We start from the raw sequence: 72,089 nt of genomic DNA, 5'->3' as shown, positions 1-72,089 counted from the left end.
TGGCAACTGAATATACTTTCAGGATACTTAGGTGAACAATCTCCCTACAGATTCCTGGAATGTGGAGTTTTCATCTGCACCCAAGTTGGTATGAAAACTGAGGGCCAAAGATTATATTTCTAACCCATGGATCTCAGCTATTTTTGAAATGGAATAAATTCTATGTTGTAATGTCTAAGGCTAGAATTGTGGTGCATCTCAGGTCCTTTCTTGGTATGATTAAAATGTCACCACTATTCTGAGCTTAAATGAATATTCTTGGAACCTTGGGAGTTGACCCAAACTCATACAGTGATGAGGAAGAAGAAGAAGGAGAGGCATAGGGAAAGAAAATAAAAAAGTGTCCAAGCCATGAGTAGCAGACTTTGAGCCACTGGTAGAACTACCAGGATATTTACAAAGAATTAAGTCAACGGAGTCTATGCAGATAAATGGCATAGAAGAAACGGAGGATTCACAAATCATTTAGCCCATGAGGAAAAAGAAAAAAAAAGAATGAAAGAGTAGACCAAATGTACTGGCCAGATTACAAATCCAAAGGAGGATCACTGTAGTACTCTATCCACTTACAAGTAATTATAAAGTAATTACACTTGCAAGCATGAATGGATTAGAAACCACGATTCCTCTAAGTAAATTTAAACAGGACCCTTGATCTATATCAGTGAGTCTTTTTTTTCTCCTAACTAATAACACATTGCAGTCAGACCTTTCTGCTGCCATCTGTTCAAATGGAAACATGTGTCAGGAGAGCTCTAATTCTGTGCCTTTGGTAGAGATAAACCTTGGAAAATTCCTCTGGAGAACTCTGTAGTTGGTGAACAATTTGTGGCCAATTAATTTGCTCTATTCCTAGAGTTTACATTCCCTTGGGTGAAGTGTTCTGTTTTGATTGTAATGACAAAATAAATAAATGTGCATAGATCTCCTTTGCATAAGGTAATATCGTGTGTATTTTTTTCTAATGGTAGCATGAATACTCCACAGACTGATACTTAAACAGAGATTTAATTTGTATAGAGATCATGTTGTCATTTAGGCTCTTCTGCACCAGAACATCCTCAGGTAGAAATACATAGTCCAGAATCAATTCATTCAATCATTCATTGAATTGTATTTCCAAGCGCTTAGTACAGTGCTCCGCACACAGTAAGCACTCAATAAATTTGAATGAATGAATTGGGTGCATACTTTGTGCAGAGCACTGTACTAAGCACTTGGGAAAGTACAATATAGAGACAATCCCTGCCCAAAACGAGCACACAGCCTAGATGGGGGTGGGGGGAGACAGGCATCAAAATAAGTAAATTCAATGACAGATATATACGTAAGTGCTGTGGGGCAGGGGGGAAGAACAGCAAAGGGAGCAAGTCAGGGTGACAAAGAAGGGAGTGGGAGATAAGAAAAAGTGGGGCTTAGTCTGGGAAGGCCTCTTGGAGGAGATGTGCCTCCAGTAAGACTTTGGAGAGGGGGAAAGTAATTTCCTGGAAGATTTGAGGGGGTTGGGGGGCTTTCCAGGCCAGAGCTAGAATGTGGGCCAGGGGTCAGTGGGGAGACTGGCAATATCGAGGTACAGGTTAGCTCCAGTGGAGTGAAGTGTGTGGGCTGGGTTGTAGAAGGAGAGAAGGGAGGTGAGATAGGAGGGGACAAGGTGATGGAGAGCTTTAAAGCCAATGGTGAGTAGTTTTTGTTTGATACGGAGGCGGCTAGGCAACCACTGGAGATTTTTGAGGAAGGGAGTTACATGCCCTGAACATTTCTGTAGAAAGATAATTTGGGCAACAGAGTGAAATGTGGACTGGAGAAGGGAGAAGCAGGAGGTTGGGAGGTCAGAAAGGAGGCAGGATAGGATAAGTGATTGTACTGATGTGGTAGTGGTTTGGATGGAGAGGAAAAGGTGGATTTTAGTGATGCTGCAAAGGTGAGACTGACAGGATTTGGTGACAGATTGGATATCTTCTAGACTGTGAGCCCCTTCTAGACTGTGAGCCCACTGTCGGGTGGGGACCTTCTCTATATGTTGCCAACTTTGTACTTCCCAAGCACTTAGTACAGTGCTTGGCACACAGTATTTACTCAATAAATATGATTGAATGAATGAATGAATGTGGGTTGAATGAGAGAGTGGAGTCAAGGATGATGCCAAAGTTATGGGCTTGTGAGACGGGAAGGATGGTTGTGCCATCTACATTGACTGCAAAGTTCATGAGAGGATGGAGTCTGGGAGGGAAGATAAAGAGCTCTGTCCTGTGAGGAGCCAAAAAATATTGTTATAAGAGGAAGTTGGAAGGCAATTGGACTTATATATCCTATTTAAATACAAAAGAAAATGTTAGTATTCACTCAAAAGAGAGAATTGCTGGAAAAGCGTGTTTGCAGGTGTGTTTTCCAGTATCTTCTTTTTCAGTTCAATAGTATCCATTTAAAGGGCCTAATGTGGGTAGAGCACTGTGTTTAGCATCTACTGTATATTCATTCATTCAATCGTATTTATTGAGCACTTACTGTGTGCAGAACACTGTATTAAGTGCTTAAATCTACTTAAATCTTAAATCTTCCGTCCTCCTGTCTCTCCCCACTTCAGTCTATACTTCACTCTGCTGCCTGGATTATCTTTCTACAGAAACACTCTGAGCATGTCACTCCCCTCCTCAAAAATCTCCAGTGGTTGCCTGTCAACCTACAAATCAAGCAAAAACTCCTCACTCTCGGCTTCAAGGCTCTCCATCACCTCACCCCCTCCTACCTCACCTCCCTTCTCTCCTTCTACATCCCAGCCCACACCCTCCCCTCCTCTGCTGCTACCTTCCTCACTGTGTGTCGTTCTATCTACTGGGCATATACTTTCCGCCTCTCCAAAGTCTTACTGAAGGCACATCTTCTCCAAGAGGCCTTCCCAGACTAAGCCCCACTTTTCCTTATCTCCCACTCCCTTCTGCGTCACCCTGACTCATTCCCTTTGCTGTTCTTCCCCCCGCCCAGCCCTACAACCTTGGTGTCATCCTCGACTCTGCTCTCTCATTCACCCCACACAGCCAATCCATCACCAAAACCTGCCGGTCTCACCTCCACAATATCGCCATGATCCGCCCTTTCCTCTCCATCCAAAACGCTACCTTACTGGTTCAATCTCTCAATTTATCCCAACTGGATTACTGCATCAGCCTCCTCTCTAATCTCCCATTCTCCTGTCTCTCCCCACTTCAGTCTGTACTTCACTCTGCTGCCTGGATTATTTTTGTACAGAAATGCTCTGGGCATATTACTCCCCACCTCAAAAATCTCCAGTGGTTGCCTGTCAACCTACAAATCAAGCAGACAATCCTCACTCTCGGCTTCAGGGCTCTCCATCACGTCATCCCCTCCTACCTCACCTCCCTTCTCTCCTTCTACAGCCCAGCCCACACCCTCCACTCCTCTGCCACTAACCTCCTCACTGTGCTTCATTCTTGCATGTCCCACCATCAGCCCCCGGCCCACGTCCTTCCCCTGGCTTGGAATGCCCTCCCTCCACACATCCTCCAAGCTAGCTCTCTTCCTCCCTTCAAAGCCCTACTGAGAGCTCACCTCCTCCAGGAGGTCTTCCCAGACTGAACACCCTTTTTCCTCTCCTCCTCCCCATCCCCCCCACCTCCTTCCCCTCCCCACAAAACTTGTATATATTTGTGCAGATTTATTACTCTTTATTTTACTTGTATATACTATTTGTTAATGATGTGCATATAGCTTTAATTCTATTTATTTTGATGATTTTGACACCTGTCTACGTATTTTGTTTTGTAGTCTGTCTCCCCCTTCTAGACTGTGAGTCCATTTTTGGGTAGGGACAGTCTCTATATTTTTCCAACTTGTACTTCCCAAGCTCTTAGAGTGCTCTGCACACAATAAATGCTCAATAAATATGACTAAATGAATGAATGTATATAGAACTATCTATTGAGTGCTTACTGTGTATGCACACTGTATTGGGTGCTTATCATGCAGACCACTAAATTGGGCGTGTACTCACAGTGTTCTGTTTTGGAGGTATGTGCAATTCTTTGGCAATGAGCTACAATATAGACATGGCCAATGCTATCTCTCATATAAATCATTGACATTTATTGAACACTTTCTGTGTACAGAGCACTCTACTAAGCCCCTGGGAAAGTATGGCAGAGGAAGGTGACATGAATCCCTGTCCTCAGGGAAATTATAGTGTAGCCAAATAGACAGACATTAAATTACAGAATAAGGAAACAACAAAGTGTAAGATATGTGTTTATAAGTGCTGTGGGGGTGACGAATAAGCAGAGTACCTAAATGCTTAGGTGTTCTAAGGTGTCCCCCTTCATTCCACGGAAACTGCGCTCTCAAAGGTCACCAATGACCTCCTGCTTGCCAAATCCAACGGCTCATACTCTGTCCTAATCCTCCTCGACCTCTCAGCTGCCTTTGACACTGTGGACCACCCCCTTCTCCTCAACACGCTATCTGACCTTGGCTTCACAGACTCCGTCCTCTCCTGGTTCTCCTCTTATCTCTCCGGTCGTTCTTTCTCAGTCTCTTTTGCAGGCTCCTCCTCCCCCTCCCATCCTCTTACTGTGGGGGTTCCCCAAGGTTCAGTGCTTGGTCCCCTTCTGTTCTCAATATACACTCACTCCCTTGGTGACCTCATTCACTCCCACGGCTTCAACTATCATCTCTACGCTGATGACACCCAGATCTACATCTCTGCCCCTGCTCTCTCCCCCCTCCCTCCAGGCTCGCATCTCCTCCTGCCTTCAGGACATCTCCATCTGGATGTCCGCCCGCCACCTAAAGCTCAACATGTCGAAGACTGAGCTCCTTGTCTTCCCTCCCAAACCTTGTCCTCTCCCTGACTTTCCCATCTCTGTTGACGGCACTACCATCCTTCCCGTCTCACAAGCCCGCAACCTTGGTGTCATCCTCGACTCCGCTCTCTCATTTACCCCTCACATCCAAGCCGTCACCAAAACCTGCAGGTCTCAGCTCCGCAACATTGCCAAGATCCGCCCTTTCCTCTCCATCCAAACCGCTACCCTGCTAATTCAAGCTCTCATCCTATCCCGTCTGGACTACTGCACTAACCTTCTCTCTGATCTCCCATCCTCGTGTCTCTCTCCACTTCAATCCATACTTCATGCTGCTGCCCGGATTATCTTTGTCCAGAAACGCTCTGGACATATTACTCCCCTCCTCAAAAACCTCCAATGGCTACCGATCAATCTGCGCATCAAGCAGAAACTCCTCACCCTGGGCTTCAAGGCTCTCCATCACCTCGCCCCCTCCTACCTCACCTCCCTTCTCTCCTTCTACTGCCCAGCCCGCACCCTCCACTCCTCCACCACTAATCTCCTCACTGTACCTCGCTCTCGCCTGTCCCGCCATCGACCCCCGGCCCACGTCATCCCCCGGGCCTGGAATGCCCTCCCTCTGCCCATCCGCCAAGCTAGCTCTCTTCCTCCCTTCAAGGCCCTGCTGAGAGCTCACCTCCTCCAGGAGGCCTTCCCAGACTGAGCCCCTTCTTTCCTCTCCCCCTCGTCCCCCTCTCCATCCCCCCGTCTTACCTCCTTCCCTTCCCCACAGCACCTGTATATATGTATATATGGTTGTACATATTTATTACTCTATTTATTTATTTTACTTGTACGTTTCTATCCTACTTATTTTATTTTGTTGGTATGTTTGGTTCTGTTCTCTGTCTCCCCCTTTTAGACTGTGAGCCCACTGTTGGGTAGGGACTGTCTCTATGTGATGCCAATTTGTACTACCCAAGCGCTTAGTACAGTGCTCTGCACATAGTAAGCGCTCAATAAATACGATTGATTGATTGATTGATTGATTCCAAGTCAAGAGCATGGGTGATGGATTCTGTAGGGAGGGAGAAGATGGGGAGATCGGAAATTAGTCCAAGAAGGCTTCCAGAGAGATTAGTAGGGTTTTGAAGATGGGTAATTAGTGATCTGTTAGATATGAACAGCGTGGAAGCAGCATGGCTCAGTGGAAAGAACCAGGGCTTATGAGTCAGATGTCATGGGTTCTAATCCCAAATCCACCACTTGTTAGCTGTGTGACTTTGGGCAAGTCACTTAACTTCTCTGGGCCTCAGTTACCTCATCTGTAAAATGGGGATTAAGACTGTGAGCCCCACGTGGGACAACCTGATCACCTTGTACCCTACCCAGCTCTTAGAACTGTGCTTTGCACATAGTAAGTGCTTAACAAATGACATTATCATTATTATTATTATATGAAGGGGCAGGAAGTTCCAGGCCAGAAGTAGGATGAGAACAAGGAGTCAATGGGGAGAGACCAAGGTACATGGAGTATGGTGAATTCCTTTCCCCTTTCCCTGATTTTGCTTCCTCCCCCGCAACCCCCTCCCAACATGAATATATGTAGATTTGGGGAAAGGATTGGTAACAAGACTGAAAGGTTGTTGGGTGCAGGTGAGCCCATTGTTGGGTAGGGACCGTCTCTATATGTTGCTGACTTGTACTTCCCAAGCACTTAGTACAGTGCTCTGCACACAGTAAGCGCTCAATAGATATGAATGAATGAATGTGTTTGCTATATTGTTACATTGTACTCTCCCAAGCATTTAATATAGTGCTCTGCACACAATATGTGCTTAATAAGTGTGATTGATTGATTAAAGAAGTTTGCTTGTATTGGCCACTCACTGGAAAACTGTTTTATATAATATTGCAAGAGAATTGCACAAGCTTGTGTAAATGAACAATTATTTCTATTTATTTGAGGTGAATAATAATAATGATGGCATTATTATAATAATAACTGTGGTATTTGTCAAGTGCTGACAATGTGCTAAGCACTTTTCTAAGCACTCGGGTAGATACAAGATAATCAAGTTGTACACAGACACTGTCCCACAAGAGGCTCACAATCTAGTAAGAGGGGGTTGGATTTAATCCCCATTCTACAGATGAGGAAACTGGGGCATAGAGAAGTTGTGTGTTACTCAAACTGACAAAGCAGGCAACCGGCAGAGCCTTTTTAGAACCCAGATCCTTTGACTGCTAGGTCCATGCTTTTTCCTCATGGAAGTCTACCAGCTCTGTAGAGCTTAGTATAGTGCTGTGGACACAGTAAGTGTTCAATAAATATGAATCTTTGATTGATTTGGTAGCACAATGAAAACCAATGTTGAAATATAAGCCCACATGAGCTTACAGTGTAGAGGGGGATACAGACATTAATATAAATAAATTATGGATATTATGCATTATTTTAACTCCTTTCACTTTTTAGATGTAAAGTTTTGGTGAGGAGAGGATAAAGAATTGGTATTACAACACCACTTGAAACTGAACTTTCCTAGTATAAACAGAATAGCTGAAAAAGCCATTCATTTCTCAAAATTTAACTGACCCAGATTAAACAGATATGGATAGGGCATGCTGCTAACGGGTTTTTGTTTTTTGGAATGGCGGGGAGGGGGATGTGGGGTTGAAACTGTAAACTTCTTCCATGAACATTTGAAAACTATAAAAGGACAAAGCAAGGATCTCCCAGTTCTATTTATGCAAACACTAAACATTCATAAACAAGAGGGAATCTGCCAGTTCAAATCCTTATAATTACTTGGTAGATGTATTTATTTTCACTACATCTTTATGTATCCCAATTCAGAGAACAAAGTTATTAATCTCATAGTAAAGTTATACTCTATATTGGTTGGGTTAGAAGGTGAAAAAAATTATTTTCAGTTTGCTTGGAAACAATAGAAGTTCAGTAAATCATCTGTAGAATATGTCTACCCATAAAGTGTATTATGAATGGGCCAATATGGCAAAGATATTAAACATTTATAGATCTTTTAAGATGATTTGCTGGCATAGAGCATGTAGCGTGATCCAGAGATGTCTCTAATTCAAATGCAGACTTAAGGGGCCTCGAACTGCAGCACTGAAATGTAACAGCATTTGGGAATTAAAAGTCATAAGGACTGAATTTTTTAATAAATATGATTCCTACGGATATTGTCATTCTTGGAAATGAACAATTTGCCTAGAAGAAGCCTGGTGTGGGCAGGGATTGACTCTCTTTATTGCTGAATTGTACTTTCCAAGTACTTAGTACAGTGCTCTGCAAACAATAAGTGCTCAATAAACATTATTGAATGATTGAATGAATAAATGAAGAACAAAAGCAAAGCGGAATGATTTCGTTTTGTTTTTGTTTTTTCCAAACATTTTGGGCACAGCACAAAATGGACTGGAGACTTCTCATCGAGTTCATTCAATGCTATCTGTGCAAATGGCCATTTCAGGCCTCCAAAAGTAATTTTGCAGCCTGAACGATCCAAATAAATATTCTGCTTTGGCAAATTTGATAACACTCCACTGTATTAGTGTATTTACAAGCACTGAATATAGTCTCTTTACGCATTTTGTTACTCAATACCCAGCTCCCCAGCCCAGCAGCTTTCACTATCTTTAATTTATTGTAATGTCTCTCTCCACCTCAAGACTGGAAGCTCCTTGGGGGCAAGGATCATGTCTTCCAACTCTATTGCATTTTACTCTCCTTAGCAATTAGTACAGTGCTCTGCACATGGTAAGTACTTGAATAATTAATTAATTAATAGAAACCAAGTGCAAGCAGTAGCCATTAAAAGTAACTATGCTAATCAATCAGTGGTATTCATTGAACATTTACTAATGAGGACATAAAAAATATAATTTAAGATTTAAAAGGAAAAGGAGTCATAATCTAATTGATAAGTTTACAAACAACTCTGTAGGAAGGAAGGCTAGGCTGAATGTATTTATCCCTTGTGAAATTTGGCTACATCAGTTCTGAATATTGACCTATTTTGAAAAACACTGGTTGTGAAATTCTAGATCCTGTCTGGGGGAAAAGAGTATGTATTCAGCACAAAAGTAAGGACAGATTGCCAAATCTTCATCATGTTTCCAAAATAATGAACAAAAAGCATCCACCCCAGCATGGTATTTTTGGTAAGGAAGAGAAAAAAATGATTGTGGACCCATAAGATCATATGATCCCTGAGGACAGGGTTTTTTTTTTTTTCCTCTATGTCTGTAAAGTGCTCAATAAATACCTTTGATTGATTGCTCCCTGATTATTAAGGGTCAGAAACCTAGGTCAGTGCCTCATTCTAATAATTTGTGTTCAGGGTGTTATGCTACCAGAGGATTGATTATTTGCTGAGTATCTTGAAAGCTAGATTCAACCAAGAAAAACAGATACAGATACTAAGTGGCCTCAGTCCTTTGACCCATAAATAGAACTTAAGAAATAGTTCTCGACTGGATTTTTTTACTCTCATAAAATGATTCTTTGAGGGAACTTGGGAAAAACAGTCCTGTAAAGCTCAACTAGTATCTACTGAATATGTTAATTGTTTAGAGGAGGAGGCAGGAGAGGTGGATCATAAAGCAGTGTTTTAATTGGATAAATCCAAACGACAAAAGTTTCTCAGGAAGTCTTTTGGTGTTAAAGGAACCATTCATCTATCATGTAAACCTTATCTCCAAGTGTTAGGGGGAGAGGAATGAACCGTGATTATGAACCAATGAATGAATAATAATAAATAATAATAATCATATTAGCCAAATTCAAAAGTAATAATTTTAGGAAAATCTGACTAGGTCTTTCTTCCTAGAAGTGGTGGTGAGCTCTGTAAAATACCTTATTAAACCTAGAACAGCTCCATCCTGCGCGATTTCTCATGTGTATGCCTTAAGCACCCAGTCATCAGTATGTCTCTGAGATGACTGCCTCATAGCCCACTGAGTTGGAAAGATTTCCTGATGGACAGGAGGAATTTCTGACATCACCATCCATGTTCTTTGATGGCATGATGGCATATACTACAAGAAGAGATAGTTCATAAATGAGAGAGAAGACTGGAACTCAATACAAGCAGCAAGCTGATCTCAGAACCTATCAGACTATTAGAAAAAGGAGACCTGAGCAGTGAATTTGTTGTGGACCAAGGGCCCCCTGCATGTTCTCCATGAGGCAGAGGGACTGTATTCAACCAGATTATCTTGTATATTCCCCAATGCTTAGTACAGAGCATGGTATATAGTAACCAACTATGTGGTATTATGCTCTCCCAAGCTCTTAGTATAATAATAATAATAATAATGGCATTTATTAAGTGCTTACTATGTGCAAAGCACTGTTCTAAGTGCTGGGGAGGTTACAAGGTGGTCAGATTGTCCCACGGGGGGCTCACAGTCTTCATCCCATTTTACAAGTGAGGGAACTGAGGCCCAGAGAAGTGAAGTGACTTGCCCAAAGTCACACAGCTGACAATTGGCAGAGCTGGGATTTGAACCCATGACCTCTGACTCCAAAGCCCCTGCTCTTGCCACTAAGCCACGCTGCCTCTCCATATTAGAGTATGCAGAGTATGGTGCTCTGCACACAGTTAACACTCAATAATGCCACTGATGATGATGTTAAGCTCTTTAACAAATACCACAGCTATGTTTATTATCATTTTAATAGTTATTAATTAATACTAAACTAATAATGCATTCAGACAGAAGGCAGTCCTTTTATCTACTCATGCAGTCCAATTCTTACCTTGAAGTGAACAGTAGTGAACAGCCAGTCTCACCTCCACAACATTGCCAAGATCTGCCCTTTCCTGCCCATGCAAACCGCTACTCTGCTCATTCAATCTCTCATCCTGTCCCGACTGGATTACTGCATCAGCCTCCTCTCCGATCTCCCATCCTCCTGTCTCTCCCCACTTCAATCCATACTTCACGCCGCTGCCTGGATCGTCTTTGTGTAGAAACGCTCTGGGCATGTTATCCCCCTCCTCAAAAATCTCCAGTGGTTACCAATCAACCTACGCACCAGGCAAAAACTCCTCACTCTTGGCTTCAAGGCTGTCCGTCACCTTGCCCCTCCTTCCTCACCTCCCTTCCTTCCTTCCACAGCCCACCCACCGCTCCTCTGCTGCTAATCTCCTCACTGTGCCTCGTTCTCACCTGTCACGCCGTTGACCCCCAGCCCATGTCCTCCCCCTGGCCTGGAAAGCCCTCACTCCACACATCCGCCAAGCTAGCTCTCTTCCTCCCTTCAAAGCCCTACTGAGAGCTCACCTCCTCCAAAAGGCCTTCCCAGACTGAGCCCCCTCCTTCCTCTCCCCCTTCTCCTCCTGCCCATCCTCCCCGCCTTACCTCCTTCCCCTCCCCACAGCACCTGTATATATGTATATATGTTTGTACGTATTTATTACTCTATTTATTTTATTGGTACATATTTATTCTATTTATTTTATTTGGTTAATATGTTTTGTTTTGTTGTCTGTCTCCCACTTCTAGACTATGAGCCCACTGTTGGGTAGGGACTGTCTCTATATGTTGCCAACTTGTACTTCCCAAGCGCTTAGTACAGTGCTCTGCACACAGTAAGCGCTCAATAAATATGATTGAAAGTAGTAGTGGTAGTAATAATGATGACAATGGCATTTATTAAGCACTTACTGTGTGTAAAGCACTGTTCTAAACGCTAGGGAGGTTACAAGGTGATCAGGTTGTCCCACGGGGGGCTCACAGTCTTAATCTTCATTTTACAGATGAGGTAACTGAGGCCCAAAGAAGTAAAGTGACTTACCCAAAGCCACATAGCTGACAGGTGGCGGAGCCGGGATTTGAAGCACGACCTCTGACTCCAAAGCCCGGGCTCCTTCCACTGAGCCACACTGTTCTCATTTGAGAATAACATTTGATGAGTCCCACTGGGTGCAATACACTGACCTAAGAACTTGGGAAGGGCAAACAAACAAATGACAAATCCCCACCACACGGAGCTTAGTAGGTGATATTTGTAAGAGTAGTCTCTTTTCCAGTGGCACAACGAAGCCCAGTTAGCTTGAGGGCAGAAGAGGAGTTAGGATGAAGGAGAAATCAGAGCTGGAGTATGTGAAATTTGTAATCAGAAATACTGGGAATTTTGTGGCAACACATAGATGACAGGTTTGGAATATTTGGAACAAACCCACAAGGGCCTGGTTTTAAGTGGTCAGAGCCATTTGTTGTGATTTGATCCATATTGCACTGGTCTGCATTCATCACTGACAGTGTACACAATGTTGGATTTAAAATGATTCATTTATTTATTGTTAACAAAGGTTTGAGATAAGAGTAATGGGCTGGCCTGAGTTATCCATCTCTAAAGTTTGGGGCGGTGGTCTAGGTAGCAGTAGGAAAGTCTAAGATATTTCTCAGACTTACCTTAGGAAGGTTGGCTGTATTATCTTCAGAACTTAATACGGACATTGCAGCTGGAAGGCATAAAAATATATGATTTTGGCAGTGGCCACCTTGGGGAAATATAGGGTAGGTGTCTCTTACACATGGTGATTGTTGGAAGGTCCTTGTGTGTTATTTCCCTTGTCTGTGTCCTTCAGTGAGTGGACTGTGGGCTTTACCTTGGTAACATGACCCCAAAAAAACTTCTTGGAAGCCCCCTGGCTTACATGGCAAATTTGGGGGTGCTCTTTGCCAGACCACATGGCTCAAGAAAAAGAGGAGTCAGGGCCATGTGGCTTAATCTTATCCCTGTTGTTAGGGTGGAATAGTTCTAAAGATAAAATCTTCTCTCTGAAAAAAGGAATGTCACATCTCGGAACCTAACATTGTATCCCACTGCAATCCATTGTTCCCACTGTGGACTGAGGAGGAACTGAAAGGAAATGGAATACAGAGAATCTAGTTTAATTTTAGATGACAACAGTAGACACTGAAATGATCTACTCAATTCCCTCCCTCCCCGGCACCCTGGGGTCTCTCCCACCAGTGTCTCATCCTGAAAATGAGTGGCCTTTCCCTTGACCCTCATGTTTGCTCCTTATACTCAGAGCAGCGAAAGCCGAATGACGGTGGTGAAAGAGTGAGAAGTATTCCCAGGTCTGAGATCAATTAGGTTCTATACGGTGTTTGTTTTTTACTGGGCCTATCTTGGGTCTTGGAATAGAAGAATCTGAGTTCTAATCCTCAGAGCTGCCACTGTGGCAGCTGGCCTGCTGTGTGACCTTGGGCAAGGCACTTAACCATTCTGTGTCTTTGCAACATCTGAAGAATTGGGATAATAATACCTGCCTCTCCTGACCTCATGGGGATGTTGTGAAGACAAAATGAGGTAAACATTGTGAAAGGGCTTTGGAAAAATAAAGGCACCATTCAAGTTTAGGGCAGTTTTATGAAATAAGTATTTAATCAATCTGTGATATTTATTGAACACCATCTTTACGCAGATCCACTAAACTAAGCACTCGAAAGAGTGCAATGGAAATGAGACACCACTACCCTGCCTTCAAGGAGCCTGCAATCTAATAGAAAAGCATGTGACTTTCTCATGAATTTCCTAGTGCCAGGATAATTATATGAAGCGTATGTCCAAACCCCATGACCCGACTTAGTCATTCTAGAGTGCACCCTGGATGTGGGGCTTGCTTCAGAAACATGCATTCCCTGCATAAGCTGGCCAATCACAGCCCAAATGATGGAAATGTGTAGATTTGTTTCTCTCTGAGCTCATTCCAACTGCTGTGTGAATGGTACCACTTACAAAAAACAAAGGGGCGCGTGGGATTTTTGCAGAAAGAGACAGAAAAAAAATGCCAGATAGTTTTTTGGAGCAGGAATAAAATAAACAATCCATATATACATGTATTATATAGAGAGACATATGAGAATTCTAGACATGAAACAGACTCTGACCAAGTACAGCAGGGAGCCTGCTTTATGTCGATGTTTTACCTAGGGCCTGTTCTTGGAGAGCACAGTGGCTTCAGGCACAGCCTAGATTTTACCTGTTAGGATGCTAACCAGGCCTGTTCACCTAGGAGACATAAAACAGAAAAAGGACAGGTGCTGACCACTGCAGCTGTGGGAAATGCTCTCTGTCTTACAAAGCTCAAATGGAAAAATGATCTTTCTAACAGGTCCGTGACTGTGTAACCGAACATCACATCTCCTTGACTGCAGCAACTATGTCTTTTTCCCTCTGCTGGATTTTCCCAAGTGCATAATACAATGTGCTGCATTGAGTAGTTGCTCAAATAGTATCATTGATGGATTTGCACATCCAGGCTTGTCTACATTCAGGATTATACATCTGCTTCCAAAATCTACACAGGAAATTTAACCCAATTTTGCCAGCCCTCAATTAGCTCATCTCTGTGTGAACAGTGAAATGGACGGGGACCTATCAATGAAGCCTTAGAGCTGGGGGAGGAGTGGAGAAGATTTGGGGAGCAGAAGCTCCTTAAATCCAGTGCTTAATACAGTGCCTGGCACATAGTAAGTGCCTAACAGATACCATAAAAGAACAAAAGTCCAGGTGCATTTCTCTTAACCGGTTCCAAGCATTCTCTAAATTCCAAGCAAGGAAGGAGTTACTCAAATCCAGACATGCCTCAGATCAGATTAGACTGACCCATGCAGACATTGCCCCACAGGAATTTTTCTGACAGGCCAGTCTGACACAGGAAACATGATAATCAAGCGATCCGTGGTATATATTAAGCACTTACTATGTGCAGAGCACTGTACTAAGCACTTGGGAGAGTAATGATAATAATAATTATGGTATTATGTGCTTACTATGTGCCAAGCACTGTTCTAAGCACTGGGGTAGATACAAGTTAATCAGGTTGGACGTAATCCCTGTCCCACATTGGGCTCACACTCTTAATCCCCATTCAACAGATGAAAAACTGAAGCCCAGGGAAATAAAGTGACTTGCCCAAAGTTATACAGCAGACATGCGGCAGAGCCAGGATTAGAACCCATGGCCTTCTAACTTCCAGGGCCATGCTCTATTCACTACATCATGCTGCTTATCTGAGAGTGAAGTGTCACGAAGTCAGTAGACACATTCCCTGTCCACAACAAGCTTACAGTCTAGAGAGTATTTATTCAACACTTACTGGGTACAGTGCACTGTACTAAGAGCTTGGAAGAGTTTAATAAAGTATAAGGATATGTATATCAGGACTCAATATAGCCATTATTAAAAAAGCCAACATGGGAGTGAGGCGTATAAACTGGTGTGAAACAAAGTGTTGAAAAGAAATCATTCCAAGATTTTTCAGTGTCTGGCTTTTGATAGAGGAGCATGTCAAGTTTAGGGCCAACATGTTGAGTAGTTTTGTACTTAGTGATTTATATATTCAGCTACTTTAGGTCACATCTCCTCCTAGAGGCCTTCCGTGATTACTCCTTTTTTGTCCTGGCTCCCTCTCCCTTCTGCATCGACTAAGCACTTGGATCTGTGACCTTTGATCATTTTACATTCACCCTACCCTTGGCCTCACAACCCTTATGTACATCTATGAGCTATACAGTAGAAAGTGTGTATTTATATTACTTTCTGCCCACTCCTCTAGGCTGTAAGCTAGCTGTGCATAGAGAACGTGTCTGCCAACTCTGTTACAGAGTACTCCCCAAGCACTTAGTATAGTGCTCTACACATAGATGATTTTAAGCACTTCTTCCTCTTATCTACTTCCCCTTTTATAATGTAAACTCCTATTTGCAGAGCACTTATACTAAGTACTTGAGAGAGTACAATAGACAATAGGAGCTCAATAAACACCTTTGATTAGTTATAAAAGGAGAATGATCAATGTTTTAGAAGTATGGAAAATAAGTTCTAGAGGAACAGGAATTGAATTTGAATTAAAGGAAAGATTTAGCTATTTTCAAATTAGCAGTAACGATAGTATATATTGAACAACTACAGTTTATGGGGACAGTACTGCATATTCTACTATGTGCAGAGTTCTGAGCACTCTCCTAGTTGTTTAATTAATAAAGTCATTATACTTACTGTGTGCCTACTGCATGCAAAGCTCTATATGTGCTTGGGTGAGGACGGCTTAACAGAATTGGTAACACTATCCCTGCCCACAGTGAGCTTACAGTTTAGAGGGGGAAATTATAATAAAATGAAATATCTGTATCCTGCCTTCAAAGAGCCGTTAATGGGATAAAAACATCTTAGCCAAGATATTTGCCATTGTTCTTTCTGTGTCCACTGAGGACAATGCAAGAGCTTTTGAAGTTAAATTAAGCAGTGTAGGTTTTCCAGAGGCTAGAGGAAGAGCATCTAAATGCATTGTGCAACTGAACCAAAATAGGGTAACTACAGAGGCTGGACATGAAACTGGACTATCATCTGTCCTGCATGGTGCAGTCATTTACCTGTCCAGAGGCAGGAGGCTGGACCATAATAATAATGATGGCATTTATTAAGTGCTTACTATGTGCAAAGCACTGTTTTAAGCACTGGGGATGTTACAAGGTGATCAGGTTGTCCCACAGGGGGCTCACAGTCTTAATCCCCATTTTACAATTGAGGTAACTGAGGCACAGAGAAGTGAAGTGACTTGCCCAAAGTCACACAACTGACAAGTGGCGGAGCGGCACTTGAACCCATGACCTCTGACTCCAAAGACCATGCTCTTTCCACTGAGCCACACTGCTTCTCTATCCCGGCTCTGCCAATTGTCAGCTGTGTGACTTTGGGCAAGTCACTTAACTTCTCTGTGCCTCAGTTACCTCATCTGAAAAATGGGAATTACGACTGTGAGCCCCCTGTGGGACAACCTGATCACCTGTAACCTCCCCAGGGCTTAGAACAGTGCTTTGCACATAGTAAGTGCTTAATAAATGCCCTCATTATTATTATTATTATTTAATCCATGATTCAATTATTTTACCCAAATAGCAAAATAAAATAAATTAATCACAATTTTACCATTCTCAAATTAAATTTGCCTTTAGTGAATGTTCAAATCTCTATCTCTGTTTATGAGCGAGGAGCCTGAAAGAAAGAAAATAATTACAGCCCCACTCTCATGATTGTCTAAGGTTCAATTTTGTTGCATTGTTCTTTGGGTTAGGGAGGAAATCTTGTTTAATCCATGTTTCTTTCTTCTTTAAAGCACTCTCAATAGCACACTTAATAAATCGTGTTTTTCATTTTCTTATGTCTTCGGCTCCTGCCATTCACTCCCAATGAACAGAGTATTAATTTACTTTGAAATGTGCTCAGCACACACTCAAAGTCTTATTTCTATAATTGTGTTGAGCCCTGCACTTCCATAAGCTGTCCAAAAATCGGATAACTTTCTCCTTGAAAGAGGTTCAAATAAGTTTTGTTTCCATAGGACTTCAGTATTAGGCATTAATTTAACATTCATATTTGCAGAATGCACTGATTGCTTTTCCCCTATTGGAACTGGCTCACCAAGGAGAATTTAAAAAGCTTTTTCCAAGCCAAAGAGCTGGGATTAGATGTCACAGTCCCTAAGTGCCTCCTTCATTGCTTAGTTTTTGATGCTATGTGACTCTTTTCAATTTACTCTATGTCTTGGAGTAACACAGAATGTATTATGTGATGGAATGCTCACCAATTGGCACCACACTTGGCTGCAGTAATCTGTGCATCTTTAGAGGTTTGGTTGCAACATACAAATTACTCCAGCAGTATGGCTTGGATCTTGGATTGTTCACTTTGACTTTCCTCTGGGTGGTGAGAATATCTGGCTTTACTTCTCTCTCTCCCCATTTTTCTACATTCATTCATTCATTTATTCAATTGTATTTATTGAGCGCTTACTGTGTGCAGAGCACTGTACTAAGCCCTTGGGAAGTACAAGTTGGCAACATATAGAGATGGTCCCTACCCAACAATGGACTCACAGTCTGGAAGGGGGAGACAGACAACAAAACAAGTAGACAGGCGTCAATACCATCAGAAAGTGTCATTGTGTCCCTTTTCGTCTTTCCTCAATCAATCAATCATTTTTGAGCACTGACTATGTGCAGAGCACTGTACTATGCATTAGGGAATGCACAGTACAACAGAATTAGCAGATACGTTCCCTGCTCGTAACAAGGTTACAGCTGGGATCCTCTCCATTGCCTCCCTGCCTAAATCTTTGTTTCTAACTCTACAACCAGTTCAAAACAATCAAGCTCCATTCAGGTACATTTGAAGAGTGAATGAATTTTTCCTCCTTTTTCACAGTGTTTTCTCCTTGTCTTTATCTATACTATTGGACCGATATATTTAGGTAAATCCCCCATTGGATGCTGGCTTGAAAAAACTATGAGTAATCCCATCCATCGGTCTGTTGATGCCTATCTTCTGATTCCTGTTCTGCTACCACAGCATGACCTAGTGAAAATATTGCAGGCCTTAGAGTCAGAGGGCCTGGGTTCCAATCTCAGCTCCATCACTTGCCTGTTGTGTGACCTCGTGTTAGTTGCTGAATGGTTCAGTGATCCAGTTTCCTCATCTGTAAAATGGGTATTAAATACCTGTTCTCCCTCCAGTCTTAGACTGCAAACTAAAACTGGACAGGAACTGTGTCCAACCTGATTTCCTTGTATGTACTCCAGCACTTAGTACAATTCTTGGCAGGTAGTTAGCACTTAGTAAATTCCATTATTATTAGTTATTATTATCATTATTATTCTGGTGTATGGTTTTGGACTAACAATCAAAACAATGGTATTTAGTGAGTGTTTATTTTGTGCAGGGCACTCTACTAAATGCTTGGGAAAGTACAAGTTCAGTACGAGCTAAAATCTGCCCTTTCCTCTCCATACAAACTGCTACCACTTTAATGCAATCACTCATGGTACCCGTCTAGATTACTGCATCAGGCTTCTTGCTGACCTCCCAACCTCCTGTCTCTCCTCACTCCAGTTCATGCTTCACTCTGCTGCCTGGATCAGCTTTCTACAGAAACGTTCAGGACATCACCCCCAACCTCAAAAATCTCCAGTGGTTGCCCATCCAACTCCATATCAAACAAAAACTCCTCACCATTGGCTTTGAAGTACTCCATCATCTTGCCCCCTCCTAGCTCACCTCACTTCTCTCCTTCTACAACCCAGCCCACATACTTCGCTCCTCTAGTGCTAACCTTCTCACTGTGCCCCTATCTTGTCTGTCTCACTGCCAATCCCTGGCACATGTCCTGCCTCTAGCCTGGAATGTCCTCCCTCCTCAAATTTGCCAGACAATTCAAAGCCCCCATTCAACGCTTTATTGAAGCACATCTCCTCCAAGAGCCTCCACAGACTAAGCTCCACTTTTCCTCATCTCCTGCTCCCTTCCACGTTGCCCTGATTTGCTCCCTTTGCTCTCCCCACAGCCCTCCCCACAGCGCTTATATATACATCTGTAATTCTATTTATTTGTATTGACGTCTGCCTCCCCACCTCTAGATTGTGGCTCCTTGTGGGCAGGGAATGTTACTGTTAATTATTGTATTGTATTGGATAGTGATATTGGAGTGAATATCAAAGTGCTTAAGGATACACAACCAAGTGCAAAGTCATTGCAAAGGGGTGAGTGGGTAGGGGAAATGAGGGCTTAGTCAGGCAAGACCTCCTGGAGGGATGCGATTTTTAGGAAGGTTTTGAAAGTGGGCAGAGTTGTGGAAAGCTGAATAAGAAGGAGGGGCTAGATCCAATGCTAGCAACGGGCCAGTGGCAGGATAGATGAGAGGTGCAGACAGTATGTTGGTATTAGAGGAATGGAATGAGTGAGGTGGGTTGTAGTTGGATATCAGTGTGGTAAGGTAGGAAAGACAGACCTAACTGAGTGTCTTAAAACCCACAATAAGGAATTTCTGTTTGACGCAAAGGTGAATGAGCAATCATTGGAAGTTTATGATGAGTGGAAGCTAAGGACTGAATGGGTTTTCAGAAAAATTATCTGGATTGCAGAGTGAAGTATGGACTGAAGACAGGAGAGACAGGAAACAGGGAAGCCAGTGAGTAGGCTGATGCAGTAGTCAAGGTGGGAATTGATGAGCATTTAGATTAGTGGGGTAACAGTCTGGATGGAGAGGAAAGAGCAGATTATAGAGGTATTGTGAAGGCAGAACCAATATGATTTGCTTGCAGATTGACTGTGTGGGATGAATGAGAGAGATGTGTTAGGGATAATGCCATGGTTAAGGGCATGTGAGACAGGAAAGATGGTAGGGCTGTACATATGATAGAAAAATCATGGGAAGGATAGGGTTTGGTGGAAGACGAGAAGTTCTGTTTTGGACATATTAAGTTTGAGGTGTTGGTTGGACATCCAAGTAGAGATATCCTGAAGGCAGGAAGAAATGCAAAATTGTAGATATGGAAAGAGGACATGGCTAGGGAGATAGATTTGGGAATCATCACATAGAGATGACAGTTGAAGCCATCTATAGGAGCAAATGAATTTTCCAAGGGAATGGGTGTAGAAGGTGAATAGGATAGGGAATAAAAACTGAGCCTACAGAGACTCCCACTGTTAGAAGGTGGAAGGCAAAGAAGGAGCTTATAAAGCAGACTGAGAAGGAGAAGCCTGAGTGATAGGAGGAGAACCAGGGGAGGACAGCGTCATGAAGTCAAGGTTAGACAATGTTTCCAGTGGAAGGGGGTGGTCCACAGGCGAGACACCCAAACCTGTTTGCATCAATTTCCTCATCTGTAAAAATTGTTATGCTGAGGTCTGCATCTTCCTGTCTCCTGGATATGTTGGGAAAATAAGATGAGATCATTGATGTAAAAATGCTTTGGGGAAAATAATAAATCCAAGATGATGGTGATGATAATTATTGATTTAATTATTATTGATGTGGGACAAAACAAAGAACATTGGAAGCTATTCACTAGGTCTGATTTTCATTGATTCTCATTGTATATATTTACACATACATGCATACAATGGAAGGAGAGTGGCTAAGTGGATAGTGAATAGATGGGCCAGGGAGTCAGAAGGGCATGGCTTTTAATCCCAGCTCTTCCACTTATCTACTCTGTGACCTTGGGCAAGTCACTTCACTTATCTGTGCCTCAGTTACCTCATTTGTAAGTGCTATAGACAAATATTATTATCATTATCAAGCATGTGTACTCAATCTAATTAACTTGTATCTACCCCAGTGCTTAGAACCATGCTAGACATGTAGTAAATTCTGGGGTAGATACAGGTTATTCAGTTAGAAGAACCTGGTTAAACAGAAGTAACTGGGTTCTAATCCCAGCTCTGCCACTTCTACTGTGTGACCTTGGGTAAGGCACTTCACTTTTCTGTGCCTCAGTTATCTCATTTGTAAAATGGGGATTAAGACCGTGAGCCCCATGTGGGACATGGACTGTGTCCAAACTGATTAATGTGTATCTACCCCAGTGCCTGGCAAATAATAATTGCTTAATAACTACAAATAAATAAATAAATAAAAATAAAAAAACGTTGGGGACAGTCCCTGTCCCAAATAGGGCTCACAGTCTAAGTAGGAGAGAGAAAAGGTATTTAATCACCATTTTACAGATGAGGTGACTGAGGCACAGAGAAGTTAAGTGATTTGTCCAAGTCACATACTTGGTACAGTGTTCTGCACACAGTAAGTGCTCAATAAATATGATTGACTGACTGACTGACAGCAAGCAACTGGCAGAGCTGGGATTAGAACCCAGGGCCTCTGACTCCAAGGCCCATGCTCTTTCCACTAGACTACATTGCTTCTCATCACTCACAGAATCTGTCTTCCCCACACTGATCAGTACTGTAAAAGGGGCTGACTAGCAAAGCTGGTTCAGGGGAACAGTGGAGAGAGAGCAAGCAATCAAGAAAAAGATGAAAAGATCTGCAAAATAACTACTGCAGTGTGGGGGGAGACACAAGGCTCACCATTATAGTCACTCAAGAAATACCTTTAGCACTTTGCCACACCGAACACACACATCTTTCTACCCACTGATGTGATCCAACACCTTTATTTCTCTTAAATTAACTTTCTTATCTGTACGAAGACTTTACGTGGAACTCAAGCTTCAAAAATGGCAGCTCTTGAAATGTTCTGGGCAGAAACATTTCAGTTAAGTACCTAAAAGGCTAAGTGTCATAAGCTAAAATTGGATAATTGAAAGCAAATGGGACAGAAAAAAATGTTTCAATAATACCTAGAGCAAAGGTCTCCATTGTAAACTGAGAGACATTGCAGCAGTCAGCTCAGTGCACACAGTACACACTGCAATCTAGAATGAAGCATTTATTTTTGAGAAGGGCCTTTGAGAGAATCTTGAGAAAATGGCCTGTTATTTTCCCTATCCCTAATCTATTTTAATGTCTGTCTCTAAGCTCTTCGTGGCCAGACTTCAGGTCTACCAACTCTGTTGAATTGTACTTTTCCAAGTGCTTAATATAGTGCCCTGCCCACAGTAAGCTCTCAGTAAATTCAATTGATTGAATGACAAAGGCCAAGGCAAAAACGTCAATGTGCTGCAAAGAACAGGATAACAAGGGACAATGTTTGCATGTGTGTGTGTGTTGGGGACTGGGACAGGGACGGGGACAGGGTGGGGAGTGGCGGGGGGCAGAGTGGGCAGTCATAATGAGTTCTGAAATTGGGCTCCACATTGGTCTTTACAGGTGAATTTCACCCATGCAGTATCTTCTCCAAATGTGAAGGACCTTTAGACGTATCATATTTTCTATGACCAAAGACTGACTTCCTTTCTTTCCAGGTGCTACGGTAGATTTTATTCATGCTCATAATTGTGTTTTGGAAATCAGACAGCTGCTATTTCCCTGGATCATGAAGCTGGTGAACTTAAATGTCACCTGCATAGGAACTTATTTTCATGCCTTGCTGTCAGAGCCAAGATTTTTAAAAATGTATTTGTGGAGCTGGAATCCTGAATCATTTTGTTCCAAGAGTAACTCCTTTTCCAGTTGCTGGTTGGGAAATTATACTCCAAGTTAACAGTTTATGAGGTGCATGGGAGAAAAAAGACAAAAACAATCCAACCACATTATCTGGTTTTGTACTTTGGCACTGTCCCTCTTTCTCAGATTATCCTCATGTTATGAATACAGAATTTATGCAGATAGATAAAGGCGTTTATCTCCAGCATTTTCCTTCTACTGGACCACTGCCTACTGGAAAGCTTTCCTTTTTCTATTCCAGACCGAGTCCCTGCATTTCACTACACAAGTCTCAAGATTATGTTTGTAGGAAGATCTCCATAGGAATGAGTGTATTCCAACTTTGCATTTCAGAGTAGCACTTTGAGTTTGTCTGGTGATTTTGTTTTCCAAAGAGCTTTCACACTTCTTGTTTTGTGTGCAGAATATCCTGTGAGGTAGGCAGAGGCAGGAATTATTTTCCTCTCTTGAGGATAGCGTGGCTCAGTGGAAAGAACCCGGGCTTGGGAGTCAGAGGTCATGGGTTCTAATCCCGGATCCTCTGGCTTTGGGGAAGTCACTTCACTTCTCTGGGCCTCAGTTGCTCATCTGTAAAATGGGGATGAAGACTGTGAGCCCCACGTTGGACAACTTGATTACCTTGTGTCTACTCCAGCACTTAGAACAGTGCTCAGCACATAGTAAGCGCTTAACAAATGCCAACATAATTATTATTATTATTATAAGTAAACCAAGGCCTAGAAAGGTTAAATGTCTGTCCAAGGACACAACAGTCTAGCAGTAGAGCAAAGACTAGAACTCTGGAATTCTGGCTCCTACAATCAATCAACCAGTGGTATATTTTGAACACTTACTGTGTGCAGAGCACTGTACTGAGTGCTTGCTAGAGTACAACAACAACAACAATAATAATAATAATAATGGTATTTGTTAAGCACTGAGTATGTGCCAAGCACTGTTCTAAGCTCTGGGGGAGATACAAGGTTATCGGGGGAGGTACAAGGTTGTCTATCGGGTTGTCCCAGGTGGGGTTTACAGTCTTCATCCCCATTTTACAGATGAGGCAACTGAGGCCTAGAGAAGTGAAGTGACTTGCCCAAAGTCACACAGCTGACAAGCGGCAGAGCTGGGATTAGAACCCACAGCCTCTGACTCCCAAGCCCATGCTCTTTCCTCTAAGCCATACTGCTTCTTGTAATACAATATAATACAAAAGAACTGGAAGACATGTTCCCTACATATTCAATTTTTTACTGAGTGTTGGTTTAAGGGATTTCTGAGTAAGTTAAAACACCAGGACATCACCCTGGCCCTAAACCCTTGTTTCTAGAAAAGGGATCCCTGCATCCTTTCTTTTGCATGTAGAACTGGACTTGAAGCAAGAGGGTTTTGGAACTAGGTCATTTTTAACCATTCTGATGTTGTGCTTGGGTCATGGAGGACATTTTGTACATGGTCAGAAACATGACCAGGCATTCATGACTACATCTTTCATTGATCCAAAACATTTAGGCATCCACAATGGATTTGGCCACGGACACTTTGGATTCCAGAGAGTTACTCTGCTTCCAAAATTATAGGGTACTGAATCTGAATTAGACTGGGCATGATTGATTATATGTTCTGAGCCATGTTACCCACAAGATGAGAGAAACTCTACTGGTCAAAATAATTTTCACAACCCCTTCTTCTTGAGTCTAAAAACAGCAGTGTGCTGAATGGCAAAGGATATGTTGCCAGTGCTTCAGGACATATTTTAGCATTTTAATTAATAAGCTTTTTTGCCTGATTGTTGATCTCAATATTACAAAAACATGGTGTAGTGGAAAAAGCAGGGGCCTGGGGGTCGGGAGACACACAATTTACTCCTACCTCCACCACTTCTCATCTTGTGAATTTGGGGGAGTCACATCAGGCAAAAACTCCTCACTCTCGGCTTCAAGGCTCTCCATCACCTCGCCCCCTCCTACCTCACCTCCCTTCTTTCCTTCTACAGCCCAGCCCGCACCCTCCACTCCTCTGCTGCTAACCTCTTCACGGTGCCTCATTCTCAGCTGTCCCACCATCGACCCCCGGCCCACGTCATCCCCCAAGCCTGGAATGCCCTCCCTCCGCACATCCGCCAAGCTAGCCCTCTTCCTCCCCTCAAAGTCCTACTGAGAGCTCACCTCCTCCAGAAGGCCTTCCCAGACTGAGCCCCCTCCTTTCTCTCCCTCTCCTCCCCCTCCCCATCCCCCCACCTTACCTCCATCCCCTCCCCACAGCAGCTGTATATATGTTTGTACATATTTATTAGTCTATTTTACTTGTACATATTTACTAATCTATTTTATTTTATTAATATGTTTTGTTTTGTTGTCTGTCTCCCCCTTTTAGACTGTGAGCCCGCTGTTGGGTAGGGACCGTCTCTATATGTTGCCAAGTTTACTTCCCAAGTGCTTAGTACAGTGCTCTGCACAAAGTAAGTGCTCAATAAATATGATTGAATGAATGAATACCTTCTGTGTTGCAATTTCCTCATCTGTATAATAGGAACTCAGTACCTGATCTCCTCCCCCATTATGCTGATGAGCCCCTGTTGAAGAGCGACAGGGATAGCAACCTAAAACAAGCATGATATTTTTGTGTTTCAGTTACCTAGTATATAAAAATGGGGTTAAAGTAGCTATTCTTTCTCCCTCTTAGGCTGGGATTCCTTTGTGGGACAGGGCCTCTATCTGATCTGACTATCAGATTGGGGCTTGGATAAAGAAGCTGTTAATTATGACTATAATTATTTTATCACTTGGAACTGAAGCTTGCAAGATAAACACTACTCAGTTACCCATCAGCACAGCAAATTTTGCTTTTCTTGAAGCCCTAGAGGTGTCACCCTCATGACCTCTTTGCTGATGAATTAGCACTATCTGCTCAGACGTACCTAGGCCCATACATACTGAAACCCATCCCCAGTACCTCCTTAGGATTTCTGTAAAAAAAAATTGCAAACTCACACCAAGGTAGCATATGGCAAGCACAGGCAATAGTAAAAGAAGAAGAGCCTCAGACTGCCTGCCCATATCCTCCCCCTACCTTCTCCTCAATCAGACATTGGTATTCAGTTGAGCACTTATTCTGTGTAGATCAGTATATTAAATGCTTGGAAGAGTACAATAGAGATAGTAGACATGATTCTTGCCCTCCGGGAGCTTACAATTCATTCAATTGTATTTATTGAACACTTGCTTTGTGCAGAGTTCTGTACGAAGTGGTTGGAAGAGTACAATACAGAAATAAATAGACACATTCCCAACCCACCATGAGCTTAGAGTCTAAAGTGGGGGAGACAGACATCAATACAAATAAATAAAGTTACAGGTATGTATATAAATACTGTGGGTCTGGGAGGAGCAAAGAGCAAAAGGAAACAAATCAGGGAGAAGGAGAAGAGAGTGGAAAATGAGAAAAGGTGGGGGCTAGTCTGGGAAGGCCTCTTGGAGGAGATGTGCCTTCAGTAAGGCTTTGAAGCCCGGGAGAGTAATTGTCGGATTGGAGGAAGGAGGGCACTCTAGGCCAGAGGCAGGACATGGGCTAGGGATCAGTGGTGAGATAGGTGAGACTGAGGCACAGTGAGAAGGTTAGCAATAGAGTAGCAAAGTGTGAGGGTTGGGTTATAGAAAGAGAAAAGTGAGGTGAGGTAGAAAGGGGCAAAGTGGTGGAGTTCTTTAAAGCCAATGATGAGGAGCTTTTGTTTGATATGGAGGTGGATGGGCAACCACTGGAGTTTTTTGAGGAGCAGGGTGACCTGTCCTGAATGCTTTTGAGGAAACATGGTCCAGGCAGCAGAATTCATTCATTCATTCATTCAATCATATTTATTGAGCGCTTACTGTGTGCAGAGCACTGTACTAAGCGCCTAGGAAGTACAAGTTGGCAACATATAGAGACGGTCCCTACCCAACAATGGATTGGAATGGGGTGGATTTAAGGGACACAAACACAAAATAAATTATAGTCATGAAGAAGGTTTAGAGCATAAAATAATGTTCATAAGTACCACAGACACGTGTGAGTACCCAAGGGCTTTGATTAAGCAAAAGTGCAGAAGTAGCCATCATGGGGGAGAATATAGTGTGGCGAGATGAGCGATTTAATTAGGGAAGACTTCCTGGAGGAGATACAGTTTCAGAAGGGCTTTGAGAATGAGGAGAACAGATACATCGGATAGGAAGGGAGAAGGAGTTCCGGGTGGGGTTGGTGGAGTGAGAGATGAAAATGAGGTGCAGTGAGTGGGTTGGCTTGAGTGGAGCAAAGAGTGTCAGCTGGACTGTAGTGGGAGAGATGTGAGAATAAATAGGGAGAAGGAAGATGAATGAGTACCTTAACTCCAAAGGTCAGGTTACTCTGCTTGATGTGAAGGAATGGAGGTTTATGAGGACTGGGGAAAAGAGTGAACAGAGGTATTTTAGGAAAGTGACCCAGGCACCATCATTACCATCTCTTTTCCCATCATTTCACCTTGGTCTGGAAAATGTCCGATTGAGTGTATTTTCCAAACTATATTCATTTGTAGTCTACCCTGGGACTAGCAGCTGCTAATGCTCTTTGAGTTTCTCATCCACTGTTGGTTTGGCATTCCAGCCTCACCGTGTGCCTGGCATATTTGCACACATAAACCACTTCTGAACATCTTCACGACTGTTTCAGTTCTAATGAGGGTAGATCACATACATAGCTTTCACTCAAAAAACATGGCAGCACACCCAATTCAAATGCAGTTGTTTTCTTTATAGATATCTAGAGAGTATTGGACACAAGACACTTAACAATCCAAATCTACTGGGTGGAAACATCATAGAAGAGGTGGAGCTGGAGGTGGGCATTGGTGGGATGAAGAAAAGTGATGGAGGTTTCTCTTAGGAACAACTGTTCTTGTTCTGTCCTGAGACTTCAGGACTGAGGATCTGTGTGGAGAAATTGACTATAGACAAAGTGCTTAGTACGGTGCTCTGCACCCAGTGAATACTTAATAAATACCTTTGATTGATCGATAACCCTATCATAATAGCCCAGTGGAAAGAGCACAAATCTGGGAGTCAGAGGACCTGCATTCTAATCCCTGCTCTGCCTCTTGCCTTCTGGGTCACTTTGGGCAAGTTGCTTAACTTCTCTGTGCTTCGATTTCCTTATTTGTCATACCTGTTCTACCTTCTATTTAGACTCTGACCCCTATTTTTTGTTTTTAATAGAATTTGTTAAGCACTTACTATGTGTCAGGCACTGTATTAAGTACCAGGAGAGCTATGAGAAGCAGCATGGCTCAGTGGAAAGAGCCCAAGATTTGGAGTCAGAGGTCATGGGTTCAAATCCGGGCTCTGCCACTTGTCAGCTGTGTGACTTGGGGCAAGTCACTTAACTTCTCTGGGCCTCAGTTACCTCAGCTGTAAAATGGGGATTAAGACTGTGAGCCCCCCGTGGGACAACCTGATCACCTTGTAACCTCCCCAGCACTTAGAACAATGCTTTGCACATAGTAGGTGCTTAATAAATGTCATTATTATCATTATTATTATTACAAGGTAATCAAGTCCCATATGGGGCTCACAGTCTTACTCCCTAATTTACAGATGAGGTAACCGGGGCACAGAAAAGTTAAGTCACTTCCCTCAGGTCACACAGCAGACAAGTGGCAGAGCTGGGATTAGAACCCAGTTCCTCCTGACTTCTACGCTTTGGCAACTAGGCCACCCCACTTCTCCTATGTGGGACAGGAATTATGTCTGACAGTGTGATCCACCCCAGCATTTATGTTTAGCACATAGTAAGCAGTTTACAAATGCAACAATTATTATTATTTCTAGTGGCTTGCGCAGGACCACAAGTAGTCTCTTGTCCCTGCAGATCGTGTTCCCATTGGCTTGAAGAGTGCAAAAATCACGTGCCCAGGCAGGGGTGCAGCACTTTGTGAAGTGTCTGGCATGTCTGTTATCTGCACTTATGGGGCAAGAGAAACATGAAATGGAAGTGACCGAACAAGAGTTTTGGTAGCAAATGTGAACTTTTCAAGGGCAAAAAAATAGAACCAATCAGCAAGAGGGTTTACTGTGACACCCCTCTAAATTGTAAGTACCTTGTAGGAAGGGAACATATTTACCAACTTGCATTGATGTCTGTTCCCCCCACCCATCCAGACTGTGAGCTCATTGTGAGCAGGGAATGTCACTGTTTAATGTTGTATTGTACTTTCCCCAAGTGCTTAGTACAGTGTTCTACACACAGTAAACACTTAATAAATATGATTGAATAAATGAATGAATTGTATTTTCCTGAGCACATAGCACAGTTCTCTGCACATGTGAAGCACTGACTAAATATGATCAATTCATTCATTCATTCATTCAATCGTATTTATTGAGTGCTTACTGTGTGCAGAGGACTGTACTAAGTGCTTGGGAAGTACAAGTTGGCAACATATAGAAACGGTCCCTACCCAACAGCGGGCTCACAGTCTAGAAGGGGGAGACAGACAACAAAACAAAACATATTAACAAAATAAAATAAATAGAATAAATATGTACAAGTAAAATAAATAGAGTAATAAATATGTGCAAACATATATACATATATACAGGTGTTGTGGGGGGGGGAAGGAGGTAAGGTGGGGGGGATGGGGAGGGGGAGGGGGAGAGGAAAGAGGGGGCTCAGTCTGGGAAGGCCTCCTGGAGGAGGTGAGCTCTCAGTAGGGCTTTGAAGGGAGGAAGAGAGCTAGCTTGGTGGATATGTGGAGGAAGGGCATTCCAGGCCAGGGGGATGACGTGGGCTGGGGGTCGATGGCAGGACAGGCGAGAACGAGACACAGTGAGGAGGTTAGCGGCAGAAGAGTGGAGGGTGCGGGCTGGGCTGTAGAAGGAGAGAAGGGAGGTGAGATATTAGGGGGCTAGGTGATGGACAGCCTTGAAGCCTAGTGTGAGGAGTTTTTGCCTGATGATTGGTAGCCACTGGAGATTTTTGAGGAGGGGAGTAACATGCCCAGAGCGTTTCTCCACAAAGATGATTCGGGCAGCAGAGTGAAGTATAGACTGAAGTGGGGAGCGATAGGAGGATGGGAGATCAGAGAGGAGGCTGATGCAGTAATCCAGTCAGGATAGGATGAAATATTGAACCAGCAGGGTAGTGGTTTGGATAGAGAGGAAAGGGTGTATCTTGATGTTGTTGCAGAGGTGAGACCGGCTGGTTTTGGTGACGGGTTGGATGTGAGGGGTGAACGAGGGAGCAGAGTCGAGGATGACACCAAGGTTGCGGGCTTGTGAGACAGGAAGGATGGTAGTGCCATCTACAGTGATGGGAAATTCAGGTAGAGGGCAGGGTTTTGGAAGGAAGATAAGGAGTTCAGTCTTGGACCTGTTGATCGCCACTGTATTTTCCTGCAATTGCAGACATGTAACTGGCAAGTGATATCAGTTTTCTTGTACTTGTCTGCTATTATTTCCCTCCTTATCATTATTACTATCATTATTTTGGTATGCTATTATTAGTAACAACAGGAACTCAGATGATAGTTTTCATTCTCAAAGCACATTAAATTCTGTTTTGATCCTTATAAATCCCATGGTGAGTTACTCCTTCCATATTTTGGAGACAATGAAAACATGAAGATAATCCTTTGAAAAAGCACATAAAATGCTCTCTTCCTCTAGTAGTTCATTGAAATGATAAACATCTTAGCGTTTTAAATCTGCCCTTCAATTTCACTCCACTCCACCTTCCCGAGATTTAGTTTTGTATAATTAAATGCTTAAGTGATATAGTGATAGATGCCGTATGAATATCTATTTCATGTTGGTCTGAAGATCTTCACAAAGCCTCGGCTGCTGCTACCTTCCTAGGGTCCTGAGTATGTCAGGTTACTAAACGCTTTCATTCATTATGTCTTTCAAAACTTTTGGATGATTGAAACACAAAGGTGAAGAAACAAATTCAGAGCCTGGCATCTTGTTCACTAATTCAACAGCACAGCTAGGGCAAACTTTACAGGTACACCATACGGAAGGTATTGTCCGTTACTGTTGATTTTAGCAGCCACAACTCCATACAATGATGCACTCTCACCATCGGAAGCACCATCTCCAAACCCGAAGTACAGCTCTGTATAAATATATAGAGGCCAAGTGAAATAGGCAAGCTGATGAGAAAACATAACGGAAGATTATTTTATGCACTATCTTGCATGAATGATACAATACATTTTCTGCTTTGCAAGTTTATTCTTCACTGACATTATCCTCAAGACCCAATTACCATGGGTGATGAACCTCAAATTAAATGTAATAGAAACAGATTTGTTGGCTAGAAAAAGAAATCACGTTCTTCCCACAAATTTCCACTTTTTTAAAGAGTAAACAATTCCTCCCAGAATACAAGAGAATACAAAACATTCTCCAAATGAACCTCCTTGTTACTGGGAAAATAAAAATTCCCTTTTATTAACTGAAATTTCTTGATTTAATTGACCACGTTACAGCATGTGATAAAATACTTCTATGAGTGCCAAGATGCTGAAAAAATGTCAGTATATTCAGTGACAAACTCATTACTAGCACACGTTTCATCAAAATAAATACTGAGGGAGTCATTTTCATTCTGAGATGCTGACCCAGAGAGAACTTTATTTCCTATTCTTATGGAAAAGTGTTCCAATGGTTAAAATTAGGTTTGCTTTGTTTACCTTAGTGAAAGTCAATCTTCTTTCCTATAAGTCAAAGTGTCTTTTAGAGGAAGCTATTGTACTACAAACTGTGTTCATACCTTTGTTTAAACAGCTTTGGTTGGCTGATTAAATGAAAGGCTTGGGCATGTGTTTGTTACAGCTCAATTGTGTGTGAGGTTGTATAATTCTGTTCTTATGACAAAGTATTGAAAGAGGGATTTATAAGTCGGACATGGACTTGGGAAGTGATGAAATCTGCTAACCTCTTTCTTTTGCTTATCAAAAGCCATCAGGTGATTCCTGGAACAGCTGGTCTCTGCCACTGCCCCCACAGGAAGTCCGGGAATCTGATCAAAGTTGAATGCAGGTCACTTGTCCTTTGCCAACATCATCGTCTCTGTAAATCCTCCTCATTCCATTCAATGGGTGGGGTTTCTCTAGATAAAGGGTTTGATTGGTTGGGGAAAGGAAAAGGTATCTTTAATGCTTGTTGATAACACGGTACAAATATTTTGAAAACAAGACAGAAGGAATAGCTCCCACTGAGAATCCCTCCAAAATTAAGAAACACTCTGAATAGTAGAATATCTTCTTGTGTGTGTGTTTTAATGGTATTTTTCAAGTGCTAACTCTGTGCCAATCACATTGCTTAGCATGGGGTTAGATAAAAAATAATCAGATAATTATTCTTTGTGATTAAAATGACATAGATAACTTTATTCCATTTAGTTAGAAGTAAATGTTCCATCTTGCCAAACCAAAGACAACATGCTTATTGGTATATTGAATAGGAGCAATTCACCATTACACATATGGCAATCAATCAATAATATTTATTGGACATTTATTTTGTACAGAGCACATAGAAGATGCGCAGGCAAAATTTTTTCAGACTCTGGTTTGTGTAGACAGGCATCTATGACTGCATGTTTTTCACCTTCACATCCAACAAAGAAACTGAAACATGTTCTATGGGCTGTTTAATAATAATGATAATAATAACTGTGGCATTTCTTAAGTGCTTATCATGGGCCAAGCATCGTATTAAGCACTGGAAAACAGTACACTGGAGTACAGTACAATATGACCAGGTCAGACCGAGTCCCTGTCACACATGGAGCTCACAGTCTAAGTAGGAAGAAAACAGGTAGAAGCAGCATGGCTCAGTGGAAAGAGCATGGGCTTGGGAATCAGAGGTCATGGGTTCTAATACCGGCTCCACCACTTGTCATCTGTGTGACTTTGGGCAAGTCACTTAACTTCTCTGTGCCTCAGTTCCCTCATATGTAAAATGAGGATTAAGACTGTGAGCCCCACGTGGGACAACCTTGATTACCTTGTATCTCCCCAGCACTTAGGACAGTGCTTGGCACATAGTAAGTGTTTAACAAATACCAACATTATTATTATTATTATTACCCATTTTACAGGTGTGGAAACTGCATATAAACCAGGGCACAATATAATGTCAGATAAACTCCAAATATGACTTTATATGAGATAAGGTAGTGTGGCATTAACAGGATGGTTGGGGACATTAATTTAGCCTTTAAATTTAAAGTTTTGGGCTTTTCTATGCTATTATTTAAAATATTTTTCAAAAAGACTGTAGCCAGCATATGTTAGTAGTTCTAGAGAAATGAACTGTCACACAATTTAACAGGCAAGAAAAACTTTAGGACAAATGTATCTCTTATTGCCATGAATGCCTGCTTACTGTTCTATATCTAGGTCACCACCAAGGTGATATGCTTTAAAATCTTCCAATTCTGGTTGAAATCTGGCAGGACAAAGACTACATGACATAGCAAAGGAACTGATTTGCCTTGCGTGGTGGTGGTGATCAGCCAGTCAGTCAATTGTATTTATTGAGCACTTACCTTGTGCAGAACACTGTAATAAGAGTTTGGGAGAGTACAATATAACAGACACATTCCCTGCCTATAACAAGCTTACAGTCTAGAGGGGGAGACAGACATTGATATAAATAAATTACAGATATGTACATAAATGCTGTGGGGCGGGTAATGGGGATGAATGAAGGGAGAAAGTCAGGGTGTCGCAAAAGGGAGTGGGAGAAGAGAGGAGGGCTTAGGGAAGACCTTTGGAGGAGATGTATCTTCAATAGACTTTGAACAGTGGGGGAGTAATTGTCAAGTTACTTAACTTCACTGGGCCTCAGTTCCCTCATCTGTAAAATGGGGGTTAAAAACTGTGAGCCCCACATGGGACAACCTAATCACCTTGTATCCCCCCCAGCGCTTAGATCAGTGCTTTGCACATAGTAAGCACTTAACAAATACCATCATTTATTATTTTATTTTATATGAGGAGGGAGGACATTCCAGGCCAGAGGCAGGATGTGGGCAAGAGGTCAGCGGTGAGATAGGAGTGATCTAGGTACAGTGAGAAGGTTAGCATTAGAGGAGCAAAATGTGTGGACTGGGTTGTAGTAGGAGAGCAGCAAGGTCATCACTATAATTAGTCCCCATGCTCGGGGGTTGGGGGAGGTAAGAAACTGAAAGGACTCCAGGAGAGATTGGAGCTATTTCTGGGTGAGGCTTAACAAACCTTGAAGGTTTGGGGGCCCAGAGATAAGACTTTGCAGAAGTGAAGCCAATGCTCCTGAAGGGTAGAATCACTGCAAGACCCTGGAATCCAAAGAGTTCAGAGAGATTGAGGCTGGAACCCTGGGTACCTCAAGATGGGAAGAAAACAGAGGAATGTGAGCCCTAGATTGCCTACCCAAAAGTATACAGGGTCCGGGGGAGAAACATAGTAGCGGTAGGGAAAGGCAGTTTGAACAAGCATTCTGTTTGATTTTTTTACCAAGTTATGGAATACTTAGAAGTAAGTGATTGAGCTCTCAGTCTGCTCTGTGGCCTTGGGCAAGTCACTTATCTTCTCTGTGCTTCAGTGACCTCATCTATAAAATGGGGATCGAGACTGTGAGCCCCTCGTGGGACTGTATCCAACCCAATTTGCTTGTATCCACCCCAGCGCTTAGTACAGTGCCTGATTCATAGTAAGTGCTTAAAAAATACCATTATTATTATTACTATTATCATGGTCAGTAGGTGGAGAATTACAATGCCCTCTTGGTATTCCTGGGGCAGAGCCTGTTTTCATAATGAATTATCTTAGTGGAATAATAATAACTGTAGTATTTTTTAATCACTTGCTATGTGCCAGACACTATACTAAGAGCTGGGGGTGGTGGGAGGACAATTACAAGCAAATTGGGTTGGACATAATCCCAGTCCCACATCAGGCTCACAGTCTTAATCCCCATTTAACAGATGAGGTAACTGATGCCAAGACAAGTGAAATAACTTGTCCAAAGTCACACTGAAGATAAGTGGTGGAGCGAGGATTAGAACCCATGACCGTCTGACTCCCAGGCTAGTGCTCTATCCAGTAGGCCATTCTGCTTCTCTACTAATAATTATGTGCTGCTTTCACTCCTGCCGATCAGAGCCTTTCTCTATGATTCCTGTGAGCCTTAGATCCCCAAACAACATTTTCATATAACGTGGTAACACTCTCTGTTTAATACCTAAGGTAAAAGAGGCTAGGATAATCCCTTCTGTGATTTTAATTTTAAACCCTTACTTACCAAAGTCTTAGAGTACAGGAGACCTTGTGTTCTGATGGATTGACCCCAAACATGTTAAAAGCTCTTACTGTCTCTCTGAAAATCCCTGGGTTTACAGTGCCATATTTCAGTTTTTGAATTGCTCAGTTTGTGTGCTCTCCAATTGGAAAATTAATTTAACATTGACTTTGGCCTTCATTCTGTTTGAATACCTAATTCTGCCTTGATTACTGAGGCTTTTGTCGAACTAGTGGTTAGAGCCTAGTGGTTCTAATCCAGGCTCTCCCAAATATCTGCTGTGTGATCTTGGTCAAGTCATTTATCTTATCTGTGTCTTGATTAAACAGGATTTCATCTGTAAAATGGGGATTAAAACAGTGAGCCCCAAACAGGACACGGATTGTACCAACTTGATTAAATTATATCTTCTTCAGGGCTTAGTATAGTGCCTGGCACATAGTAAGGGCTTAACGAATGCTAAGAAAACAAAAACAAAATGAAATTTTTAAAAAAACTAACAAATGGATCCTGTTTAACTGTTTATCTGTTCTTTTTCTCTGGAGTGTGGTGAATATAGGATAGCATTTTGTATTTTAATAAATGTTTAGTGTTAGGCCACTCCAATGTCATGAAACACTTGCTTCAGAATCTATCGACTAAAATTTTAGGAGGGAGCATACTGACTAGGATAGAAAAGAGAAATTCTTTACTATCAGCTTTAAGGCATTCAATCAGCTCTCTCCCTCCTACTTTAACTTGTTCATTTCCAACAACAACCCACTTTGCTCCTTTAAAGCCAACATAAGCACTATACTTAGATCTCATTTGTCTCACTGCCAACCCCTTGGCTACATCCTCCCTCTGTATTGGAACACCCTCCCCTTTCCTTTAAGACAGACAACAACTCTACCCACCTTCAAAGCCTCAATAATAATGATGATATCTGTAAAGTGCTTACTATTCTCCAAGCACTGAACTAAATCTGGAATAGAAGCAAGATCATCAGGTTGGAGGTAATCCCTGTCCCCTATGGGGTTCACAGTCTAAACAGGAGGGAGAACCGGTATTTAATCCCCATTTAACAGGTGAGGAAACTGAGGCACAGAGAAGTTAATTGAGTTGCCCAAGGTTGCACAGCTGGTAAGTGACAAAACTAGAGTTAGAACCCCAGTCCCCTGACCCCCAGGCCCATGTTCTTTCTGCTAGACCATGCTGCTTCCCTCCAAGAGGTCACTTCTACCAAGCATATCCCCTGTTGTCTTTCCCTCTGTGTTGCCTATTTGCACAGAATCTTGGATCTGTACCCTTTCAGTAATAATAATAATAATGATCCTGGTTTTTGTTAAGCATTTACTATGTGAAAAGCACTGTTCTAAGCACTGGAGTAGATACAAGATAATCAGTTTGTCCCCTGTGGGATTCACAGTCTTAATTCCCATTTTACAGATGAGGTAACTGAGTCCCAGAGAAGTTAAGTGACTTGCCCAGGGTCACACAGCAGACAAGTGGTGGAGCCGGGATTAGAACCCATGACCTCTGACTCCCAAGCCCATGCTCTTTCCACTGAGCCCACTCCACCTTCACCCCCACAGCACTTATGTACATATATGTAACTCATTTTAATGCCTGTCTGCCTCTCTAGACTGTGAACTCCTTGTGGGCAGGAAATTCTGTTTTATACTCTCAAAAGAGCTTAGTACAGTGCTTTGCCTACAGTAGGTACTGAACAAATACCATTGATTGGTTACCTCCAGCTCTGCTACTTGCTGCCATGCAAACTTGGTTAAGTCACTTAACTTCTCTGGGCCTCAGTTTCCTCATCTCAGCTTCCTTATGGGATAAAATACCCATTCTCCCTCCCCCTTAGACTGTGAGTCCCATATGGGACAGGGACTTTGTCTGATTTGCTTGCATTCTATCTACTTCAGTGTTTAGTGTAATGCTTGGCACATAGTAAGTGTTTAACTTCTAAAGTTATTACTATTAGATTAAACAGATAATCTAATTATATTGCATTTATCCCAAAGCTTAGCAATATTAAATACTTAATAAATTTTATAACTAAGCACTTAGAAAAGGACAATAGAAGTAAAAGACATTGTCCCTGGCTTCAAGGAATTTACAATTTCATGGTTGCAAATTATAATCTTGCTTTTTTTTTTACCTGTAATAAGAATTCAAGTGATCCTTAAAAATGACTATGAATAGAGGTAGTTGCAAATTCTCCTCTATGATCAAAATGAGGTTGCTTCTATTTGTGTTGATGAAACATGTGGGTCCCAAATATTTTCTGCAAAGCATTGATTTTGTGCCACGCAAGCTGTGCCATTGAATACTGTCAGTAAATCCTGTTAACAATGGAACAAGAACCATGTAGGAAGAAAGCCATTATGCAATGTTTTTAATGGGGTATAACAGTAATAGGTAATGTGGGTATATGCAAATAATACAATAATGGTATTTATTAAAGGTTTCCTATGTGCCAAGCACTGTTCTTTCCTCTCCCCCTCGTCCCCCTCTCCATCCCCCCGTCTTACCTCCTTCCCTTCCCCACAGCACCTGTATATATGTATATATGGTTGTACATATTTATTACTCTATTTATTTATTTATTTTACTTGTACATATCTATTCTATTTATTTTATTTTGTTAATATGTTTGGTTTTGTTCTCTGTCTCCCCCTTTTAGACTGTGAGCCCACTGTTGGGTAGGGACTGTCTCTATGTGATGCCAATTTGTACTTCCCAAGCGCTTAGTACAGTGCTCTGCACATAGTAAGCGCTCAATAAATACGATTGATTGATTGATTGATTGATTGATTGTTCTACCAGTTAATCATTTTGAACACAGTCCCTGTCCCACATGGGGCTCAGAGTCCAAGTAGAAGGGAGTAGGATTTAATCTCCAATTTACAGATGAGGTAATTGAGGCACACAGAAGACAAGTGGCAGAGCTGGAATTAGAGCCCAGGTCCTCTGACTCCCAGACCCAAGCTCTTTAATTTATTCATTCCATTATATTTATTGAGTGCTTATTGTGTGCAGAGCACTGTACTAAGCACTTGGGAGAGTACAATACAGCAATAAACAGTCACATTCCCTGCCCACAGTGGGCTTACAGCCAGCCCATTAGGCCATGCTGCTTCCAAAATGACAATTAGCTGTTTTCCATATCCTTCATGGAGATGACTTAGCTAGGATTAAAGATAAAGTTATAATTTGCCAGAGTAGGGTTATGATATGTTTGCTGGGCATTTTAAGTGAGACATTCACAAGAGACTGTAAGCTTGTTATGGGAAGGTAACATGTCAGCTAACTCTTTTGTAGTGTACTCTCCCATGCGCTTAGTACAGTACTCTGCCCCTAGTAAGCACTTAGTAAATACAATTGATTGATTGATGATTCCTTGAGATCTGTGGACCTTAATATACTACAACGAAGACAAGCTTATTGATCCCTACTGCACCTTTGGAGTTGAAATAAGGTTAAAGGTTTGTGATTATGTCATGCTTCCGGGCAGATCCATTTCTAATTTCTAATTCAGTGAGTTATTTAGTCGATGCCCAAGGAACAACAGAATAATAGACAAACAGAGATCAGTTTAACAGCCAAGGCAAAGACATTAGTAATCAGGGCATTATTCTCTAAGGGTGAGAGAACCTGGAAGGTATGTTTTGTCAAGAAGGTCACGTGCAGCGCCATGACTGACCAAGAATGGAAGGACATTCCAAAAATGGATGTTTTCCAAAGAATATACCACTCAAATCAGGTTTCTTTAATCCCCTCATCAACCAATTCAATGCCACAGCGAAGATTCCCAGCTTTGCCTCTCAGCTTCCTCGGTGTTCGCATGGCAATTAGCCTTTTGGTATTTATGTAGTTTAGGAATGAGATTATGTTAGGTAGGTGACTGACTCAGCAAAGATGGGAATTTCAAAGGCAATGTGTATGAGTTTTTTTGTTTGTTTTAAGAAGAAAGGAAGAAAGTCAACCAGAAAGTACAATTTTGAAAAGGCCATTTCAGCCTTCCTACATCTGGGGCACTGTTCGAGTGGAATACATATGAAATGAATTCATATTTCATATGAAATATGAAATACATATTTGTTTCCAATATTTGTATAAAAGTTTCATTTTCACATAATAAATCTATAGTTATGGCCTAAATAAAAAAACATTCAAAATAATAATTTATAGTTACTGCAGAATTGCCTTTTAAAGTGGAGTGTGAGTCTGTCATTCGCTGAAATTGTACATCGAACATTCATTTTTACAGACCTACTAGCTGGTTTCAGGACTTCATTCATTCATTCAATTGTATTTATTGAGCTTTTAGTGTGTGCAGAGCACTGTACTAAGCACTTGGGAAGTACTTGGGGTCAGAATCAGAGTGGATACATATTTGTAATGTGTACATCCCTTTATACTTACCCACTGATCTAGAATTTCATATTTTCCATGGGGCTGTTTTAATGATTTGATTATTGACCCCCAAGGCTATCTGCATGGGAGATCAGTATCACCATTCCTGCCGTCCAAATAAGAAAACTTGGATGAAAAGAAGCTCATTGATATTTCAAGCCACACAACTGATTGGATACACAAACGAATATAGAATGTACAGATATTCATTCCCTCAGTTTCAGTGTCAGTTCCAGAGTTGGTAGGATATGCCTGGGCTGGGGGTGGGGAGGCATTTGCTTTTACCTTTCCAGTTTGGCTACAAGCCTCGTTTTCTGCCCTTTGCAGGAAACTAAAGAGCTTTGAAGTTTTAGAATGGGGAGATTCTGCAGCACAAACCTCGCCTGTAAAACATTATGATGGAAGAGCAAAAACATCATTATTCACTGGAGAAGCACGTCCGATTTAAACATCCATGGGGGATGCCAGATGCAAAAAGTAGCTTTGGTACAAATCTCAGTGCTGCCTAGTGAACGTGGTTTCCAGGACTGGTGTGGTGTTGGGAATCGAGGGAAGGGAGAAAAGAGTGAAGAAGACTTATCCTTGAGAATGCTGTGAAAATCCTGATAGAATTATCTCTCCATTTGTGATAGTGAAAGTTTGCCCTGAAGACTGCGCTCATTGACTATTTCACCTAAATTCCAGCCACCAGTTGCCCACTGTCAAGTGGCTGGAACACTTACAACCTATGAATGAAAAGCATTTTCCTTTGGGATTGTTTAGGGGAAAGGACAGGGGTGTAGGAATCAATCAGTAGTATTTTCTAGCCATCTCCTCTATGTAGAGCATTGTACTGGGCACCTACTGAATGCAAAGTACTATGAATAGAGTACTGTACTGGATGCCTACTATTTGTGGAGCAATGTATTAGATGTATAATAATAAGTAATAATAATAATTCTGGTATTTGTTAAATGCTGTACGGGGGTAGATACAAACAAATCAGGTTGGACACAGTCCCTGTCCCATGTAAGGCTCACAGTCTCAATCCCCATTTTACAGATGAGGTAACTGAGGCACAGAGAAGTGAAGTGGCTTGTTCAAGGTCACATAGCAGGCAAGTGGAAGAGCTCAGGATTAGAACCCATAACTTTTTGACTCTCGGGCCTGTGCTCTATCTATTACACCAAGCTGCTTCTCTACCGTATAACTACCATGAAGTGGCTATTCACTGTGTGTAGAGCACTCTCCTGGTCACCTACAAAATGCAAAGCACTGTAAGAACACTAGAGAGAAAAAGAAAAAGACAGGGTCCCTGCCTTCAAGTAGCTTACATTCTGTGGTTCTCCCTTTGTAGACACTCAAGTATTCTTATCATTAAACAGACATGACACGCAACATGTGCATTCACAAAGAAAAAGCAATGTCTCCCTCATGAAGTGTATGGACAAAATAGAATGAACTAAACAGGATTCTGGGTTAACCGGAATGGCACAGGAAAAGGAAGAAAGGATGCCTTTGCCATAGAACCCCTGTTTCCCATTTCCAGGCAGTAACTCCCAGACCATGTTCCCGCTTGTTCTAGGAATCCGATTTCATTCCCTTTGAAGCCTGGGAGAGGCAGCCGGTTCACCCACAGTACATTGAGGATGTGTTTGCCTGTTGCATTATCAGCTGGCAGACATTAAAATAAGCCAGTTGGGCATTTTTTTTTTTTTAGTTCTGATTTCTGGTCTGGCAAAATCCCTTCTTGTGGGGGATGGTAAACTCATGCTACTGATTATAAACTCTGGAATGAGGAGAGGCCTGATGGAAATATTCACCTCTAGGAGGCCTGCGGTTTTTATGTGTGTGAGAAAACACACTTTTTTTTAGGTAATGGAACCCTTTTTTTCTTCATTGCTAACAGATGCAGTGTAGAACTGAGCCAAGCAAGTGCACAACTACACACCACAGAGTTCCTCCATCATTACAACATGAAGTTAACTTACACTCTTTTGACATGAAGGAAAACTAATGAACTGCTTCACTGGCTTTTACTTTTAATTCCAAGCCTATCCTTTTAGATACAGTGCCACTCTCTCACTTTAACATTTGTAGAATGAAATGATTAAAGTTTACACCAATAGCAGTGACACATGTAAAATACGTAGATTGGACAATCTCACATAAAACCTCATAATTTAAATGAATCATCTATTCTTTGGAGCTACTACAAAATAAAGAGCCAATTATAGGAAAAGGGTCTATTAGACAAGCAGGCACAATATCTTTTTGGCCTCCCTTGTTCCTGTTGCTGTAGAATTTGCACATCAACTATCAGAATGAGATTTCTTTCATTCATTCATGCATTCAGTTCTATTATTTGGGCATCTATTCTATGTAGAGCACTAAACCAAGCACTTGGGTGAGCACACCAGAAATGAAAAGAAACATCTAGGCGATCATAATATGAATTATCTAAGAGAAAGCTGGAACAGTGACATGTATAAATGCTCTCTGACTTAGAGTGCTTGTTGTAAATTGGAGTTAGAGCCAGGAAGGAGTGGGGAGAATAGAAGAGAGAACTTTGTCTACCTGTGTGATGGTTCTGAATTCATTGCAGAACTGAATTTCAGAAACTTGGAGACACTTGAAAATTGCATTTATAAAATGGGAATGGCAAGTAACAGCCCCCACCTCTCTGGACTCTGAGTTCTAAGGTCTGATAGTTCAACTTTTGCCCCTTCCAAGGAAATCTAACACTCATTCATTTGGGAAGTCTGAGGTCTGTTCACAGCTGTGCAATTTTTCCTGAGATACTGTTCCTTCTGCTCAACTTTCTGATACAAAGCAGAATGGGAGTGTGTAATTAGGAGGATTTTAAAAGGAGAAAACAGGGATAAACTTGATGTTTCTATACACTCAGCAGTGCAAAAGGAATGTCATGATCAGCTTCTAGAATGGCATGTTCAGAGTCAAGGTTAATTAGTCATCAAGTTGTGAAACAGAGGCTTCCCTAAAAGAGATTGCTTAAGTTTTGGTAAACCATAATATTATCCGGCCTACACTGGTGAGATATTCAGTGACTAAGAAGGTGAATGACATGTGGTGATTTATTGTATCTGCCTTCTTTATCCAATCTGGACTTTCAAATTATTTTATTAGACCTTTCCTATAGTTGAGCATTTGGAATCAGAAAAACCAATTTTATAAATGGAAAAATAATTTATTGTGCAATGAATTGTAAAAATAGTTGGCCAAGACAAAAGTTTTTTGGGTTTTTTTAAGTTGATCATTTTAATGAGTTAAATTCCTTTTCGCAATGAAAAGTGATGGAGAGAAACTGGAGAAAATCTCTAAAGAATGGCAATGAAAATAACATATGGATGAGAAGAAAAGGATTTATAAAGAAAGATTAAAGCAATCATTCTGTAGCCTGGAGCAGTGGAGGCTAAGCGTGACTTATGAAGGTTATTAGACTGGAAATGGTGGCCAGTTGTACACCATGTGTACCGAAGACAGACTAAGAAAAAAAAATGTTTAGATGGGTTAAAGGAAAAAAACAAAAAACACTGTAGCTTGTTGGTGTCAGCCTCCTCAGGTATTGTGTGATGATGGAGTCTCCCATCAGAAATAATAATAATTATGGTATTCAGTGCTTACTATGTGCCAAGCACTGTTCTAAGTTCCGGGGTAATAGATACAATGTAATCAGATTGACACGCTCCCTGTCCTACATGGGGCTCCCAGTCTTAATCCCCATTTTACAGATGAGGTAACTGAGGCACAAAGAAGTTAAGTGACTTGTCCAAGGTCACACAACAGACAAGTGGCAGAGCGGGGATTAAAACCCACTGTGCCAGACTTGTTTCACCTGGGGAAGGGAGTGTGATGAGTGAGTAGGCAGGCAGGTGTCTAGCACACAGAACGGCATGTACGATCTTCAACCACATTAACCAGCTTCTCAGTTGATCAGTGGTATATGCTGAGTGCATACAACTGCTGGACATGAGTCAGAGGGATCATAGGTTCTAGTCCCAGATCCACCACTTGTCTGCTGTGTGACCCTGGGCAAGTCATTTCACTTCTTTGTGTCATAGTTAGTACATTCGTAAAATGGAGATTAAGACTGTGAGCCCAGTGTGGGACAGGGACTGTTTCCAACACAATCAGCCTCCTTACTGATCTCCCAACCTCCTGCCTCTCCCCACATCAGCCCATACTTCACTCTGCTGCCCAGATTATCTTTCTACAGAAACGTTCTGGGCATGTCACCCACCTCCTCAAAAATCTCTCCAGTAATTGCTTATTGACTTCCTTGTCAAGCAAAAACTACTCACCATTGGCTTCAAAGCTCTCCATCACCTTGCCCCCACTTATCTCACCTCCCTTCTCTCCTTCTACATCTCAGCCCACACATTCTGCTCCTCTTGTGTTAACGTTCTCACTGTGCTTTGTTCTCCCCTGTCCCGCCATCGACCCATGGACGATGTTTGGCCTGAAACGCCCTCCCTCCTCAAATCCACCATACAGTCACACTTCCCCCATTCAAAGCCCTTCTGAAGGCTCACTTCCTCCAAGACGTCTTCCCAGACTACGCCCCTCTTTTCCTAAACTCCCCTTCACCTCTGCGTCACCCCGACTTGCTCTCTTTGCTCTACCCCCACCACCCCACAGCACTTGTGTATATATGTACTTATCTATAATTCTATTTATATTAATGCCTATTTGCTTGCATTAACAAGTATATATCTATAATTCTATTTATTTATATTGATTGCTGTTTACTTGTTTTAATGTCTGTCTTCCCCCTTCTAGACTGTATGCCCAGTGTGGGCAGGGATTCTCTCTATTGCTGAAATGTACTTTCCAAACACTTCGTACAGTCCTCTGCACACAGTAAGCACTCAATAAATACGATTGAATGATGAATGAATGAATGAATGAATGAATGAATGAATTTGCTTATATTCCCCCTCCTAGCACTTAGTACAGTGCCGTCACATAGTAAGTGCTTAAGAAATTCCATAATAATAATAATAATTATTATTATTTGCCCTCCAGGGGCTCATAGACTCAAGGAAGAATCAAACATTAAAATGAATACAAGTAAGGGAAGCAAACGAATATGAATATGTAGACTATAAGTTACTTGTGTGGAGGATTGTGTCTACTGACTCTGTTATAGTGTTCTTTCCCAAGTGCTTGTTATAGTCCTCTGCACACAGTAAGTGCTCAATAAATATCATTCATTGATTGATTAAAGTATATGTTCATATGTGTTGGGGTAGAATGAGTAACTAAGTGCTTTAGGGAAGAGGTTTAAGTAGCGAGGGAGAGAGCTATCTTGACTCTTGTGGTGAGGAGTTTCTGCTTGATGTGGAGATGGATGGGAAACCATTGGGTGAAACTGAGGAATGCAAAAATGTGTGCAGAATGATTTTATAGAAAGGTAATCTGGACAGCAGAATGAAGCTTGGACTGGAAGGGGAGAAAGCTGGAGGCAGGGGAAAAATAGAGAGGGGATATAACAAGTACTTGACTCAGTGCAGTAGCAATTTGTATAATAATAATAATAATAATAATAATAATAATAATAATAATGGTATTTGTTAAGTGCTTACTATGTGCCAAGCAGTGTTCTAAGTGCTGGGGCAGATACAAGGTAATCAGGTTGTCCCACGGGGGGTTCACAGTCTTCATCCTCATTTTACAGATGAGGTAACTGAGGCACAGAGAAGTCAAATGATTTGCCCAAAGTCACACAGCTGATCAGTGGCAGAGCAGGGATTAGAACCCACGACCTCTGACTCCCAAGTCTGTTCTCTTTCCACTAAGCCACGCTGACGAAGGACCAAATTCTGGATATGTTATGGAGATAGGATTGACAAGATTTAGTGACCGACTGAATATCTGGGTTGAAGAAGAGAGGTGACCTAAGGTTAATTCCAAGGTCATGGGCTTGTGAGACAGGAAGATTAGCATTTTGTCAACAGCGTTGGGAAAGCTGGAGGGAGTAGGGAGTTCGGGAGGGAAGATGAAAGTTCAATTTTGGATTTGTCAAGTTTGAAATGATGGTGGGACATCCTGGTAGAGATATCCTGAAGGCTGGAGGAAATGTAAGATTGTAGAGAGGGGGAGAGATTAAGAAAGAGCTAGGGGGGAAAGACAGAACTATGATTAGAATCCAGGTGTCCTGGAATCCAGATCAATACCCTGGCTAGGTAGAATGTGACCTTGAGGACAGAGACCATGTCTTTCACTAATTTGTACTGTCCCAAAAACTCCTCCAGATGCAATTGGTCCTTAATACATATGACTGTTTCATTGATAGAGGTTGGTAATTCAGGCTTCTCCACCAGTTTAGACTGTAATTTTCATTCAGTATAAGAAATTCCAGCTGCTTCCATCAATAACTTCAGTTACATGAGAGCTGAGCCAGACAAGAATTAACCATTCCAACCATAAATCACGGTCTTGAGCAGCATGCATGGTGAAGATAGCTGTGCTGGGGAAGACATGAGATGAGAATGGAATGATATGGAAACTGCAAAAGTAGCATTCTTTCCCCCCTCCCCTACACACACACATACATACAAACCCTGCCCTCCCCCCAACACACACTTTGTATTCTCCTATTGAGGCTAGTGTTTGCTGGTTGAATCTGAACATTTGGGGCAGTTGAACTTTCCATATTCACTTCCAATTTAAGATCTCCAGTTACCCTTGTATGTGCATTTTTTTAACAAGTCTTATTTCAATGTCACCCTATACCTAAATTTTCAGGGTTTATCAACAGTGGTTGAGAGCTTCCAAAGTACTTGTCTTCGTTATATAATAACCACTCTCCAATGCTAGTGAATAGTTTTTGTTTTTCTACTGTGTCCACTTCTGTTTCCATCTCTGAGTTTCTTCTCTACCTGAATATCTCCCATTCCTGTTCCTTCTCTTCCATATGCCCTGTCTCTCCCTTCTAGCATGTCACCTTGAGCTATATTATTCCCATGGCAAACTCCAGTACTTATGAACTTATTTACTCCCTCCTTAGTAGTCATGGGAACTCAAATACTTATTTTTACCTCTCTAGTTACAGATATATTTTATGTTTGTCACCCCCAAAGGAATATAAACTCCTGGAGGGGAGAAAACACATATCTTCATTATCTTGTACTTCCCAAGTGTCTAGTACAGTGGCCGTCACAAAATGGGGGCTTAATAAATGCTACTACTACTATCACTACTACTGCTACTACTACCAACAACTATTACTATTACTACTACATCCCTTTTCAACCACATCTGTGCAGCTTAAGAGCTGCACAAGTATTACTTATAAGGAAAATTTGCATAGCTTTCATATAAACTTTTTAAATGGTATTTATTTAGTGTTCACTATGTGTCAAGCACTATATAAAGTTCTAGGGCAGATACAAGCTAATCAGATTGTACATAGTCTTACACCCCACGTGTGGCTCACAGTCATTTTACAGATGAGGTAAATGAGGCATGGGGAAGTCAAATGACTTGCCCAAGACTACAGAGCAGACAAACGGTGGAACCAGAATTAGAACCCAAGTCCTCTGACTGTACTTTTTCCACTAGACCACACTGCTTCAACTGTATCCCTTCCTTTCTTTAAGAAGATATCTAAATTATTTGTTAATATTTAGCTAGTACTTCACAGTGTATTTCACTGATCATTCTTTGCAACTCAATGAAATACATCAGTATCATCATTCCCATTTTTCAGATTAATAAATGAAAACTCTGTCAGTGAAGACATTTGTGCAGAATTGCAGAACTCAGTGACAGAGCTGACAGTATAATGCACAACCATAAAACCCTCAGGATGTTGTTTAGCCCCTGACCCGGTAGATCCACGTTCACCAGCTGGCTGTATTTTCACTTACCAAGTCACTGAAAGATAGGTTAACTCATCTTCCTCTCCCTTCAGCCAGAAACTTTAGAAGCATAGGTCTCTGAAAATTTCAGGAAACTGACCTTTCCCTGTTGTTCTCCCAACATAAACTGGCATAGTTTTCTCTCTACAGAAAATGCTTAATGTATAGCTATAACAACAGAGAGGTCTGTAACTACAGTCTACTCCGCCATTTGACTCTCCGGGATATTTGATCCCTCATTTCTAATGTTACCCTGGAAACAATTTGTCTCTTGGCAGGCATCACATACTTCTGGAGGAAACTACATTTAAATCCTTAGGCATAACGTCTTGGTGATGCCTGCCCTTTAGTTTGAACTCCTTTAATAAAACTTTTGCCCTCACACTTGGCTTCCACTAAATCCAAGTCTGATCTTTGTTTCCTTCTCATTATTAGTTCAGAGGCAACGCTGCAGTAGCTGCACGAAGGGTTATCCATTACCTAAAGGGAAAAAAACGTGCCAATTTAGTGCTCAGTTCGTTGACTTAACAAGATGTTTACCCAAGGATTTTCATGCAACTGGATTATAATGGCCATGTCAATTGCCTCTTCTGAACAGTATGCACAGAATTGGTATTCATCTAAATTTCAGCACATGGTGAAGAGTCAAGCCGCAAGGAAGAGAGGTAATCCTTAAAGAAAAGACAGAGTGCAGTCCATCAAGTTGTATCTGCTGCTAAGTTTTATGACTATGAAATGACAGGAATAATTGGGTCTGTCAGTTAGACTCGTTGAGAAAGGTACCAGGTATTCAAAGTTAAGGTCCTTCTCACATTCCCACTTTCCCGAAAATCAAGTATCTTCCCTGCAAGACACGCAATGTGGGAGAGGTGCCTTTGGCATTACCTGAAAATTAGGATCCAGATCAGTAAGCCATAGTCATATTAAGGCTTTTGGCATCAGGGTGGTGATTCTCACTGGGAATCACCTTCATGACTACAAGGAACAGAGTTGTGCAACTACACTTTTTAAACTGATGGTGGTATTCATTCTTTCATCCAAACTTTGATTGAGCACTTATTGTGTGCAAAGCACTGTACTAAGTGTTTGAGAGAGTACAATGAGACATCACTGAGGCAACCTCCTCCCTATTTTCTCCTTTCCCAAGCCACCTGATCCGCACTTCTCCCTCTTATCAATCACTCTATTTCTCCCTTTCAAAAACCTCACCTTTGTAGCAGAATAAAGGCTACCATTTCCTACTGTGACCTCCACCTCATTAACCCTGAACAACATGGAGATCCCACTGCATTATTTTTTGTGGAGGGAGGATTGATGCATGGAGTGGCATTGTCTTGAGAGGCAAGAAGTAATAAATATCAAGAAGCCCTGAAACAGGGGAAAACCCTAAAAGTCCTGCTGGTTAGGATGTTCAGCATCTTTTAGGAAAAGATATTCAAGCACATCGAGTTAGGTTGAAGTACTCACTGGTGTCACTTCCTCCTGGGTGAAAGAACCAAGGGAAAATCCCATTCAGTCCCACTGCAAGGTTCGGGCAGTTGCATGATTTTTCCCAAAGCCTGTTCATCAATATAGCCAATTTATACTATTTGTTGTTTGTAGAAAGACTCTGAGACTGAGAATGAGCTGCTAATCCCACTTCTGACTGCTAATCCCACTTCTGATGAGTGGCCTTGGGCAAATCACTTAGGCTCTACATGCCTCGCTTTTCTCGTCTGTAAAATGGGATTGATAATTGCTGTCCCTGACTTTCAAATTGAGAACCCTTCTGGGGCAGGGACTGTGTCTAATCTGATGATCTGGTCTCTACCCTAGGGTGTAACACCATTTAGAGAATTATAAGCATGTTTTACATGCAATGACCAACTAATTTAAGAAAACTGTAGAGACATATGTGAAAATGGTTGCCAGCTTGACTGTTGGGAGTGCTGTTTCCCCATTAAGTCTTTAGGAAGATAGGCTCTGAGGTGTAACAAGTTGACTCAGTATGGGTGAGGCCTTCCAAGTATAGGGAAAATTCTCCATTGGCTCCAACATTGTCTCCTGGGCCAATAGTTCAAAAAGGAGTGGGATTGTTTTAATGGGTAAAATGATGTGCTTCCTATTTAGAAAAGCCTCTGAGGAAGAAAGGGCCATTTGGGGATGTCTACAGAGTGCTTGGAAATTCTTTCCTATAACATTTTTGGAGGGTGATACACAAGGTTTATGTATCTTAAGAGCATTAAACTTGATTACTCCATAGGAAAATGAACTTCCCATGATGAGGTCTCCTGGGGATATTTGTGCTCCTGCACATACATCAGCTCTCCAGCTATTGACTCAATCTGTGGTCTGCATAAAGCTCTTCTAGAGGCAAAAATGCGTGTGCTGTTTTTCCCTTAAACATGTTGAAATGTTACAAATTCCAGTTGCTTTGTATTCTCACGGCCCCGACTTGCACATCCCCAGCTGCACAGAAAACTCTGGGTGAATAAATGTTGGAGGGGGAGAGGAGCTCTGAGCTCAACAGCAATTATATTCAGAAAGGTCATAACTTCGGTCTCTGAGATGATTGCCCAAAACTAGCTGTGCTGCTACTGTTTTACTGTTTCCCTCAAGTTGGTTTCCCCTCCTACCGGCACCTGGTCCCAGGGAGTGAGTTTTTATGACTTGAATTCCCTCTTCCGCAGGGCCTTTGCACTGTTTTGTTTTGGGGGGTTTTTTTGAGTAAAACCTTGATGACTGGTTGGTTTTTGCAGAAAAATGAACATTTTTGTAGAAAAATGATCCAGCAGCAGAGTGAAGAATGGATTGGAGTGGGGAACGACAGGACACAGGAGGTCAACAAGGAGTCTGATACAGTAATAAAGGCAGGATAGGATAAGGATAAATGATTGGGTTAACATAGTATCAGTTTGGATGGAGAGGAAGGAGTGGGTTTTAGAGATGTCTAACTGACAGGATTTAATGATGGATTGAGTAGGTGTGTTTAGTGAGAGAGGAGATGGAAGGAAAATGCCAAGGCTATGGACTTGTGAGACAGGAAGGATGATGGTGCTATCTACAGTGATGGAAAAGTCGAGGGAGGACAGGATTTGGATGGAAAGATAAGAAGTTCTGTTTTAGACATATTATGATTGAGGTGACTGGTGGCCAACCAAGTAGAGATGCATTGAAGGCAGGAGGAAATGTGAGACTGCAGAGAGGGAGAGAAATCAGGGATGTTAACTTGTATCATCAGCATAGAGGTGGTAGTTAAAGCCATATGAGCCAATGAGTTCTCCAAGGGAGTGGGTGTAGATGGAGAATAGAAGAGGACCAGGAACTGAACCTAGAGGGACACCCACAGTTGGGGTGTGTGAGGCAGAACCACTCACTGTGCCTCATTCTAGTCTCTCATGCCACCATCCTCTAACTCATAATAATAATAATAATAATAATGGCATTGGTTAAGCACTTACTATGTGCAAAGCACTGTTCTAAGAGCTGGGGAGGATACAAGGTGATCAGGTTGTCCCATGTGGGGCTCACAGTCTTCATCCCCATCTAACAGATGAGGGAACTGAGGCACAGAGAAGTGAGGTGACTTGCCCAAAGTCACACAGCTGACAATTGGCAGAGCCGGGATTTGAACCCATGAACTCTGACTCCCAAGCCCATGCTCTTTCCATTGAGCCTTGCTGCTTCTCATACCCTCCCTCCTGCATGGAACTCCCTCCCAATTTACATCTGGCAGACCACTGTTCTCACAATCTTCCAAACCCTTCTAAATTTCAACTTCTCCTGGAGATCTTGCATGATTCATCTCTCTTCTCCTTGCACTATTTCCCCCACTACTGTCAATCCAGCACTTCCATGCCACCTAAGCACTCTACCTGCTGTGAAAACACCTATCTGTAAACACAGTCTCTCCCGCCTTCAGACTACACTCCTGCCTCGATCATTTTTCTAAGAAATCTGCTCAGACCGTATCTCCTATCTCCTCACAAACCTCCAATGATTGCACATCAAGCAGGAATTCCTTGTTTTATCAACTTTAAGTCACTCAATTGAATGCCTTCCTCCTATCTAACCTTGCCAATCTCCTACTGCATAACCCAGCCTGTACATTTCACTCCTTTAATGTCAACCTACTTTCTGTATGGTCAAAGAATTCCTAAAATCATATGTCCCTCAAGAGTTCTTCCCTGACTAAACCCTCACTTCCCAGTCTAAACGCTCCCTTCTGCATCACCTAGGGCCTTGAGTCTATTATACTTAAGGACTTTGATATTCACCCCTTTCAGCCCTTATCTACACATCCATCTGTAATTTATTTTAATGTCTGTTTCCCCCTCTAGTCTTTAAACTCCTTGTGGGCTATGGACGTCTAAGGTCATCTACACCTTATCTTACAGTGCTCAGTGTTTAGAACAGTGTTCAGTGCTTAGAACAGTGCTTGGCACATAGTAACAAATACCATCTTAACAAATACCATCATTATTATTATTTTATATTGTAGTCTTCCAATTTCTTAGTACAGTGCTCTGCATGCTGTCAGTGCTCAATGTGCATCATTAATTGATTGAGTGATAAACACAAGAAGATATGCCACAATGTATATGTGTGTGTGTTCTGTGTGCATCTGCTTGTGTCCCTCTAGACTACAAACTCGCTTCAGGCAGGGAATGTGTCTACCAACTCTGGTGAATTGTACTTTTCCAGGTACTTAGTACTGTGCTCTGCACTCAATAAGTGTTTAATAAATGCCATTGATTGATTAATTGGCTGTACCCTTTGTATTTGAAGAAGATGCTACTGACAGTGAAATTCACTTATGTATGTGTGTGCTTTTGGAAAAGCTACAACAGAAATCACAGGCTCAACTGCAAAGTGCACACACAAAGACTGTCACGTTAGATCATTCATTGATTCAGTTGTACTTATTAAGCACTTTCTGTGTGCAGTGCACTGTACTAAGCACTTGGAAGAGTACATTACAACAGTAAACAGGCACATCCCCTACCCAAAACGAGCTCAACATATGGATGTTATTTTAGATTTTGTCATCTTGTCTTCCAAACCTTAGTTCTGCCTGGAAACAGCTACTCCTGTCTTGAATGCAAAGTGCCATGCTGGTCTATTTGCTGCAACACACTCTTAATTTTGAACTGGGATGCAGCATTGTGGGAAGCTTTGTTTTCCTGTGTCTTTGACACTTTTTCTCTGGCTGCCTTGCTTTCAGTTTCCCAGTTACAGATCACCATATGGCAGTTGTTGGGAGATTCTTTTATTGTTCATTCTCCTCACAAGTACTATCCAGTGCAGTTGCGATGATGTGAGAGCTTCAATGTTAAGAGAATGATGTGCCTTTGTTGTTTTTGATCCTGTCTTGCCATTTGAAATTGAATAAAGCCTGTAAATGATGGTAAAAGAACTGCTCAAAATCTGAAAAGAAACTTCTCAAACCATTAGATGTGGCACCTGTGAGGAGCTCAAGTCACAGAGCCATAGAGAACTGTTCTGGCTACCTTAATTTTTGTCTGGAACCTAATATCACATATCATCATACTCTAACAGACACCTAAAATATATGCTGGCCTTCTTTCAAATTTTCATTTCCCTGTCTACCCTTGTACCCTCTTTAGGTGTGCTGCCTAGGTAGAAGAATTATGTGACAATGTTGAGTTCTGACTTTTGAATACGGATTTTTGGTTGTATATATGACTTCCTTAGCATGGTTAATTTTTGCTGGCCAAAAGTTTTATCTTAGCCTAGTAATATGAGGAGCAGGAGATTCTAGGAATGAGTTTTGAAGTCCAACTACAGATTTTTAGCATGATTATTTTTGAAAGACATTTGTGAAGCAGCAGGAGAAATAATTTAACCTAAAACTGTTTTTCCTTACTCTCATGTTTCAAATTATCTTGTCACAGGAAGAACTTACCAAACTATTGCCTTGCTTGCGTTGATAGTCTTATACCGGTAAAAATCTCATATTGAACATTTAAGGATGACAAATTTGCCTATTTTCAGGGACCAAAGCAGAATTGAGTATTATCATAATAGTAAGAATTAACAATAATGTAATGACAGCAATACTATTAATAATGTTAACTTTTTTTTCAAATTTATAATTCACATGTCACCTTTGTGCTTTTTGCCTTGCAAAATATGATGTTCTTGGGAGGCTCTAACAGAAATTTAAGTAGTCAGTCTGTCAGTCATAATTAGTCATTACTGTGTGCAGACTACTGTATTAAGTGCTTGGGAGAGTACAATGTAATATGAAAGACACATTCCCTGCCCACAATGAGCTTATAATCTAGATCAAAGTAAGGGAAAGAGAGGAATAATAAAGACATCCGGGTGGAAGGGATCAGTAACAAGCAGGATTTGGTTTCAATTTCCACGATTTTGAGAAAGAATGAGTTCCTCAGAGACTATTTGTAGCAGAAGGTGGGAGGAGTCATAAACAAAAGTCAGAAGGGCAGATTTATGTAGAGGAAATCAGAAAAAAAGAAAGAGAAAGAGGGTTAGAGAGAGGAATCAGAATACACACAAACATTCAGATTCATACATACACACATGTGAATGCACACAGAAATACACATACATGCATACGCACAAAACAAGATGGAACACACTCAACCAGAGCCACTTTCTTTGTCATGAAACTACCATCACTCAGTTTGCAGCAGCACATGACACTACCTTCAGTCTTCCCCAATGTTTGACTCCATCCAACGTGTGCCTTGGGGACTTCAACTTCTGTCACAGCACAGTGGAAGTGACCTAGGAAGAAAAGGGCAGGGGAGCAGTGGGAAAGACTGTGCCATGGCCATAGCAACTCTCAACTGTGACTGCTATCAACATGGGCCCCTCTAGAGTGTAAACTCCTTGTGGGCAGGGAATGTGTATACCAACTCTGTTATCTCGTACTCTCCCAAGTGCTTAGTACAGTGCTCTGCACATAGCAAGTGCTCAGGAAACACCATTGATTAATTGATTAGTTGAGCTAAGATTTTTCCCACTCCATTCTGCATCACCCTGACTTGCTCTGTTTGCTCTTCCCCGCTCCCAACACCATAACACTTATGTACATATCTGTAATTTTATTTACTCCTATTGATGTCTGTCTCCCCCACTCTAGAATGTGAGCTTGTTGTGGGCAGAGAATGTCACTGTTTATTGTTGTATTGTACTCTCCCAAGTGCTTAGTACAGTAAGTGCTCAATAAATACAATTGAATAAATGAAAGGATGTCACTGCCAACACTATAACCCCAGCTGTCCCTCTGGCTGAGGAAAGGACTTCAGGAGGACTTGTTCACTATGATTCAGGTAGTAATATGGCAGTCAAAAACTCATAATTGCCCTTCCCAAATCAGATTATCAGGTTATTTAATCTATGCACCTTGTCCTGGGAGTGGAGAAATAGTTGGCCTAAAACTAAATGCTCAGGATGAGGGACTAGCATGGCTCAAGAGGTTTGGAAGTGGGGAGGGCTAGTAAAGGGTGAGAGCTCTGGGTTCACAAAGAAAGGAAATTAGAGATTTCAGACAAGGTGGTGGGGAAATTGAAAAGCAGGAAATGAGTTTCAGGATGGGAGGAGGCTCTACAACCAGCTTCTCATTGGGTGGGGTGATTGATATGATATGATACGATATGGATATGGATATCCTTTCTTACCTCCAATCTCTACTCAACAGAAAGGAGATGGAAAGGGTGGAAGATCAAGTTCCCTGGGGACAAGCTGATGAAACTTGCCTTGGCCAGAAAAGTAGGTAGTTCACTATCACTTCTTGGGCTAGGGCTAGGGTTTGGACTCTGACCTCTCCATTAGAAGAGGTGGCAGGTTAAATTTAGTCTGCTTCTTCCTCAGGATTATGGAGCCCCAGGGATGGATTCCCTGGAGGGCTCTACAAACGCTTACCCTGAGCCAGGGGATGAAAGGATCAGGGTCAATAGACCTGTCTCCTCCAATAGAGGGACTGTGGCTAGGGTAGGGCTAGGGTGGGCTGACCTTTTGACTTTGAGCATTGCCACCTTTTCAGTAATTATGGTCCTTTGAAATGTTGATCCTCAGACACAACTTTCCAGTGAGCTGTCAAAGTTTGTAAAGGAAGGATTAAACTTCAAGTTGTAGGGTCTTGAGTTTCATTCTCAACCAAACTGTTCTTTCTTCAGACTCTTCAGATGGCACTCTGAACTCCTAAACATTCAAGCCTCCCATTTAGGAAATGGTCTCCCAAGTCTACCAGTTTTACCACTTCTATTTTCACATCCAGGGGCCCATTGACCAAATTTTGCAGGATGGCAGCACTTGATCTTCTTTGAGTTGATACAGTTTTTTTGCTCAGTGGTTCTTCTGTTTAGGGTCTGTGAGGGACTTCTGCCCAGAGAGATAGGATTCCTATCAGTAGTATCTGTGGAGGGATGTGGAAAAGGAAAATCAGTTCAGTCATTCATTCAATTGCATTTACTGAGTGCAAAGCACTGTACTAAGCACTTGGAATGTACAGTTCAGCAACGAATAGAGACAATCCCTACCCTGTTTAAAGTAGATTTGGCTGCAGGACCTTGTAAACTGTAGACATTTAAGTTAGTGAAGAATTGTCATAAATGAGATGATTGTGATATTTGTTCAGCAATTACTATGTGCCAAGCAGTGCATGGGGCTAATAAAAGATAATCAGATTAGATACAGTCTAAGGCAAAGGAGGACTGGAATTTAGTCCTCATTTTACAGATGAGGAAACTGAGGTAAAGTTAAGTGATTTGCCCAAAATCAACAGCAGGCAAGTGGCAGATTAGATATTAGAACCCAGGTCCTCTGACCCCCGGACCCAGGCTCTTTCCATTAGATCACACTGTTACTTTATGTAATTATTTAATATCAAGCCAGGTTTAGCAGTGAATTTTATTGAGTTTACAAGAATGGATGTAACCTACCTTAGTTGCGATATTTGCTTCCTTATACTGTATTTTCAGTGATGTTCATCATATCTTCAGCACTATGTACGTGTCCTCGTACCCTGCCATTTTTCCCCTACATGTGTTTATTTCAATGTCTTTCTCCCCATTCAGACTGTAAAAATCCTCGTGGGCAGGGATCACGTCTACTAACGCATTCTCCCAAACTCTTAGTACAACATCCTGCACCCAGGTAGCTTGATATATACCACTGATTAATTGATCGATTGATTAATCGGCAGGGGGCTGTGCATGTTTTATATTGGCATTTTGCAAAATTGACTTACAAATGACCCAGTGAATAAACAGTGGCTAATTCCAGTGGTAGTGAGAGAAAGAAATTGTAAAGGTAGAGGTTTAGCTGTCAGTAACATTTCTGGAACCAAATATACATTTCCAATTGAGAAACCAGATCTAGGTAATTCCAGACCTTTCCTATATTGTGGGCAGTGATTTGGAGGTGTGGGGATGCAGCCTATTTGGCTAGATTGAAGAAGTGATAGAGGCCAACACAAACAACAGATCTTTAAATGGGAGACAGTTGACACACAAAGTAGTGTGAAAATATTATCAGTTCCAATAAAGACAGGCAAAAGAATGATCATTTTTGCAACACTTTGAAAGAGCGATGACATATTTCTTCTCACATTGAATTTCACAAAAAACAAGAAGTGATTTCCAGAAGCTGTGAATTTAATATTCTCTGACACTTTGTTTTTGGTCTACAAATGCTGGTGTTTTACACCAGGTGAAATTTGGAAATACGATCTTTTGGAAAAGGGTCTTTTTTAAAAAAATGTGTTACCAGTTGCCTCAAATGATTGCTGTTTATCAGTAGTTTTCCTTTCCAGCATCCCTGCCTGTTGTAGATTAATTTCAAGGTTCCTTACTCCAACATGTGGCATTTCGCCTTGGTAACTTTTCTCTGTGTGAAAGGTTCAGCCATATGTTTTGAGGGAATTGGGGGTCAGAATTGAATTCAGGTAGGAAACGATAGGTATCTGAGAGGAGGACATGAGCTCTGGCCTCCAAGTAGCTGTCGGGTATGTGCGGAACAGGTCAAATTGCCCTTTCCATCCAACTTCATTAGGCTTACAGGGACGGATCTAGGCAGGCCGCAACTCCTGCAAAGTACACTGGGAAAAAGGTCCCTCCTACATTTTCCCCAGCATCTATCAGCAGATGTGATCCCTGCGCCTGTTTTGATATTTCAGTCCGCTTGAGCTCCTGCTTAGCATTTGCTTTTCTTGGCATTTTGAAGCGTTATGTCCATTTTTATTACACCCTTGTTGGTTTGAATCCCAATGCCAGTGGGCTGTAGTGAAACAAGTACTTCCAATACTTACAAGAAATTCAGATTCTAATTTCTGTGGGGCCTGCAGGTCTCTCATCACCTGCTTAGGTATGGCAGGTAAAGCCAGTGGGCTCCTAGTGAACTTGTGCATACTCTTGGGCCTTTAAAGAAAATATGTTGCTGCGGATTCTGACACAGTGTTCTGCTAACTTTCACAACTCAGCCACAACCCTGGCCAGGGACCCTTCTGGCATGGGAAACCAACTGTGAAACTTAAATCTTTAAGCAATTATAGAAAACTTGGGGTTCCACATCAGTTAAACTAATTCCTTAAAAGACATATCGCTGGGTTTGGCTATGATCAGCAGTTTCTTTCCTGATGTATAACTTTTCACACGATACAGGGAGGAGTGTTAGTCACCTTTACACTCAACTGTAAAATATGTTTGCTTGCAAAAACATTTTCCATTTCTAGTGCAGCCTGCCATCACTTTTGATCCTCAAGGACCTCTACCGATCCCCTAAACAAACAAGATTGTCATGTGTTAAACTTCAACAGGGGCAGACTCTGTCCTGAGTTTCTGAGGCTATATTTACCTTCACCACTGGAGTAAGCCAAGTGAATCAAATCTATATTTTCCCAGTGGGTTTAATCCTGTAGTTAGATATGGTTTTTATTAAGTGCTGATTGCATACCAAGTACAGAGGCAGATACAAGATATATATATATATATATATGTATATAGTTGTCCTTTGTTTCCCAAGATGACTCTACTGATGTTAAAGATCAGGGGAAGCAGCGTGGCTCAGTGGAAAGAGCCTGGGCTTTGGAGTCAGAGGTCATGGGTTCAAATCCCGGCTCCGCCGCTTATCAGCTGTGTGACTTTGGGCAAGTCACTTCACTTCTCTGGGCCTCAGTTACCTTATATGTAAAATGGGGATTAAGATTGTGAGCCCCACATGGGACAACCTGATCACCTTGTATCCTCCCCACTGTTTAGAACAGTGCTTTGCACATAGTAAGTGCTTAACAAATACCAAAATTATTATTATTATTATTATTATTATTAAGATCCTATCCAAAATTCAACAAAATTTACTAAGCACCTAAAATATGCAGTGCTCCTTGAGGACAGGGATCATGCCTACTAACTCTCTCAGTCAGTAGATAGGATCTTAGCACGCAAGGAATTTACAGTCTAGAAGGGAGATTTTACAGATAGGAGAAAGTATAAATGAGAGAGAAGCACTATAGCCTAGTGAATAAAATATGGGCCTGGGAGTCAGAAAAACCTGGGTTGTAATCTTAGCTATGCCACCTTTCTGTTATGTGACCTTGGGCAAGCACTTAACTTCTCTGTGCCTCAACTGTCTCATCTGAAAATTGGGGATTAAGATTGAGACTCACATGGGACAGGTACTGTGTCCAACCTGATTAGCTTGCATCTACCCAAGTGTCTGGCACACAGTAAAGTCTTTTAGACTGTGAGCCCACTTTTAGACTGTGAGCCCACTGTTGGGTAGGGACTGTCTCTATATGTTGCCAACTTGTACTTCCCAAGCGCTTAGTACAGTGCTCTGCACACAGTAAGCGCTCAATAAATACGATTGATGATGATGATAGTACAGGCTTAACAAATACCATTTTTTAAAAATAGGAGAAAGACATGAACATAAGAGCTGCAGGGGATTGTGAATACTTACGTGCTTAGGTGGTGCGGATGTGCTGAAGTGAGAGTGGAGGGGACATGAGGTGGCAAAATTAGAAATTAATAAGGGAAAGCCCCCTGGAAAAGAGGTGAATTCACAAGGGCTCTGAAAATGGAAAGAGCAATAGTCTATTCTAAGTGTGAATGTGGCTGAAAAGACTCATTTGAGACCAATACATCCTGCTGTACTGTATTCATAGGATAGACCCTTGCAATGTAAATGGATTTTTTTCCATTCATAGTCTGCCTCTGTATTTGTTATCCCAATATTTTTTAAATCTTTGTTCAAGAAGAGTAATCCTTCTCACTTTTGCTGCCCCAGGATGATTTGTCGGCTGGAGTGCTCTCTCCAAAGTTCACTTCTACATCAGTTTGTGTGAAATTGTGCGGCTTCACCTGTGTTCATTTTGCCCTCCTGGCTTGGGTATGCCTCCTTTCAGTTCACCATACCAAAACTGCATTGGTATTCTGTTACCCATTCCTTTCATACTTGTTACCCATTGGAGGTGTGTGGCAAAGATCATTGCTTCAGTGCTGGTGAGATGACTGTGTTCCAAAACCTCCATGTTAGTAATCTCCTTGTTAGTAATCACCCACGCCAGTTGTTCCAGACGTTTAACTCCCTCTTCAAAACCCCTATCCTCCTGCCTCCCCACTCCCTTGCCCCTAATGACCTGGCTACTTGTTTTATTGAAAAAATCATAACTCTCAGGCAGGATCTCCCCGAAATCCCCCCTGCTCTTCTCCAGTTCTTCCCTCCTTCTGACCCTTCTTCAACTCTCACGTCCTTCCCAGGAGTATCTCAAGAGGCCGTCTCCTGCCCTCTTTCAAAATCCACCCCCTCCACCCACACATCAGACCCCATCCCTTCAGAGAAGTAGCGTGGCTCAGTGGAAAGAGCATGAGTTTAGGAATCAGAGGTCATGGGTTCAAATCCTGGCTCTGCCACTTGTCAGCTGTGTGACTTTGGGCAAGTCACTTCACTTCTCTGGGCCTCAGTTACCTCATCTGTAAAATGGGGATTAAGATTGTGAGCCCCAGATGGAACAACCTGATAACCTTTTATCCTCCCAAGCACTTAGAACAGTGCTTAGCACATAGTAAGTGCTTATCAAATACCAAAATTATTATTATTATTATTATTATTGTCCTGCCATAAGATGGTGAGCATGATTCCTAGATGGCTCTCATGAAACTGTTCTAGAAGCAGTTGGTTCAGGTGTCAAATCAGACACAGATCATGTCCCTCAAAGGGAAGAGCAGGCATCTTTTTTATTGTATTTATTAAGCATTTACTGTGTGCTAGGCACAGTCCTAAATGCTGGGTAGTACAGACTAATCAGGTTGGATACAGTCCCTGTCCTGTAAGTCTCACAGTCTTAATCCCCAATTTCCAGATGAGGTAACTGAGGCACAGGGAAATGAAATGACTTGCCCAAGGTCATACAGCAGACAAGTGGCAGAGGTAGGATTAGAACCCAGGTCCTTCTGATTCCCAGGCCTGTGCTCTATCCACTCAGCCATTTTATGGATGAGGAAATTAAGGCACACTGAGATCAAGTGATTTCTCTAATATACCACTGCAGGCCATTTGCAGAGCTGAGATAGGATATTGTCTGATCCCAGTCCCAGGCTCTTTGTACAAAGCCATTCTGTTTCCTGAAGGGAGTATCAAGTTGGGGAATTCTAGCTATTTTTCTTTCCCAAATTTCTAGTAAAGTTACATTTACTTCTCGTTGAGCATAAGAGAGAGAATGAAGACAGGTCTGAGGAATTGGAAGCTACAATATGTACCCTAAGAGGCAGTGCATCTCCTTTATAAACACCCTGAAAATGAAAGTATTGAAAAGAAACTTTCACTCTTTCACCTCAGAAGGGTTTGTCTGATAGAATGATGGAAATTCACAAATTCCTTCTCATTTATAAATGATTAAATTTAGAACCCCACAAATATAGGTTGTGTTTGAACTTTGGATCACATTTGATTAAAAGTGGCTCTTATTTTCTTCATGTCCATTTTCCCATCTTGGTTACAAATTTCCTCAGAGTTAAATTCCTATTGAAAAGATTACTTCTAAAATCTGTGTTTCTCTGGGTACTACAGTTATATTCCATCTCATTGTGAAGTTATTTATTTTTCCAAACAAAGTATAATGCAATAACAAATATTTATCATGTCCAAGGAAAGCCTACGCTAAACAGGTCAGACATTTCAAAGCTTAGTGTTGGAAACAAAAAAACAACTAAAGTTTCTAAAAGTGCTTGGAATTTTCAGACAGACATAATAAGGGTTAATTCTTTCAGCAACTGAAGGACTGGTTCGTGGTGTCCAGTTGAGGGAATGTGAGGATAAGCAGGTTACAGTAAGATCACATATTGTTGAACTTGGCTTCTAAGAACTTTATTCCTTGCCTTGAATTAGTCTTAAAGATGGAATAGAATTTGTTTTCATTATAAAATATAATGAATCTATGGAACCCTATCTCCTTATTCACATCACTTTGCTTTATTCATCACTTCAGTGCCTTATTCTCTTATTCCTTTGTATGTTAATAGCTGGAATATAAATTGCAGTGTGGTCTTCAAATGACAGTAAGTGCCGTAACAAGAATGCTGAGTTACAGCAGAGAGCTAAAGTTTCAAGATGCACATAAAAGGTATGCATTGGTTTCACTTAGACAAACAGTTCTGGGGAAGAATTTGAGGGGGCCATTTTGCATCTAGCCAAGATTGAATTTTTTATTTTCTTCGGGGATGCTAAGTGAACAGAATCATGGCTGGAAAAAATTAACTTTCCTTCGGATCTGATGAGTTGGCAGTGGCTTGAAATTGGCCCAGCCAACTTTTAAGCACCTTATCCCAACTAGCAAAACCCAGAATCTACTGCAGATTGGTTTTACTCCACAGTCAACTGACTCAACACTGCCTCTTGAAGTCTGTAATTTATTTGTTTATATTAATGTCTATCTCCCCCTTTAGACTGAGCTCATTGTGAACAGGGACTGTGTCTGTCTATAGTTATGCATTCTCCCAAGCCCTTAGTAAAGGGCTCTGCACAAAGTAAGCCCTAAATAAATATCATTGATTGATTGATTGTACTTTCCCAAAGGCCTAGTACAGTGCTCTGATTGATGTGCTTATTCTTCCTTATTTCTCAAAGATAAGGATAATGTGAAAAGCCACATTAGCTAAAAAAAAGCACTCTATTATGTGCTTAGGAAGGAGCAGTGCAACAGAGTTGGTGGGCTATATCCCTGCCCACAAGGATATAACAACCTACAGTGGGAAAGAGACATTAAAATAGATTAGGGATATGAAACAGTAGATTATAAGAATATTTATTAAAACCTTGTGGGACTGGGTTTTTCCCACTTCTCCCCAGCTTGCACTCTTCATTCTACTCAAGCTTCTTGCTATTACTTACTCTTATCTATCGCTCCTCTGACTCCTTACTCACACCCTTCCTCCTGCCTGAATTTCCCTTCCCTTTCACATCCAGGAGACCATCACTTTTGCATTCACAAATACCTGTGCACTTCTGTAAATATTGATTTCAAGACTGTCTTCATGGCAGGACATCATATCTACTGACCCTACTATCCTCTTTGAAACCCTTATTATAGTCCTCTACACTCAGTAGGTTCTCCAATAAATATTACTGATTAAATGAACAGGTGCTCACTATATTTTGCTCTGCATAGGCTAGGGTCCAATAAATATAAGTGATTGAATAGGTATATGTGCTGCAGTGGGAAGAGCACGGGCTTTGGAGTCAGAGGTCATGGGTTCAAATCCTGACCACCAATTGTCAGCTGTGTGACTTTGGGCAAGTCACTTAACTTCTCTGGGCCTCAATTACCTCATCTGTAAAATGGGGATTAAGACTGTGAGCCCCCCCGTGGGACAACCTGATCACCTTGTAACCTCCCCAGTCCGTAGAACAGTGCTTTGCACATAGTAAGTGCTTAATAAATGCCATTATCATTATTATCTTGGGTCTCTCTTACTAAGCCAAGTTCCTAGGTGCTCTGGGAAGCTTGAGGAAATTGGATTTCTAAAATACACTTTAAGATTCTGGGATGAAAATTATAGAATATTGATAACATTTATTAAGCTCTTACTCTGTGCTAATTGCAGGGACAGAACAATATGTCAGACACAGTGCCTGCCTCACAAGGAGTTAATAATCTAAGAGGTAGGGAGAACAGATAATGTCTCACCATATTATAAATGAAGGAACTGGAAGAAGTTAAATGATTTGTTCAAGATCACAAACAGCAGGTGAGAGAATACAACCCTGGTTTTCTGATTACTGTTCCCGAATTCCACTAGACTGCGCTGTTAAAATTGAGAACAGTATTATCTCCAAATGTCTTTGCCCTTACACATTCAATTGAACTATTTAGTTTCATTATGAACCTGGTTAAAAAGAAATTAGGAAACGTACATTTGTCTGGATACAGCATGATGTGGTACCAGATGAAACTATTGTGCTTATGCATGTGACATGAATCAAGGTGTGCACACTACGAAGTCAAGTTTCTATAATACGGGATTCATCAAGAATGTTATGGGAGAACTTTGCATTGCCAAGGCAAAAGGCCAATATCAGAAGATAGTTCAGTGGCCACATATTATTATTATTATTATTATCGTAATTATGGTATCTGTTAAGTGCTTATTCATTCATTCAAATATATTTACTGAGTGCTTGCTGTGTGCAGAGCACCGTACTAAACACTTGGAAAGTACAATTCAACAACAGCTAGAGAGAATCCCTGCCCAACAACGGGCTCACAGTCAAAAAGGGGGGAGACAGACATCAAAACAAGTAAACGAAAGGTGAGCTTTGAGTAGGGCTTTGAAGGAGGGAAGTGTGATAGTTTGGCAGATTTGAGGAGGGAGAGCATTCCAGACAAGAGGTAGGACGTGGGCCAGAGTTCAACAGCGGGACAGGTGAGAACAAGGCACATTGAGGAGGTTATCGGTAGAGGAGCGGAGTGTGTGGGCTGGGCTGTAGAAGGAGAGAAGGGAGGTGAGGTAGGAGGGGGCAAGGTGATGGAGAGCTTTGAAGCCAATAGTGAGGAGTTTTGCCTTGATAAAGAGGTTGCTAGGCAGCCACTGGAGCTTTTGAGGAGGGAGGTGACATGCCCAGAGCGTTTCTGTAGAAAGAAAATCTGGGCAGCAGAGTGAAGTATAGACTGAAGTGGGGAGAGTCAGGAGGTTGGGGGATCAAAAAGGATGGTGATGCAGTAATCCAGTCTGAATATGATGAGTGATTGCACTAATACTGCTTCAACTATTAATAAAATAATGCTGCTTCAAATATTAAGAAGGAGCATGGCTTAGTGGAAAGAGCCTGGGCCTGGGAGTCAAAGGTCATGGGTTCTAATCCCAACTCCACCACTTCTCCGCTATGTGACTTTGGCCAAGTCACTTTACATCTCTGTGCCTCAGTTACTTCATCTGGAAAATGGGGATTAAGACTATGAGCCCCAAGTGGGACAACTTGATAACCTTGTATCTTTCCCAGTGCTTAGAATAGTGCTTGGCACATAGTAAGCACTTAACAAATACCATTATTGTTATTATTGTTATTAACAAGGTAGCAGTTTGGATGGAGAGGAAAGGGTGGATCTTGGTGATGCTGTGAAGATGAATCTGGAAAGTTTTTGAGATGGATTAGATATGTGGGGTGAATGAGAGAGCAGAGTCAAGGATGACACCAAGGTTGCAGGCTTTTGAGACAGGAAGGATGGTAGTGACAGGAAAGTCAGGGAGAGGACAGGGTTCAGGAGGGAAGATAAGGAGACCAGTCTTGGACATGTTGAGTTTTAGGTGGCAGGGGGACTTCCAGATGGAGATGTCCTGAAGGCAGGAGGAGATGCAAGCCTGGAGGGAGGGAGCGAGAATAGGGAAGATGTGATCCCGTTATTGGGTAGGGACCTTCTCTATGTGTTGCCGACTTGTACTTCCCAAGTGCTTAGTACAGTGCTCTGCACAGAGTAACTGCTCAATAAATATGATTGAATGAATGAATGAGGAGATCCAGATTTGTCATCTGCATAGAGATTATAATTGAAGCCATGGGAGCGAATAACCACCAAGAGAGTGAGTATAGATGGAGAACAGAAGGGGACCAAGAACTGACCCTTGAGGACCCCTACAGTTAGGGGATGGGGAGTCACAGGGAGGAGCCCATGAAGGAGACAGAGAATGAGTGGCCAGAGAAATAATAGAAGAACCAACAGAGGATGGAGTCAGTGAAGTCAAGGTTGGATAATGTGTCGAGTAGAAAGGGATGGTCGACAATGTCAAAGCCAGCTGAGGGGTCGAGGAAGGATTAGGATAGAGTAAGAGCTGTTGGATATGGCAAGAAGGAAGTTATTGATGACCTATGAGAGGGTGGTTTCAGTGGAGTGGAGGGGACAGAAGCTAGATTGGAGGGTTTCCAGGAGAGATTTGGAAGAGAGAAATTCCAGGCGAGTGTAGACAACTAGCTCTAGGAGTTTGGAAAGGAAGGGTAGGAGGGAGATGGGGCAATAACTGGAGGGGTCTGCGGGGTCAAGGGAGGGTTTTTTTAGGATGGGGGTGATGTGTACTATGTGCCATCGTGCCAACCACTGTTCTAAGTACTGGGGTAGATAATAATGATAATAATAATAATTATGGTGTTTGTTAAGCACTCACTATGTGCCAAGCACTGTTCTAAGTGCTAGGGTACATACAAAGCAATCAGGTTGTCCCACGTGGGGCTCAAAGTCTTAATCTCCATTTTACAGATGAGGTAACTTTTACCCAAGGTCACACAGCAGACAAGTGGAGGACCCAGGATTAGAACACACATCCTCTGACTCCCAAGTCTGTGTTCTTTCCACTAAGCCAAACTGTTTCTCCATATTTATTAAACACTTACTATGCGTCAAGCACTGTCTTATGCATTGGTGTAGATACAATTTAATGAACAAATCACTAAATGAAGAGTCAAGGAGATCTTGAGTAGCAACGATCAATAGTATTTATGGAATGCTAATTCTAGGCAGAGCACTTTACTAAGCACTTGGGAGAGTAAATTAGAATTAGTATGCATGATCTCTGGCCTTAAGAGGCTTACCATCTTTCAGGGCAGGCAAACACTAAAAAACAAATTACAGGAATGGGGAGGCCACAGAGTTCCTGAACACATGGGAAGCAGCATGGCCTAGTGTAGAGAACATGGGCCTGGGAGTCCTCTGAATCTGGCTCTGCCATGTACCTGCTGTGTGACCATGGGCAAGTCACTTAACTTCTCTGTGCCTCAGCTCCCTCATTTGTAAAATGGAGATTCAATACCTGTTCTCCCTCCTACTTAGATTGTGAGCCGCATGTGGGACCTAATCTTGTATCCACCCCAGTGTTTGGCACATAGTAAGTGCTTAACAAAAAACACAATTAGTATTATATACATAAGTAACGTGGGTAGAGTGGGAGTACCCCATGTATTTAGAATATGACAGAATACTGAAAAGGCAGTAGGGAGAGATGTGAGCGACTTAAGCTTCCTAAAAGAGGTGTGAATTTAGAAGGGCTTTAAATTTGGACAGAGCAATTGTCTTTTGGATGGGTAGGGGAAGGGAGTTCCAGGTAGAAGGGAAGGTGTGAACAAAAATCGGTGGCAAGATACACAAGAATAAAGCACAGTGAGTTGCTTGCGAGCAATGAAGAGTGGGTGTGGGTTTTAGGGGGACCAGAGTGAGGATAGGAAAAGAGCATCGACCTGGGAGTCAGAGGAATTGGGTTCTAATCCCAGCTTCACCACTTGTCTGCTGTGTGACCTTAGGCAAGACACCTAACATCCCTAGGGCTCAGTTACCTCATCTGTAAAATGGTGATTAAATCCTACTCCCTCCTTCTTATAGACTGTGAGCACCATGTAGGACAGGAATTGTGTCCAACCTAATTATCTTGTAACAACTCTAGGGCTTAGAGCAGTGCTTGGTACATAGCAAGCACTTCAGTACCATTAAAAATAGTATGAGGAGAGAGCTGATTTTTAAGAGTGGGAAGATATGCACAAAACGTTGTTTTAGAAAAATTATTTGGGCAGCAGAGTGAGGTTTGGACTGGAGAGGGGACAGTCATGAAGATCAGAGAGGAGGCTGATGCAGTAGTCGACGGGATTTTCCCAGTGCTTGGACCAGAATGGTAGTAGGTTTGATGGAGAAAAAGAGGTGGATTCTGAAAATGTGAAGAAAAGACCAAGAGGATTTGGTGACTGATATGGCCTGGATGATGTAGATAATATTTGGTGAAACAATCGTTGGAAAATATTCATTCATTCATTCATTCAATCGTATTTATTGAGCACTTACTGTGTGCAGAGCACTGTACTAAGCGCTTGGGAAGTACAAGTTGGCAACATATAGAGACAGTCCCTACCCAACAGTGGGCTCACAGTCTAAAAGGGGGAGACAGAGAACAAAACCAAACATACTAACAAAATAAAATAAATAGAACAGATATGTACAGGTAAAATAAATAAATAAATAAATAGAGTAATAAATAATGATAATAATGATAATAATAATGGTATTTAAGTGCTTACTATGTGCCGAGCACTATTCTAAGCACTGGGGTAGATAAGAGGTAATCAGGCTGTCCCACATGGGGCTCACAGTCTTAATCCCCATTTTACAGATGATAACTGAGGCACAGAGAAGTGAATTGACTTAACCAAGGTCAGACAGGAGACAAATGGCAGAGCCAGAATTAGAACCCATGGCATTGAAACAGCATGGCTCAGTGGAAGGAGCACGACCTTGGGAGTTAGAGATCATGGGTTCTAATCCCAGCTCTGCCAGGATACATATATATATATACATATATATATATATATATATATATATATATATATATATATACATATATACAAGTGCTGTGGGGAGGGGAAGGAGGTAAGGCGGGGGAATGGACGGGGGAGAGGGAGAGGAAGGAGGGGGCTCAGTCTGGGAAGACCTCCTGGAAGAGGTGAGCTCTCAGTAGGGCTTTGAAGGGAGGAAGAGAGCTAGCTTGGCGGATGTGCGGAGGGAAGGCATTCCAGGCCAGGGGGATGACGTGGGCCAGGGGTCGATGGTGGGACAGGTGAGAACGAGGCACAGTAAGGAGATTAGCGGCAGAGGAGCGGAGGGTGCAGACTGGGCTGTAGAAGGAGAGAAGGGAGGTGAGGTAGGAGGGGACGAGGTGATGGAGAGCCCTGAAGCCGAGGGTGAGGAGTTTTTGCCCGATGCGTAGGTTGATTGGTAACCACTGGAGATTTTGGAGGAGGGGAGTAACATGCCCAGAGCATTTCTTCACAAAGACTATCTGGGCAGCGGCGTGAAGTATGGATCTAAGTGGGGAGAGACAGGAGGATGAGCAATTGGAGAGGAGGCTGATGCAGTAATCCAGTCAGGATAGGATGAGAAATTGAACCAGCAGGGTAGCAGTTTGGATGGAGAGGAAAGGGCAGATCTTGGCGATGTTGCGGAGGTGAGACCGGCAGGTTTTGGTGATGGCTTGGATGTGAGGGGTGAACGAGAGAGTGGAGTCGAAGATGGCACCAAGGGTTTGTGATACGGGAAGGATGGTAGTGCCATCAACAGTGATGGGAAAGTCAGGGAGAGGGCAGGGTTTGGGAGAGAAGATAAGGAGTTCAGTCTTGGACATGTTGAGTTTTAGATGGCGGGCAGACATCCAGATGGAGATGTCCTGCAGGCGGGAGGAGATATGAGCCTGGAGGGAGGGAGAGGGAGCGGGGCAGAGGTGTAGATTTGGGTGTCATCAGCGTAGAGATGATAGATGATAGTTGAAGCTGTGGGAGCGAATGAGTTCACCAAGGGAGTGAGTGTAGATAGAGAACAGAAGGGGACCAAGAACTGACCCTTGAGGAACCCCTACAGTAAGGGGATGGGAGGGGTAGGAGGAGCCTGCAAAAGAGACTGAGAATGAATATCCAGAGAGATAAGAGGAGAACCGCGAGAGGACAGAGTCTGTGAAGCCAAGGTTGGATAGCATGTTGAGGAGAAGGGGGTGGTCCACATTGTCAAAGGCAGCTGAGAGGTCGAGGAGGATTAGGATAGAGTAGGAGCTATTGGATGTGGCAAGCAGGAGGTCACTGGTGACCTTTGAGAGGGCAGTTTCCATGGAATGTAGGGGAAGGAAGCCAGATTAGAGGGGGTCGAGGAAAGAGTTGGCTTTGAGGAATTCGAGGCAGCGCGTGTAGACGACTAGTTCAAGGTGTTTGGAAAGGAATGGTAGGAGAGAGATAGGGCAATAACTAGAAGGTGAGGTGGGGTCAAGAGAGGGTTTTTTTAGGATGGGAGAGAAGTGGGCATGTTTGAAGGCAGCAGAGAAGGAACCAGTGGAGAGTGAGCAGTTGAAGATGGAAGTTAAGGAGGGGAGAAGGGACGGAGCAAGAGATTTCATGAGATGAGAGGGAATGGGCTCAGAAGCACAGGTGGCTGGAGTAGCACTTGAGAGGAGGGAGGAGATCTCATCTGAGGATACTGCTGGGAAGCATGGGAGAGTAGCGGAGAGGGTTTGTTTGTTTTGTTCTCTGTCTCCCCCTTATAGACTGTAAGCCCACTGTTGGGTAGTGACCGTCTCTATATGTTGCCAACTTGTACTTCCCAAGCGCTTAGTACAGTGCTCTGCACACAGTAAGTGCTCAATAAATACGATTGATTGATTGATTGATTGAGAGCCAGGGGGTTGGAGAAGGGGGTGAGTGACTTTGGGGAGCTCAGACCTGATGGATTTAATTTTATTAACGAAGTAGGAGGCCAGATCGTTGGGGGTGAGGGAAGGAGGAGGGGAAGGAACAAGGGGCCTGAGAAGGGAATTAAATGTACGGAAGACCTGACGGGAATGATGGGCATGGGTGTCAATAAGGGAGGAGAAATAATTTTGTCTGGCAGAGGAGAGGGCAGAGTTAAGGCAGGAAAGGATAAACTTGAAGTGAACGAGGTTGGCATGGTGTTTAGACTTTCACCAGCGGCATTCAGCAGTTCGAGCATAAGAGTGAAGGAGGCAGACAGTGGCAGTGATCCACGGCTGTGGGTTAGTGGTACGAGAGCGGCAAAGGGAAAGGGGAGTGAGGGAGTCGAGCTGAGTAGAGAGGGTAGAGTTGAGAGCAGTAATCTGATCATCAAGATTGGGTAGAGAGGAAAGGGAGGGGAGGTGGGGTGTGAGGCACTCAGAAAGATGGATGGTGTCAAGAGAGCTGAGGTCTCTGTGAGGAAGTACTATAGATTTACAGGGGAGAGGAGTGTGAGTGAGGAGGCAGGTGAGAAGGTTATGATCAGAGAGAGGGATTTCAGAGTTGGTGAGTAGCTATCATTAACCTAGAATTGTTAGCTACAAGGTCTCATTTTAGTGTCCTACTTTAGTACAAGGGAACTAAAGGCTTCACATGTGGTACTGGCTATAAGCACTCCATCACCTACTACAACCTTCTAGACTGTGAGCCCGTTGTTGGGTAGGGACTGTCTCTATATGTTGCCAACTTGTACTTCCCAAGTGCTTAGTACAGTGCTCTGCACACAGTAAGGGCTCAATAAATACGATTGAATGAATGAATGAACCTAGCCCACTTACTCTGCTCCTCTAATGCCAACCTACTCACTATATCTTAATCTCATCTGCCACACCAGTGACCCCTTGCCAACATCCCACCTCTGGTCTGGAACCCCCCCCCCCCCCACACACACACACACACACGCACGCATGCATGCACGCACACACGCTTCGTGTCCAACAGAAGATCACTCTCCCCAACTTCAAAGCCTTATTAAAAATCACATCTCCACCAAGAGACCTTCCTCTACTAAGCCCTCATTTCCCCTACTCCCTCTCTCATCTGGATCACCATTGTACTTGGATTTGTGCCCTTTATTTACTCCACCCTCAGCCCCATGGGACTCATGTACATAGCTGTATTTAATTTTAATGTCTGTCTTCCCCTCTGGATTGAAAGCTCCTTGTGAGTAGGGAAAATGTGTACCAAATCTGGCATATTGCACTCTCCCAAGTACTTAGTACAATGCTCTGCACAGAGGAAGCACTCAATAAATACGATTGCATTCCTTGCCCTCCACCCTCAGATGTTTCGGGGAGAATTTGTCTGTTGTCATGAACTTCCCGGGAAAGGGAGTCTAACCCAGAAAGGAGCTCACCATTACAGACTCTCCCATAGCATAGCCTTTGCACAACTTGTTTGGCAGTGGTAACTGAATATACAAGCGTACATGATGAAAGGACTTTTCCAAGGACCTGTCCACTTTTAATTTAAATCTGCTCAAGCAAATAAACTCTTCTAGAGTATAGCATATTGTGAAGCTCACCCCTGCTGATAAAACTGAGATTTTTTTTGTCACTGCTCTACTTTAGAGATCATCACTGAGAAGCAGCATAGCCTAGTGGATAGAGCACAGGCCTGGGAGTCAGAAGGTCATGGGTTCTAATCCCAGCCCCGCCACTTTGCTGTGTCACCTTGGTCAGGTCCCTTAACTTCTTTAAGCCTCAGATCCCTCACCTGTAAAATGGGGATTAAGAATGTGAGCCTTGTATGGGACAGGGACTGTGTCCAACCCAATTATCTTGTATCAACCCCAGCCCTTAGAACAGTGCCTAGCACATAGTAAGCATTTAACAAATACCATAAACAATAATCACTGTTATACTGAGGCCAGCAAAGCCTATAAATGTTCTGTGTTCCAGAATTTTCCGAGGACTGATATCCTTTTCTTTCTCCCACCTTGAGAACACAAAGATTCTATGCTGCAAGGATACCCAAGGTTTTCAATAGCTGACCAGAAATTATAAAAATAATGACGGTATTT

The sequence above is a fragment of the Tachyglossus aculeatus genome, chromosome 1, assembly GCF_015852505.1.
Source record: "Tachyglossus aculeatus isolate mTacAcu1 chromosome 1, mTacAcu1.pri, whole genome shotgun sequence".
Classification (NCBI taxonomy): Eukaryota; Metazoa; Chordata; class Mammalia; order Monotremata; family Tachyglossidae; genus Tachyglossus; species Tachyglossus aculeatus.
Note: the sequence above shows the minus strand (reverse complement) of the source record.